Source organism: Solanum dulcamara, chromosome 6, assembly GCF_947179165.1.
Source record: "Solanum dulcamara chromosome 6, daSolDulc1.2, whole genome shotgun sequence".
NCBI lineage: Eukaryota > Viridiplantae > Streptophyta > Magnoliopsida > Solanales > Solanaceae > Solanum > Solanum dulcamara.
The window spans coordinates 62,887,452-62,959,540 of record NC_077242.1 but is presented as its reverse complement, the minus strand read 5'-3'; the positions used below and the strand labels follow the sequence as shown (position 1 = coordinate 62,959,540).

The 72,089-nt window shown below is 36.5% G+C and overlaps 2 protein-coding genes across 4 annotated transcripts; one reads left to right on the top strand and one right to left on the bottom strand.

Annotated features, from left to right (window-relative positions):
• The first annotated feature begins 13,415 nt into the window (after positions 1–13,415).
• Positions 13,416–34,637, top strand: LOC129891252 (galacturonokinase). Of its 2 annotated transcripts, none has more exons than XM_055966542.1 (14): positions 13,416–13,547; positions 14,571–14,684; positions 14,980–15,051; positions 22,060–22,103; positions 22,497–22,650; positions 26,535–26,600; positions 26,914–26,993; positions 32,238–32,337; positions 32,747–32,970; positions 33,355–33,395; positions 33,480–33,508; positions 33,652–33,721; positions 33,817–33,906; positions 34,028–34,637. In XM_055966542.1, exons 1-14 carry the CDS (start codon positions 13,509–13,511, stop codon positions 34,282–34,284), a joined length of 1,380 nt encoding a protein of 459 aa, XP_055822517.1. In that variant the 5' UTR covers positions 13,416–13,508; the 3' UTR covers positions 34,285–34,637. The 2 variants fall into 2 exon arrangements, with proteins under 2 accessions (XP_055822517.1, XP_055822518.1); XM_055966543.1 differs by having other exon boundaries at positions 13,419–13,547; positions 32,795–32,970.
• A 94-nt stretch (positions 34,638–34,731) lies between these two features.
• LOC129891253 (ADP-ribosylation factor-like protein 2) lies at positions 34,732–52,197 on the bottom strand. Of its 2 annotated transcripts, none has more exons than XM_055966545.1 (6): positions 52,060–52,197; positions 42,562–42,645; positions 42,358–42,468; positions 38,135–38,297; positions 35,469–35,549; positions 34,732–35,053 (listed from the first exon to the last, which is right to left on the bottom strand). In XM_055966545.1, exons 2-6 carry the CDS (start codon positions 42,624–42,626, stop codon positions 34,916–34,918), a joined length of 558 nt encoding a protein of 185 aa, XP_055822520.1. In that variant the 5' UTR covers positions 42,627–42,645; positions 52,060–52,197; the 3' UTR covers positions 34,732–34,915. The 2 variants fall into 2 exon arrangements, with proteins under 2 accessions (XP_055822520.1, XP_055822521.1); XM_055966546.1 differs by lacking the exon at positions 52,060–52,197 and adding an exon at positions 50,584–50,898.
• Positions 52,198–72,089: the final 19,892 nt, after the last annotated feature.

The following is a 72,089-nucleotide window of genomic DNA, read 5'->3' as shown; positions in this document are numbered from 1 at the left end:
CCACGGATCATGGTGGTGAAGCGTGGTGTGTGCATTAGTATTTTGTGGTAGGATTCCTCACTACAAAACCTACCACGGCCAGTGGTAAGCACCAAAGGGTGTGATGGATGGGCGTGATGTGTGCCTTAGGCAAAAGTTGGTTGCCTTTTCCTGGGCTATTCTTCACGATCGGAGGCTTATTCTTCATAGCCAGTATTGAACACCTTGTCCCATGGTGGCTGTATTGGTGTTCATAATTGGTCAAAATATGGTTCTTCCACCTCTACATGTCCAGTACAATGTTCGTTAAGGCCCGGTGAAGTTCGTCCTTTGAGTTCTCCTTTCAAGTTCTCACAAATCCTTTCCAAGCTCAATTCAATTTAGCAATTCTTGCATATTTTATTTTCCTTGTGATCTCTCCTCAACACAAAGTTGCCAACTTACTCCAAGAATAATCAAATATCCACATAAACCAAGACAAATATCATCAACCCAAGCATATTTCAATTTCCCTAAAAACTAACCAAAAACACATATCAAACTAATAAAAAAACATTTGAGAACTTACAATAATTCCTTATTTTGAGTGTTGTAAATTTCATCTTTTGGAGACACATCAGGTACCTTAGCCATGGCCGACAATCATAAACTATCGCTAGTCCCCAAGCGAACCATTTGGCCTGTTCACATATTTATTCAATCAACATTCAATCAGCGGAAGAAATAACTCATCAAGAGAATAACTCAACATGATAAACAAATTGATAACTTACAGAATAAGGCCAAAGGCCAATCCAACCAACAAAACTAGTATGAATGAAACTAGCATCTCAACAATCTAGTCTATGATGCCTCTATCAACTATCTAAGTGGTGCCAATGATAGGTTCATGTCTACCTTAATCAAAATATAAGTAAAATTCTAAACTCTAAATCTAGATGATAAAAGAGTGGCATCCTCAGAAAGTAGGGAGGACTCACCAATCGGATGGAATGTGAACAGATCATCAACGGTGCGCCTGTTGATGATCTCTAGAACCTGTCTCTTTATCATTAAATGATGTAGGACCAAATGGATGTTAGTACATGGAATGTATAAGTATGTAATATGGTAGAATGAAACATGCATCAAGCTAGAATAATATCAGTTCAGATATCTCAAATCAGAAGGATGAGAAACTCAATCAGGATGTAATAAGTCTAAAGCAAGAGTAAGGTTTAGACAGAGACCAATTATATACAATCCAATCAAATCAGAGTACAATCAATACCTATATAGGAGGAGAAGTAGGAGCTAGCTTTAGGGGCGGAATCGAAGCGAAGAAATTCGTTCATGCCACGACGATCGAGCTAGAGATCATACAACAAGCTCGTTGTTGTTGCCACAACTGTCCAATACTTTGCCAGGGTAAGGAAAGACTCAACCAATCATGTATCCGACAATCAATAAAGTCCTATCATGTCAGGACAATAAAATAGGAAAATATCTAACTTAACAGTTCAATCCTCTCCTATGTTTGGCTACATAGTTATTGATTTCGAGTTGTTACTTACTCTTACCAATTCAGTCCTCGATACTCCTCCAAATAATCAATGCTCATAAGACAATCAATAAGTCTCATATGGACTCTCATCAATTCATCAGTTCTATCCAATCAATCTTTTTCAACCAATCAATTATCCAATCATTCCCAATCATTTATTTAAGAGCAGTTTGGACAATCACTTATGATAGCATTCAGTTGAGACCATTCACTGGGTTCAATTATGAAGATACAAAGGACTATCAAATTTCATCAAAACTATCTTCATTCTCACATCCCAATCACAATCATGCATTCACATGTTCAAGGTTTTCGACTCAATCCTTAAGCATATACATCCAATATTAGTCAAAATACTATTAGGATTTATGAAATAAGTAGTTTAAATTATTTTTTCAAGAAATAAGTTTATAGAAAACATCAATTACGAAATATTATGTAAAATGTGTTAAATTTAAGGAAATTTTCAAGAAACACAATCATGGGGACTCAATTCATTCACAAATCAACTTATCACAATAATGGGGTGCATGGAAGAATAATGTTTGTGCTTTAGTTTAGCTTTACATACCTAGATGAAGACATACAATCAAACTGGCAAGATTCTGAATTGAAATCCTTAAGCCTTAGCTCTTTTTCCTCTCCTTAACCTAGTTTCATTTGTTAATTTACTGTAAATGATTGAAGAAATATGCTTAGGAGAGAGTGAAAAAAGACCAAAATGCCCCTCCTTAAAAATAACACCGGGCAGGAAAATTTGGCCCGTGGAGGAACAAGTGCACGACGTGGACTTTTTCCCTTATAGTTTATTTTTTTCAAAAATTTTCAATGGTGATTTTTGAACTAAGATTGGCCAAGTGCACACTCTACTAATTAAACAATTATAGCCCAAAAAATTATCTTTTGATCCGATTGGCCTAAAATTCAACTAAGATCACTTTTCCAAATTATTTTTCCTCTGATTGATATTCCAGCCTCATATTGACCAAAAAGGTTAGGGATGATACGTTATGCGAGCGCACTATCATCTAGGAGTATTTTGGTAATTTTTGGGTATAACAATATCTCTCTCTTGGGATCATCCTTCCTCGAATGATGAGTAAACTAAGGATGGACTTGAGGCACGAATAACAATCAAGACTCAATCATTCAACCAATCAAATTTTCTAAACAATCAACTATTCAAACTCAAGGATGGACATACCAATTCAAATCAAGAATAGAGACATTACCTTCAACATTCTCATCAATGGGAACAAATAGATATGGATATTTGGCTTTCATAACTTCCTCAGCTTCCCATGTGGCTTTCTCAATAAATTGATTCCTCCACAAGACTTTGACTGAGGCTATCTCTTTGGTTCTCAACTTGCAAACCTAATGATCAAGGATTTGGATTAGAATCGCTTCATAGGACATGCTATCTTTACTACCGTCAATAGGGACTACTAATGAAGGATCTCCCAAGCATTTCTTCAACATCGAGACGTGAAACACCGGATGAATAGTAGCTAACTCTAGGGTAACTCCAACTCATAAGTGACACTCCCAATCCTCCTCATAATCTGGTAAGGACCAATGTATCAGAGACTAAACTTTCCCTTCTTTCCAAACCTTATCTATACTTTTAGAAGGCTCAATCATAATCTATGGCTCACATAAGGCTAGAAAGATAGGATTCTTCATATAAAGCCAACCGGGAACCTTCTTTCCAAACTCGCTTTATGGGTGACGCTTTCAAGTACACCCAATCATTCACCTAAAACTCTAAGTCTCTCCTTCTCAAATCAGTATAAGATTTATGGTGGCTTTGGGCTGTTTTTAGCCTTTCTCAAATAACCGTCACCTTCTCTACAGCTTGATGAACAAAATCAGGCCCCATCAACTCACTTTCATCGACTTCAAACCACCCAATTGGTGATCTACATCTTCTCCCATATAAAGTTTCATAGGGATCTATCTGAATACTTGCGTGATAGATATTGGTTTATGCAAACTCAATAAGAGGTAAATGATCATCCTAATTACCCTTAAAGTCAAGTATGCATACCCTCAATATATCTTCCAATGTCTGAATGGTGCACTCTGCCTAGACATCTGTCTGAGGATGAAAGATTATACTAAGATTCACCTTTGAACCCAATTCTTCCTGAAAAGATATCCAAAACTAGGAAGTGAATTGAGATCTTCTGTCTGAGATGATAGACAAGGGGAACCTCATGCAATCTGACAATCTCACGAATATATAATCTTGCGTAGTCCTCTGTGGTGTCAGTAGTCTTAATTGCCCAAAAGTGGACTGATTTAGTAATCTATCCATAATTACCCAAATCGAATCATGCTGCTTACGAGACCTCGACAAACTTGTAATAAAGTCCATATTGATCATCTCTCACTTCCATTCTGGGAACTCTATATTCTGAGCTAACACACATGGACTTTGATGCTCAACTTTAACCTGTTAACAATTTGGGCACTTGAAAACAAATTCAACAATATCTTTCTTCATTCCACTCCACCAATAGACTTCTCTCAAGTCATGGTACATCTTTGTAGAACTAGGATGAATAGAGTATCTAGAATTATGAGCTTCAGGCATAATCCTTTCTCAGACATCATCAACATTTGGGACACATAATCTATTCTGGTACCTCAATACACCATCTCCCTCTTTAGATAAAATCATCACCTTATGTTTGTAAAACAATTCCTTCAACTGAAGAAAGATGGGATCTTGGTCTTGCTTATCTTTCACCTTTGACAGAAGGGATGATGCAGACCCATTCTGAATATTAACTCCACCTTTATTATTCTCCTCAAGCTGACCTCCAAATCGAGCCAATCTATGCACCTCTTTAGCCAATTCTTTCCTTCCCTCCTCTATATGGCAGTGCTATTCATAGAAAACTTACTAAGAGCATCCGCAACAACATTAGCTTTACTTGGGTGGTAGAGAATGCCCATGTCATAATCATTGAGCAACTCTCAGGTTAAGCTCTTTCTAAATGAAGACGTATTTCAAACTCTTATGGTCCGTGAACACATCAACATGTACTCCATACAAATAGTGGCGCCAAATTTTAAGAGAAAATACCATAGCTTCCAGCTTAAGATCATGAGTTGGGTAATTTCTCTCATGAATCTTAAGTTGTCTAGAAGTATAAGCTTTAACTTTTCCCCTATGCATCAACACACAGCCCAAACTAACTCTAGACGCATCACAATATATTACAAAATTCTATGTTCCATTGGGCAAAGTCAAAATAGGAGCAGTGGTCAGTTTGGTTTTCAATTTCTAGAAAACTCTCCTCATAAGAATCAAAACATTGGAACTTAGCCTTTATTGGGTTAGCTTGGTCAATGGTGATGATATGGATGAAAATCCATCTACAAACTGTCGGCAATAGCAAGCCAAACCCAAGAAGTTTCTTATATCAGTTAGGAATGTGGGTTTGGGCTAATTCTTCACTGCCTCAATTTTCTAGATGTCAACCCGAATACCATCTCCAAATATAATGTGGCCTAAAAAGGCCACTGATGCAAGCCAAAATTCACATTTGGAGAACTTTTTATACAATTCCTGTCTTTCAGAGTCTGGAGGACAACTCTGAGGTAATAGGCATGCTCTTCCTCACTCTTAGAGTTAATGAAGACAATCACGAACATATCAAGATATGACTTAAACACCCGATTCATGAGATGTATAAAGGTTGCAGATGAATTAGTCAACCTAAAGGACATGAATAAGAACTCAAAATGGCCATAACGAGTCTGAAAAGTTATTTTCAGGATATCACACTCCCTCACCTTCAATTAATGGTAACCTAATCTTAGGTCTTCTTTGAGAAACAAGTGCAAACAAATTATCTATTCTGGGAAGACGATACTTATTCTTTATGGTGACCTTGTTCAATTGCCAGTAATCAATGCATATTCTAAGGGACCCATCTTTCTTTCAAATAAATAGGATAGGAGTGCCCCAAGGTGAGACACTCGGCCTAATGAAGCCTTTATCTAACAAATATTTCAACTGTTCTTTCAATTCTTTCAACTCAGTAGGGGCCATTCTGTAAAGCAGGATAGAGATAGGCTGAGTATCGGGAATAACATCAATCCTAAAGTCAATCTCCCAATCGGAAAGGAACTCTCGGAAGATCATCTGGAAAAACTTCGGTAAACTCATTAACAATCGGGACTTACTCAAGAGATGGAGACTTTACACTATCATATTTAACTCGCACGATGTGGTAAATACACCCTTTCGAGATTAACGTTTTGGCCCTAAGGTAGGAAATAAATTTATCCTTAGGCACGACAAGACTACCTTTCCATTCTAAAACATGTTCATTCGGGAATTTAAACTTCACAATTCGAGTCCTACAATCAATAGAGCCATAAAAGGCATAAGGCCAGTCCAATCTAAGAATCACATCAAAATCAACCATGTCCAACTCAACTAAGTCAGCCATGGTATCCCTGTGATAGATTGACACAATATAATCTCTATAGACCCTCTCAGCTATGATAGACTCACCAACAATAGTAGGCACACTAAAAGGCTCAAGAAGTCACTAAGGGATTTTATCAAACTTAGTACCCACATAAGGGGTTACAAATAATAAAGTGGCACCCGCATCCAACAAAGCATAACAATTACGAGAAAAGACTAGAAGCATACCAGTGGAAACATCTGGCGAATTCTCCTAATTTTGGCAACTACCCATGGCATACAAACGGTTTGAACCCCCACTTGTACTACAAGTATCACCCCTCTGGTTTCCTCGAACTGATGGTGCTGGAGCAGAAGATTGGGCTTTGCTGGCCCACTTCTGACAGTCTCTCTGAAAGTTGCCCAATTGGACACACTTAAAGCACTCATTCCCTCCCTCGCGGCATTCTCCTAAGTGAAGTTTTCCACACTTTCCACATGGCAGCTTACCTCTAGAACCTTGATCCACACTAGCTTGTGACTGAGGACCCTGGGCTCTGAAGTTTTGGGACCCCTATTCATTTCTGATCCTGGGTGCAAGCGCACTAGCGGATGGTGGAGTTGGCCTAGATGAGCCTGTCTGAAAATGGCTCCTATTCCTATTCCCTCTCTTACCAACCTAATAAATGGATGTCTTAGCCCTCTTGCTCCTAAACTCATCCATGTCTTGTAGCTTCTCCTTCTCTGTCTGCTGCACATAAGTCATCAACCTACCAATATCCATGTCTCCAACCAGCATTGCTCCCATTCCTTCTTTATTTGTTGAACGACCCAGTCCATCCACATACAAGCTCATCCTACTTCTTATATCAATAACCATCTCCAGAGCATAGTGGGACAACTGTGTGAACTTGAGACTATACTCCTACACCGTGAAAAATCCCTGTCTCAAGTTCAAAAATTCTCTTACCTTTGCCTTTCTCAAATCTCTTGGGAAGAAGCATCCCAAGTAAGCTTTCTCATATACTTCCCAACTCAGAACTGGTGCATCTCTCATCTAGCCTCCCTCCACTGGTCAAACCACAGTCTAGCAAAACCCTTTAGCTGGTAGGCAGCCAACTCAACTTGCTCAGCATCAATCACATGCATAATTTGAAATACTTTCTGAAGCTCATCTATATAATTCTCTAGATCTTCATTAGGTGTAGACCCTGTGAATATAGGCAGGTTCATCCTCAAGAACTCACGGATTCTAGATGTGTCCGTAGCATTCTGTCTACCTATTCCATGTTAGGCCACTAGGGCTGTCACTGCCTGAGAAAAATTCTAAATGGCCTGGCGATGCTCAACATTTGAGATGTCAGTCTGTGGTTGATGCTCTGCTGGTATAGCTGGGTCTCCTTTCCCCTTAGGAACTTGCTGTTCAGGTTGGTTAACACTTTGACTGGCTGGGCATCCTCTGACCCTAACCGGTCCAGTAGCTCTTCTTAGAGGCATGATCTGAAGTAAAAATGTGAACGCATGAATTAGAAGAGATCATTCATAGAGTTAAACTCTATTGTACGAACTCAGAATGTGAAAGAAGTGAAATAATTCCTAGTGTCATGTAGCCTCCTTATTATAAGTGTGGTATACAACACACCTATAAATAAGACTCTATTGGACACGGCTTCATAGACTCCCTTGGACTCTTGAAACCTGACTCTGATATCAAATTTGTCACGCTCTAGAAAGGTATCCTAGACGTGGCCGGCACTCAGATACTATTGCTAGTTCCCAAGTGAACCACTTGGCCCGTTCACACATTTATTCAATCAACATTCTATAAGCGGAAGACTTAATTCATCAAGAGAATAACTCAATAAGATAATCAAACAGATAATTTATAAAATAAGGCCAAAGGCCAACAATCTATCTAATCCAATCAACAAGACTAGTATTAATGAAACTAGCCAAAAGACAATATCCAATCGATACATCAATAACCTAGTCTATGAAGCCTCTATCAACTGTCTATGTGGTGCCAATGACAAGTTCATGGCTACCTTAATCAAAATATAAGTAAAATTCTAAACTCTAAAGCTATATGATAAAAGAGTGGTATCCTCTGAAATAAGGGAGGACTCACCAATCAGCTGGAATAAGAATAGATCCTCAATGATGCATCTGTTGATGATCTCTACAACTTGTCGCTGCATCATTAAATGATGCAGGCCCAAATGAACGTCGGTACATGAAATGTACAAGTATGTAATATGGCAGAATAAAACATGCATCAAGGTAGAATAACATCAGTTCAGATATCTCAAATCAGAAAAATGAGAAACTCAATCAGGATGTCATAAGTCTAAAGCAAGAGTAAGGTTTAGACAGACACCAATCACATACAATCAAATCTAATCAGAGTACTATCAAGACTTATATGGGAGTTTCTCTTATTGATAACAATCACTTATGAGCTAGTGATCATACAACAAGCTCATTGTTATTGTCACAACCATCCAATACTTTTTTAGGGCAAGGGAAGAATCAACCAATCATGGATCCAACAATCAATAAAGTCCTATCATGTCAGAATAATAAAATAGGGAAATATCTGACTTAATAGTTCAATTCTCTTCTACGTTTGGCTACATAGTTATTGAGTTCGAGTTGTTACTTACTCTTATCTAATTCGGCGCTTGATACGCCTTCCAAGATTGAATGCTCATAAGACAATTAATCCCAATCAATAAGTCTCATATGGACTCTTATCAATTCATCAGTTCTATCCAATCAATCATTTCAACCAATCAATTATCCAATCATTTATTTAAGAGTAGTTTGGACAATCATTTAAGACAACATTCAGTTGAGACCATTCACTGGGGTTCAATTACCAAGGTACAAAGGATTATCAAGTTTCATCAAAACTATCGTCATGCTCACATCCCAATCACAATCATGCATTCAGACATTCAAGGCTCTAGACTCAATCCTTAGGCATATACATCCAATATTAGTCAAAATACTATTAGGATTTATGAAGTAAGTAGTTTAAATTATTTTTTCAAGAAATAAGTTCATAGAAAACATCAATTACGAAATACTATGTAAAATGTGTTAAGTTTAAGGAAATTCTCAAGAAACACAATCATGGGAAGTCAATTCATTCACAAATCAACCTATCACAATCATGGGGCATATGAAAGAATAATGTTCATGCTTTAGTTTAGCCTTACATACCTAGAATGAAGAAAGACAATCAAACTTGCAAGATTCTGGTTTGAAATCCTTAAACCGTAACCATTTCTCTTCTCTTTAGCCCTAGTTTCTTTTGTTAATTTGGCATAAATAATAGAAGAATTATGCTTAGGACTAGTTATGGGGTCGAAAATGACCTTAATACATATTGGGTTAAGTATATGAAGGGTGGAAAAAAGATCGGAATGCCCCTTCTTAAAAATAACATCGGGCAGGAAAATTTGGCCTGGGGAACCAAGATTGGTTGTAGGTCCTTATTATCCCTAAAGTGGACTTGTCTTATTGATTGTAGGTCCTTGGTTGGTTGATTCGTCCCTTACACTAGCATAGTATTGGACTGACATGGCAATGACGTCAGCTCTTTGTACCTCATCGGCTCATAGGTGATGGTTGTCGGATAAGACAAACTCCCAGATAGGTCTTTATAGTACTCAAAATGATTGGTTTGATTGGCATAAGATTGTTCCCTCATAGTTCATTTTTTTTTGAAAATTTTCAACACTGATTTTTGAACCAAGATTGGCCAAGTCCGCGATGCGGATTTAGCGCACACTCTATAGATTAAGTAATTTTGCCCCAAAAAATTATCTTTTGATTCGATTGGTCTAAAATTCAATCGAGATCATTTTTCCACATAATTTTCCCCTAATTGATATTTTAGCCTCGGATTGGACAAAAAGGTTAGGGATGATACGTTATGCGAGCGCGCTATCCTCTAAGGGTATTTTGATAATTTTTGGGGTATAACAAGCAACCCGAATCCATCCCATAATATCACGCAAAATAATCATAAAGAAACATACAATATGAGTTTATAACTTTAATCCTTAACCACCACCCTTGATACTAACCACATTGCATTCACTCATTCAACCTGCTCCAACATCTCACTACACTATTCCGATGTCAACTTCATTACTAAGAGAGAATCCACCTTTGATAACACATCATAACCTGACCCTCTATCACACTTAATTCTTTTCCCAGGCTTATTCTTCATACCACATCAAGGCTTCCCAAGCCTAACGCCCTTCATGCAACATAAGACTTTCCAAACCTTCATTTATCAGATAAATTCCAAACCAATTTAACAGACATACACAATCTAAGTAACCAACTAAGAGCCAGACCATCAATCATCAACCTAACCTAATCATCACATGAGACATGAATAGGTCAACACGCCTCCCTTCCCATACACGAGTCCTATTCACCCTTCAAGTAACTCGGACCACTCAAGGTTCCTTAAAAAGTAGTCTATGGTATTTAACCTATAATTTTCGATCCCTACAAGAACCATCCCATAATTTAAACAAACAATCCGGCCACTCAGGGACCAACATCTTACAAGAACAATATGGTTCATTCAAAGAACCCATACATAATGATAACCTATACTAGGCATGCACATGAGTCAACCCTTGATATCCCATTCATATGTGGTACCCGAGCGAACTAGTAATACGTACCAGGCATGGTACCTGAGCTAATCAAGAGACATTATGTATTAGGCATGATATTCGTGCCAATCAAGGTTATTCCGTACTAAGCGTGGTATTCGAGCCAATCAGCAATCAAAAATAATATACAGAATCATAATCATAAATATCACAAGTCATCAACTAGGGTTGTTCAAAATTGAACCAAAATCAATAAACCAAACCAAAAAAAATATTAATTTATCGGTAATGGGTTATTAATTTAGCGGTTTCGATAATAATTTTAATTTTTTTTATCATTGGGATATCGGTTCTTAATGGTTTAAGATTTTTTCTTAAACTGATAACCCGATAGTAACTTAATAATTTATATTTATTACCATTCGGTATATAAAGTCCTTCACTTACGATTTAGTTTTCATACTTTTATTTCTTGTTGCCTCAAACTCTTGGTTATTACACAATATTTTACATTTGCTTTTGAGTAAGATGCAATGTGCATGGATCATTTAGTTTGTCACCTTATTTTTAAGTAATTTTCAATGGTTTTTTTGTATCAAATATTAACAGTTAAACCGATAACCAAACTGATAATGATCAATGCCGATAAGTTGATAACCGATAAGTCAATATTTTAATGGTTCTCTAACGGTTTAACATTCTATAAATTGATAACCGATTAGTCAAACCAATAAAGTTCAAAATAGAACCGAATAGACCAATACACAGCTCTATCATCAACAGTAATTAGACTCCAGTCACAATTCTTGACTTAACAAACACATGAAGCATGTGCCACATAATCATAGATATAATACATAGTTGCATATTTATGCCAATAACCCCATATTGGACCCCCCAGCATATGCATATGTTCGTTCTCTAGAGTTAACTCCCGTATTCTCATAAATTAACATATTTTCTGAACCAATTTCCTTTTTCAATTTCCCATTAATTTTCACCCATGAAATCTATACCAAATAACCGTATAACAACAACCTTATCTACCTGATAAGTTCTCACCCCAAACAACATTAAACAACACTTGTAACTATTCCAACTCTGTGCCCGAAGGCCTAGGTCTCCCATCAATTTATAAGAACATTATGCGATTGATACGAGTAAATCACTAAGTTAAGCCTAGCCTGCCTGGATGCTTAGTAACTGCTGCGGAATACTGGTTTCACGAGTTTCTGGCTCCATGAAGGTGAATCTTGATGGATGTAGGCCTGAAATCCGTGGGTTTGACCTTCTTACGCTAGAATACCTTCTCTCCCTTGTTTTCACGCTAAACGCAGTCTTTTTAAGGATTTTAATAGCAGTCCCTGTCTATTTTACCACTGAAGAAGAGGAGGAAATTAAAAGAATTCGCATTTTTGGGTTTCTGCCGTTATAGGAGTTGACCTGTTGGTATAGCAGTGCCGTAATAGCGAAAATATTCTCGCTATGGCGGGATGATGTCAGCCCGGATAATGTTTAATTTTCAAAATTTTTGTTAGGTCATCCCAATTTAAACTGGCAATGAAATTTAAAATTTTTTGGAACTCCGCACGAGGTGCCTTTTCTAATAACGATAGTTCATGTCGTTAGAATATGTTAACTCAAAGAAAAATCAAACTGGTTAGAGTATCATACTTTCAGGTGAAACAAGTTATGAGAGCCTAGATAGGCTCTTAGTTGCATCAGTGCAACCAACTCAAAAGTCAATCGTCCTGTGGAGTGATAAAGCTATTCGAAAGCTATTTGCTAGAATCCATAATGGCTATTTATCCTCTGGAATAACACAATTTTCAAACTTTGACACTTGTAATTTTTGTAAAACACTCATAACAAAATATCCACTTTATAATTTTTATATTATTACTCTATGTATTATAATCATTACATTACTAATTCTTGCCTAATTTACTTCTGAACCTAAAGACCCATAAATAGGAATGAGCATAATTTAGGCCAATTCAAAATTTGGACTTTATAGATATTCGATCGGAATTTTTGGATTCCATATTGATTTAAGATTTTAATTTTAACGGTTTTGGATCTATCCATATGCCCAATACTAATAAGTTCAAAAGTTCAATAGTATCCCACCCATTTTGAATTAACCCTATGAATTATGTTTCTTCTAGAGTTGACAATTAATATGAAAACAATAAATGATTTGTCACTTCACTTGTGGTAAAATCGAGGTACTTTACTCGCCATTATTATCCTTCCTAATAAGCCTACTTTTAAGAGTTCAAAAGCCAAAATCAAAAATTTATAATATCTAAATCAATTAATTTGAAATCGAACTTTAAAAAGTCAATCTAAACTTATTTAGATGGTAATTTCTTCAATTTAAAATTTTCATATTTAATTCGAAGGACCAGAACACCCAACCCTACCCATAAATGTCAAAATAAAGGGTACTTAAGAGTTAAGATAAGGGAAAGAGATATTCATATTCTAAAATGGGAGGAAAAATTACTGTTCTTTTTTTTGTGTGAAGTTAAAATTTGTAAGCATAGATTGCGGGATTGACAGTTTAACAGACACCACTTTTCCTTGCATGGAGATAAACCAGTGTAGCCTTCAATTTAATCTTTTGAATAATACTTATAATAAAAGAAAAATCTTTTTAAAAATGGTAAGATATGATTTGCCATTTATGCCAAGTGACAAACTCCAAAGATTGAACCAAATCAAGGGAAACGACCTTTCAACCGACAACAATTATTCCCGCAAATTTCTTTTCTTTAACCTCCTCTTCATTATTATTATTATTATTATTATTATTATTATTATTATTTCTTAAATATAAAGCAAAACTCTTCAACAAAGCTCTCAGATTAACATTCTTCCACAAATATTTCAAAAATAAAAAAGAAGAAAAATGGGTGTTTTTTCTGGTCATTGGCCTTCTGAATCAGAGGTAAAGTTCTCATTTTTACACTTCAATTCTTGTTATTTTTTATTGCATTGTGGATCTTTCTTTGATGGGTGTTGTTGATTTGATTTGTAATCTTAATTCCAAATGATGTTTCACAATTTACTATTATTGATGCCAAATAAACAATTCAAACCACATTGTCTTTTCCAGAGCTGAGGGTTATGTATGTAAATTAATAGTGTTGTATTGCTACAAGTGTGTTTGATTTTGTCCCAACTCCTTGTATCATGATTTTATGCCTATATTGACCAGTGTCGGAGCTAAGATTTTCATTTAAGGGTTTCAAAGTTTGAAGAAGTCGAAGGGTTCAACATCTACTATATATACCCTTTTTGCCCTGTGTCTGAGTTCTGCTTGAGCAGTTTTTCTCAAAGGCTGCTGTATTTAGAAAGGAAGAAGCTTCCGCACAAGCGGTGGCGAAGCTAGGAATTTTGCCAAGGGTGTTCAAAATTTTAGTATATATCTCTACAAAAGTTGTTTTTGACCTATAGAAACAGTGTTATTTTCTATATGCACAATATAATTTTTGGATGAAGGGTGTTTGAGTGACCACCCTGGTCCCTAGGTTAATGTAGCTATGCCCCTGTGCACAAGAAGAGTCACTAGTAAAATGTTATGTATGGTTAGAGGAATGTAAATTATAGGAATATTATTCCATATTAACCAAGTGCAAATATCTTCGTGCTGCCATGCATCTAATAGTAATTAAATTTGATGCGCCTGTATTTGAGAGAGACCGAAAAGTGGGAAAGTAAAATCTTAGCTAGTTGACTCAGCTCCAAATATTGGATGTAGTTCTGCACTATTCATCAGAGTTTGTGATACTCAATCTCCCGATATTCTTGTCTGATATTAATTTTGCAAAGGATTTATTGAGCATTTGTAATTTCAGAACCAATAGATTTATTGTGTTTCACTGTAATCTCCCTGACCCCATGTACTAGTCACAGTTGCTAAACTCAAATAGATTAGATAAAACATCCACTGATTTTGGAACTGCTGCAGTTGGATAAAATACGAAAGAAAGTTGCCGAATTGTCTGATAGAGATGCTCAGGAGGTTAGGGTGGTTGTATCACCTTACAGGATTTGTCCATTGGGCGCTCACATTGATCATCAGGCAAGTTTATTAGAATACTAGTTGTTGATTATGTGTGCTTGCTTAATTCTTGACGGATAAAATTTCTACTTGTTGGTCTTCAGATTCAATGTAATCATAACTGGATTCTACATCTAATGTTAATAAGTTATTAGCATATGAATATTACGATCTGCCTTAAGTCAGGCAATCAACTTTGCCTCAATTCTAAACTTGTGGACAGTTATTTGAAGCCTCGGCACCTAAGTATAATTATTTGCAGTTTTACCTTTACTCAAGATCTATATGGAATTATGTTATCTTCGACATGTCTCAGGGTGGAACTGTTTCAGCTATGACAATCAATAAGGGTATACTACTGGGTTTTGTTCCTTCTGATGACACCCAGGTATGATTGTTTTCATGTCTTGTAGCCAAATTGTTTAGTGTATTAACAATGTATACCATTTATATTGTCCATATGTTGTGAAAGATAAGTTAAATGTTTGTAGTTTTAGCTAAATTTGGTTATGAAGGTACTGAATCTACAAGGCTGGATGCTTGTCACACACAATCCTTGTCAAAATCCTCTTCTGAATCTGAATACACATCTGAATATTAAGATGTTGCATTAAGATCTAAATGCTAAATAGTTAAGACTGCTTTTTTTTCAACATTTGAATGTATAAAAATTGTCTTTGTTTGAAAAATAATAAATACAAAATTCAAATAAATTACTAAATTGATTTAATATTATATCAATAAATATTTAAAAAATTTATGTGACAATTGATGTGGTGATGGCTAACGATGGTGATTGTATGTGTCGATTCTGGATGATGTTTACTGATGATGGTGGTTGTGGGTAGAATCTTATGGTATAGTGGCTGACAATAGTGATTAATCATGGTTGTTGGTGGTGGCGGCTGATAATTAATAGTGGAACTATATTGATAATTAATAACGGTGGTGAATGATGAAGGAGGTTAGCGATATATAATGTTGACTAATGGTGATAATTATTAGTAGTGATTAGTGGATGTAATAATGGTTGGTGGTGATGATTACTAATGATGGCTAATGGTGATGATTATTGATTTTGGTGATTGACGGTAGCGGTGGTTTTGGTTGGGCTGAGGATGGTGGTTCTGGATGGTAGGTGGTGTTGATTGACAGTGATGGTAGTTGTGGCTGAAATGGTGGTTGTGGATGGTGGGTGAAAGTAGATGGAGTAGCGGTAAACTGTTATCTTTGTAGAAATTTTTAAATAATCATCTCAATGATTTTAAGACTTTGTTATAAATCATAATACCTATTAAGTGGTTGTAAAATAAAAAAACAAACCCACTTAATGATAAAGACCTGAATCATTAAGATTCAGGCTTTGGAAACAAACAAACTGTATGACTGAGATCTGAATGATTAAGATTAAGACCTTCATTAAGTGCAAACAAATGAAGCCTTAGTCTACCAATTTTTTTGTTGCATTGGAATTCTACGTATCTTATTTCTTATCAACATAGTTGTACAAACTCCAAGATGTGCTTTAATGAGAGCATACATGTCAAGTGATAGATGTTTGTTCCGGTCCCCTGTTATAGATCTGGTTATGGGATGCTGCAAGACAAAATCAGAGTTTATGAGGAGTTTGGGAAGAGTTCTTCTTTTGCGACCTATGGTGTTGGTTTTTTAAGAGAGAACCTGTCGAGTTGAAGTACTAAAAAGAAGGAATAATTTTCTGCATTCATTTTGTTGAATTCAAATAACTTTAAATACAAAACTGGTGGATTCACCACCCAGCTAAAAACAAGAAATAACTTCCTAATATTACTGGAATGAGAAAGTAGAGGAATAACCTCCCTATCGCAAACAACGGATACCAAGAAATTGAAAACATAACTAACAGATAAACTGAAGTTATCTATTTTTCCGATTTTTTAAATTTTCCATGTGTAAACCGTTGGTAGACTAAGGGGGTGCTAACATTACTCCCATTTTTCAAATCACCTTTTTCCTCAAGCGGGAAGTGTGGAAAGCATTGTTGCATAGAATGAACAGTTTCCCAAGATGCCTCAGATGGAGAAGTATGCTGCCAATGTATTAAGGCTTCAGGTATGTTACGAACCACCCGGCGTTCAATCACGGCCAAAGCTTGGGGTGAGGAAGCTCCTGGCGAAAACTCGAATGAAGAGTAGCAGCTGCTGGAATGTCTACTTCATGAAAAAGCTTCAAATTAAAGACCTGAAAAACCAGATGAAGTTTTGTACTCGATGGGAACTCCAATTTATAAGCCATAGGCCTAATGTGCTGCTCAATCCTGAAACGGCCATAGAACTTAGTCAACAGTTTCTGATGAGAACGAGTAGCTACAGAAAGTTTTCTATATGGTTGTAACTTCAATAGAACTCTATCTCCAACCCAAAATTCAACATGTCGATGTTTGGAATCAAAAGTAGCCTTCATTTTTTGTTGAGCATGCAACAAATTTGTTTTAAGGGTTGAGAAAATCTGATCCCGAGATCGTAAAGCTATAGTAAAGCTATATCCACTGTATCCAATCTGAAAATTCCAGGATAATAAGATAAAAGATGTGGTGTAGGACGCCCATACACTACTTCAAAGGGTGTAGCTTTCAAAGAAGTATGAAAACTGGTGTTATGCGAATATTCAGCCCTTGATAACTAGTGCATCAATTTGGTAGGATGTCCACTAGTAAAAGATCTCAGATACATCTCCACATTCCGGTTGATAGCTTCTGTTTGGCCATCAGATTGCAGGTGATACATCGAACTAAAACACAACTTGGTACCACTGAGGCGGAAGAGTTCTCTCCAAAAGGCACTTGTGAAAGTTACATCATGAGCACTAACCATGGTTACTGGTAAGCCATGTAATTCGAAATATTTTCAAAGAAGAGCCATGCAATACTTCCAACAGAGTAGGGATAACCGGATGAGCAATTCGCAACAAGTGGCAATATTTAGAGAAATGGTCTACCACTTGTAAGATTACATTTTTCACATGAGAAGTTGACAACAAGTGACAGTATTTAGAGAAATGATCTACCACTACCAAGATGACATTTTTCCCACGTGAGGTAGGCAAGCCTTGTACAAAATCCAATGGTATGTTTGACCATATTTGCTCCGGTACTGATAAAGGTTGAAAAGGAAGGCAGGTTGCAAAGTTTCTGTTTTGTGTCACTGACAAATACTACAAGCATGGACAAAGTCGTGACTATGATGCTTCATACCCGTCCAATGGAAATTTTTTGCAATTCGAAAAAGTGTTTTTTGGTACTCCTCATGTACCTGGTTATGCAAGGAAGTCATGACTGTCTGAATGGAAGGAGTTTGAAGCCAAGAATATCTTGGGTTTATACAAGAGCAACCCATTCTTTATATTCCATTAATCTGATGCAGTAACATTGTGGGCAGAGTATATTAATTGTTGGATATCTGGAGAGTTTTGTTCATTTCTGATATCATCAAAAAGGCTCAACTTTGTCATGGAAATGCAAGAACCGTAGCTTCGTCATTATTTCGACAGGATAAGGCATCGCCACAGTGTTGAAACGACCAACCTTGTATTCAACTGAGAATCTGTACCCCAGAACTTGCCCACCTGATTTTGTCGCGGAGGGAGCTTTTTGCTCCAATAGAATTTTCAAATTGTAATGATGAGTACAAACAATGAAGTGTTGTCCCCATAGATAAGAGCGCCAGTGCTGAATAGTCATCATAAGACCTATCAATTCCTTTTCATAGGCCGCTAGCGGCTGGTGTCGCTTTGTCAATACTCTGCTAAAGAATGCAATGAGTTTATTACTCTGTATTAAAACAACCCCAATGGCCAGATCTGAAACATCACATTCAATAATAGAACGTTGAGAAAAATCTAGATTCTGGAAGTTCCAATACAAGTGCAGTTGTCATGGCAATCTTGAGGTTTTCGAAAGCATGTGTTAATTGATCTGTCCATATGAAGGAAATGGTGCAGCAAAATATCCATAATTCTGCACAAACTTACAATAGCGGCCTAAGAAGCCTTGCGACCGCTTAAGAGTTGGAGGTTTGGGCCATTCAATAATGGCTGAAATTTTGCCAGCATCTGCACACACTCCATCAGATGTGATGAGGTGGCCCAAAATAAGCAATTTGAGTTTGGGAAATGAACGCTTTGATTGTTTCAAGAAAAGATGGTGATCTGGGAGTAATTTGAATACAACTCGCAAATGATACATGTGTTCTACCTATGTTTAGCTGTACACTAGAATATCATTGAAAAGCACCAATATAAGTTTTCTTAAGTGAAGCTTAAATACCAGGTAGATGGAAAATTGATTAAGCCAAAGGACATATCAGAAACTCAAAATCCCCATGGTGTTTACAGAAGACAATTATCTGCACATCATCCTCCCTCGTTCGATTTTGATAGTAACATAGGCATAACTTTAATTTAGAGAAATATTTAGCCCCAAGCAGTTCCTCGTTACTGGAAAAGGAAATTTTCCTTGGATTGTGTTTACATTCAAGTCGCAATAGTTGATGCACATATGCTAGGAACCATCGGATTAAGGAACAAGAAGCACCGGAGAAGAGAAGGGAGACTGGCTTGGCTGAATTATTCCTTGCTTCAACATCTCTGAATATTGTTGTCCAATTTCATGTTTTTAATTGTGTAAATCGATTGGACGAACCTCAATGGGTTGTCCCTAGTTCTAGAACAATTTACGGTCACAACCACGTCTAGGTGGAAGGCTAACGGTTCATGAGAAATGCAAGAAAAATCCTGCAAAAGAAAATTCAGTTCTTCCTCGTTATCCTTGTCAAACATCATAGCATGGATGTTTGCTTCTTGAGCATGGAGGAGACAGTATATTTCTCAAGGGAATTCAAAAATATTTAAAGACAAACGTGCAAAGAGCTAAAAATATTAGAAACTTGGGCTAGCGGGAATTGAATCTACGTCGTCTAAGAGAATTTGAACCCCCTTTACCGCTGAGCTAAGCTTTTGGTTTGTGTCAAGGGTATTTAATATCAAATATATACACAACAAAAATTTAACCCTATATGCACAGAGAAATTTTCCCCTTTTTTTCCAACTTCGGTCCACCTAGATCTGCCCATGTTTGTAAAGAATGACATCCACGTGTCTCTGAAATCCCATAAATGGGTCCCAAGTTCTTAAGACAATTGACACCTAGAACCACATCAAAGCCACTTAAACTGAGAGCATATAAGTCAATAAGAAAAGCATGATTACCAAACCATAGCGGAACTTCCTTGCATTGTCCCAGATTTCTGACCCGTTCTCCATTTCCCACCACTATCCTTAACCCATCTTGCCTCTTGACTTGAAAATTGAACTGTGACACAAGCTTAGAGTCCACAAAGCTATGGGTACTTCTAGAATCAACCAATGATATCACTAAATTTCCTTTCAATTTGCCTTGAAAGTGCATATTTTGTGGGGTTGTGATACATATGATGGATTTTAAAGAAATTTGAGGTTGTCTGTACTAGGATTTGACTCTTATTTGACAGATTCTCCTCCTCTTCCTCTACGAGTCAATTAAGAATAATTTCTCGCACTGATGGCCCTGAGTGAATGGTTTGTCACAGTTGAAACAGAGTCCCTTGAGCCGGCTTTCCACCATCTCAGTTCTGGTCAATTTCACAAATCTGATGCATTGTTGAGGTGAGAAATCTATTATTTTTTTTATCTATGGGAATCTGACAATTGCAGATGAAGGAGTTGTCCCCTGTGTACCTAAAGCCGGGATATACTCATAACAGTAGCTCTGGAGGATCATGCAACTCTACCTCAGTTGCCTTATAGTCAGCAAGACAACTCATATAAAGTTAATTTTTTGCGAGGGTGTGATGGTATGGGCCCGTGAACCAGTTCCTCAAATTTTCCTAGATAATCTGCTAATCCACAAATCATATGCTTGAATAATTCATTATTCGGTACATTTAAAGAAATAAATCTTTGGGGAATAGTTAGAAGATAAACAAATCCCTCTTATCTTATCGATCAGGTAGACAAATCAAGTCATGCCTCTATAGTCTCATGAACAAGAATAATATTCGTGATAATCTGCGTTAGACCCGATCTGTGGCATAACCTAGCCAATTCTCCCAACTTCTGAATTATGATTGGTGGCCCAAAATGAAAGTTACATTAACGTCTGAATTCATCCCAGGAGGATGGAGCTATATTTGTCTTTAGTTGAAGGAACCAGAGTTGTATTCCCTTCCAAATGAAAAGAAATAAGTCCAACCTTTTTTCTTCTGGAGTTTGTTGGTGTCTAAAGCATTGGTTGTACCTGTTCAACCATCCTTCAGGATCCTCCTGGCCAGTAAAATCATGGAAAATCCAACTTTGTATGTTTAGGCATGATGGAGCTTTCCCCGGTTGCTGATCCTGACCCTCATGCCACTTAGTTTACCCTTCCAACTTCAATTATGATGGATATTTTCAATTAAGTCAGAATCGGCCTTCGAATTTGCTAAATTTTTTGTAAGTGCATCCAAGTGAGCGTTTATGGCTTCCTATCTGGCTAAATTGGTTGCACGTTCTTCTTGGTACAAGTTCACCAACTGTGCCAATTTTTGCTGGACTTGGACTCCCATAACTCCCAGCTCTCATACCAATTTGTTATGGTCCCTTGTTATGGATTTGGTTTTGGGACACTACAAGACAAAATAAGAGTCAACGTGGAATAAATGAGAAGTCTGGGTTTTCTTTATGTGACCTATGGTACTGGTTTGTGAAGAGAGAACCAGCAATTTCTTGAGTTGAACTAAAAAACTAGAGTGCATACATTTTATTGAATTCAAATAACTTTAGATACAACACTGATGGATTAACCACTTAAAAACAAGAAAATAACTTCCTAATATTACTGGAATGAGAAAGCAGAGGGATAACCTCCCTATTGCAAAGGACAGCTACAAATTAAGAAATACGAAATATAACTAACAGATAAGCTGGAGTCATCTATTTCTCTGATTTTTAATAATTTCCATGTGTAAATGGTAAACCCTTGGCAGACTAAGGGGATGCTAACAGTGTTGCTATGAAATGGATCTTTTAGCTGGGAAGCTGCAACTGAGACACAAATAAATAGATGTAGTTATAGGATAGAAGTCATTACTCACGTCCACCTTGATGTTCATATCTGTCTTTTTCAACACTGAAATTCTGTTGACTGTGTTGCTTTTACTTTGTCGAACTGGAGAACTCTGGCTAGTAAACACTGGAAGTTGAAGCAGCATTTGTACTTCTCTGCTCCACTATCATCCCTTCTCTGCTTAAGAGCGATTGAGTTTATGGAATATTTACTAAACTCTAGTCATTTTCTTTTTATTCTACTTCCTACTCATTTTCTACTAAAACTTCAATTTTGTAGGTTACATTGCAATCTGGGCAATTTGAAGGAGAAGTTTGGTTCAGGTATATAATGCTGATTTTAGGCATGTTCATACTAGCATATAACTACTGGGATATCTATAATTGCATTAAAAAAATCTCCGTTTGGAGCCACGTAAATAAGTTTTTGCTGCTGCTGGATCGTGAATTTACGATCTCATGTTCATTGATTTGTAGCAGTCTTTTACAATGTGGAGAATCCCATCACTGTTTTATGCACTTAACCTTTTGATGCTCTACTTTTACCTTGTATGAATTAGTTTTAGCCCTTTCATAAACAATAGGGGATGATAGTTTCATGTATTCAACAGTGTAAATCCTGCAAAAAGCTCCTAATGTAATCAATTCCAAAATTTATTAAAAATTCAAATTTTGATTCAGACAGGAATTTATGCCTCACATCTTTTAATTTCACAGAGTAGATGAAGTTCAACTTCCTAAGCATATGTACAATACAAATGGTTTAACTGAACAAATGGACTCATCCACACCTCGGGAAGAATGCAAATGGGGTAACTATGCTAGAGGAGCAATATATGCCCTGCAGAGCAGAGGAAATAATCTGAAAACGGTTAGTAAGATTTCTTTTGCCTCTGGTTGATAGACATACATGATATGCTTGGTTTACCAAACCAATTGATTCCTTATATGTTATCAAGATTTACAATAAAGTTCTTTCACATTTAAGAGAAGAATGGGTGGTAGCTTCTTTACAATTTCTGTTTAAGCGCCGTACTTGCTCCAAATCTGAGTATTTTCCATTTATTGTAAATTAAAGTGAGTCAATTATATTCAATCAACTTGCAGATTCTTATTCTGTGAATTGCGGCTGCCTATTTCTAGATGTTGAACTCTAAAATTTTACATTCCATAGGTTGACTTCTAGCTCATTAATATATATTTTAGCTCCTTATCCATCTTTCACTTCTTATTTATCCTATGTACTGAAATGATTGTTTCTACAATTTTGTTCTGGTGGGAATGATCTCTTATGAGCACTAAATTGAATAGAAGAAAATGACCTTTTTCAGATCTCTTATGTGTAAAAATGAAGATCTCTTGTAAAAAAGACATAAAAGTAGAAACAAGTTTGTAAAGAGCTATAAAATTAAATCTCCCTTTTTCTGTCTAATCCTGTCCAACAGGGAGCCCATTCATTATTATTTGAAAATGGTTATCAGTCACCATTCATCTGCAAATTGTTTGAGTACTGGTAACCAGAAGATGATGCTTCTGGTTGTTCCCATTTGGTTTTCACAAAGGTAAGCTAAAGATTTTCAATAAGAAAATGTTGAGCTATGAGCTATGCTACATATGAAGTTTTGATGATTAGCAAACATAACAAACATGATGCAAGAACTAGATACTAAACATGTCTCAAATAAGGACTAGTAGTGTTTATGACATATGACTACTGAAGAACCAGTTCCTTAACATGTCTACTGCAAGAGCTGATTATGGAAGCACACTGCAAGAAGTGAAGGAATCAGGTCCTTCACAGTAGACTGGAGAAGACTGTTGATCAGGCGCAGAGCAAGTTCCAAGTGCATGAAGGATTTCTTGAGGAATTGGGATTACAACTAATCACATGGATCAAGGAACAAGAAGTCAATATGGAAATATTACCATATTTGCACGCATGGAAAGAGTTGGAAATAGGAAGTGGAAGCCAACGCGTGAATGGGAACCAAATTTGTAAGAAGGATGCACATCCAGCAATAAAAATAATGATAATTTAAACGAGGCCAGAAAGCAGTCGCATGGCTTCTAAGTGGTAAAGAAGAAGGCCCGGCCTATTTTTGAAAGGACTTTGAAGATTTGAACTTAGACAATTCTCAACTCATGAGCTAGTTTTTTAGGTTGAGTTAGGATGAAAAGATTATTTTCCTAACATAGTATTAGACCCAGACCTATTCTTTTTCTTAGTATATGTAATGTTAGGCCCCTTTGTGATGTTGTTCACATTTTGAGATTTCCAGTCCTCGGCATGGCACGGGATAGGGTGTTGTGTCTCATATTGGTTGAGTAAGTGGGTTGTTGTCTCCTTATTTGATCTTGGGAAATCCTCATCTCATGAGTAAGCTTTGCAATTGAGTTAGACCAAGGTAAATTTTCTTTACATTGTACCAGAGATAAACCTAGCCCTATTCTTGGTTTAATGTTGGGCCCATGTTATGTTGTCCACACTTCAGATGTTTTGTCCTAAGTGTGCCGGAGTGTTATGTGCCCCACAATGGTTGAGGGAATTAGTTGTTATCTCCTTATTTGTTTTTTTGCGATCCTCACCTTATGATCAAAGCTTTTAAGTTTGAGTTAGACCCAAAGATCCATTTTCTTAACACGGTTGACTGCTTTTCGGTTGGGAGATTTGGAACATACAAGGAGGCGTCACAATTTTGGGTATTGCAGGAGTATTAAGGTTGAGGAGGTTAAGGGTGTTGTTCGTAGGATGCGCTGGGGAAGAGCGACCGAACCTGACGAGATTCCTGGGGAATTTTGGAAGAGCGCGAGCTCAGTAGGTTTGGAGTAGCTGACTAGGTTATTTAATGTCATCTTTAAGATGGCAACGATGCCCGAAGAATGGAGGTCGAGCGTAATGATCCCTCTATACAAAAACAAGGGGTATATCCAGAGTTGCAACAACTATAGAGGTATCAAGCTACTAAGCCATATTATGAAAGTGTGGAAAAGAGTGGTGGAGAGGAGGGTGAGGAGAGGCGTGTCTATTTCAGAGAACCAGTTCGGATTTATGCCAGGACGCTCAACTATAGAAGCCATTCATCTTATGAGGAGACTGGTGGAGCAGTATAGGGAGAGGAAGAGGGACTTACATATGGTATTCATCGACCTAGAAAAGGCTAACGATAAAGTTCCAAGAGAGATACTATGGAGATGTTTGGAGGCTAAAGTGTACCTGTGGCGTACATTAGGGTGATTAAGGACATGTATGAGGGAGCCAAAACCAGGATAAGGACAGTAGGAGGGGACTCAGAGCAATTCCCAGTTGTGATGGGGTTGCATCAAGGATCAGCTCTTAGTCCGTTTTTATTTGCCTTGGTGATGGATGGATTGACGCGACAAATTCAAGGTGAGGTGCCATGGTGTATGCTTTTCACGGACGACATAGTCCTAATCGATGAGACTCATAGCAGAGTTAACGCTAAGTTGGAGGATTGGAGACATACCTTGGAGTCTAAATGGTTTAAGCTGAGTAGGACCAAGACAGAGTACTTAGAGTGCAAGTTCAGTGAGACACCTCAGGAGGTTGGCGTGGAAGTTAGGCTTGGTGCCTAGTCCATCCAAAAGAAAAGTAGTTTCAAGTATCTTGGGTCTATCATACAAGACAGCGGAGAGATTGACGATGATGTCACACATCGTATTGGGGCAGGGTGGATGAAATGGAGGCTCGCTTTCGGAGTGCTATGTGACAAGAAGGTGCCACCACAACTTAAGGGCAAGTTCTACAAAGTGGTGGTTAGACTGGCTATGTTATATGGGGCGGAGTGTTGGCCAGTTAAGATCTCTCACGTTCAAAAGATGAAAGTTTTCGAGATGAGAATGTTGATATGGATGTGTGGGCACACTAGGAGCGACAGGATTAGAAATGATGCTATTCGGGACAAGGTGGGAGTGGCCTCGGTGGAAGACAAGATGCAGGAAATGCGACTGAGATGGTTTGGACATGTGAAGAGGAGAGACAAAGATGCCCCAGTGCGGAGGTGTGAGAGGTTGGCCATGGATGGTTTCAGAAGAGGTAGGAGTAGGCCGAAGAAATATTGGGGAGAGGTGATTAGACAGGACATGGCGCAGTTACAGCTTACCGAGGACATGACCTTAGATAGGAGGGTGTGGAGGACCCACATTAGGGGAGAAGGCTAGTGCATAGTCTCGTTATTCTTCCTTATTAGTAAGCGCATTACAATTTCTTGTGCTCTGATTTCTGTTATTATCTATTACTATCTGTACTTTGATTACTCTATTTTATCTGTGTCGCTTTCGTTATTTGCTTTCTCATATCGCTTTGAATTTCTTAGCCTTAGTTGACCTCTTTTTATGCTTTTATTGAGCCGAGGGTCTTTCGGAAACAGTCGTCCTACCTTGGTAGGAGTAAGATCTGCGTACACTTTACCCTCCCCGGACCCCACGTTGTGGGATTTCATTGGGTTGTTGTTGTTGTTGTTGTTGGTTGACTGCTTTCATCCTTCATCTTTTCTTGAGCCAATAGTGTGTATCGTTATTTCCACTGATCACAATGTGTGATTTCTAAGTTCAATTCCGTGGTTCTACTCTTGGATAAATTCTTCTGTCAAAAGAACTGTTTCATTACGTGCACTAATTTATTCTCAGTCACTTGATCTGTATTATTTAGCATGGTCCTTCTATTTGAAATCTTTAACCTTAGTGTGCATCATATCTTTCATTTATACCATTCTTCTTGGAAACATTTTTCCGCAGGGTATCACTGGGTTTATCTGTGGTTCTGAGGGTCTTGACAGTTCAGGTCTCAGCTCTTCTGCCGCAGTAAGTTGTTTTTTCCATCACTGCCTTTCAATTAGTTGGACTATCAAGAAATGTAGTTCCTATTTTTCAATTTTAGCGAAGTTCCTGTGATCTGGTGGAGTTATTTCTCTAGACCCTGTAAGGCCTTTCTTGCTGTTGCATCCTTGAGGAAAAGAGATCTCACTGTTCACTCGTATCTTTTAGGAGATTTGATTTGCATCTTTGTTCTTTTCTTAAAGTAATATCTGTTCCTTAGAGTGTCTTTGATATCCTATTCAGTATCGCTTTTCATTTGGCTTCTGGAGTTTCATTTAACAATTATCATGCTTAACAGGTTGGTATTGCATATCTGTTGGCTTTTGAAAGTGCGAATGGTCTTGAAGTGAGCCCGACAGAAAATATTGAATATGATAGGTATGTTACTTGTCAGTGGTCTCGTCTTTGTTGCTAGCTAGTTTGTTTAAGATACCTGGTGCTTCCTTTCCTATTTAGTTTGTGACTTTGATCTGTTGATAATTATTCTGAGGTTTTAGAAAAAGAGAAGAGAGAGCTGCATATTACTTGTGTTAGAATAGGAGCATTATCACTTGTCTGTGTAGGGTCATTACCTCCGGAAAAAATATATCCACTTCTTTTATCTGTCTCAACTATCAAGGTTTCTTTGAATATGGACAATGAAATACTTAATATGAATATTTTGACAAATTCGGATAATGAACTATTCAGTTACTACCAACATATACATGGTGGGATTTTCATGTTTAGAAGTTGCTTATGTATAGTTTCTTTCTTGAGATATTTCCTCACTCTCTACACATTTTGAAATTGCTTTTGAGTGTCACTCTTAAGTGTAGTTTTCAGGTAGTTGCCCATTCTAAGCAGTGTGGTGGAAGTTCGATGCTAAAGTTTAAAGGCATAACACATAAACGGACCCTCAAACTTGGCCTCAGTTGGCAAGTAAGCACTCCAACTTTGAGAGGGCACATCTAGACATCTCAACTGGCAACTGAACACTTCAACTCGTCCCCATTGTGTCTCGTGGACACCCGATGCTGACGTGACACATAAATTTGGAGGCTGTATAGATGATCATTTTGTAGGTTGGAGTGTTCAACTAACATAGTGGAGACAAGCTGAGGTGGCTAGATGTGCACTTTCTAAGTTGGAGTGCTTACTTACCAATTGAGGCCAAGTTTGAGTGTCTGATTAGGCTAAGCTTAAAATGACCTTGTGGAGGGCTGAAATTAATATTCGTCAGCCTGCTGCACATGCAGCTGATAATCTGCCAAGAATTTTAGTTTCATATGCCTTCTAGTTATTTTTTTTCTTTTTCTTTTTAGATTCCTTTAATGTTTATCTATACCTGTTGAGGTTTTAAAGCCTGTACATAAAACGATGAGTGATGTCTGAGGTAGTATTTGCACCTATTAGCCTGTGCACTTGTTTTATTCTCATTTTGCTTTCAGATTAGACAATTACGGAGTTTTGTAAGATTGTTTAAGATTCTATGTAGAAAATTGTTTGGTCTCATTTGGTTGTGGTATAAATCTGTTATAGAGTTTCCATAGGACATTTGCTTAGCAAACTTAACTAGTATGGTGAACATTTATTAGGTTCTAGGGATCACTTCTCTAAAAGAAACCAAGGAGGTTTGAACAATTGATACCTGTTAAATGTTTCAGAAGCTGACCTGTTTAAGAGATCCGTGACAGGCATTTTGAATTTTCCATCTCAATATTTTCGTGTCTTCTCATCATTAAGTTATTATTATCAATTTTTCGTTTTATCTGTTTTTTGTTCTATGTTTATTTTTTTCATTAGCATAATTTTGTTAGTATTCTAATTTTTAAATTAAAGTAGTCATTGTTGAATAAAGTTGTAGACTTACGTTTTTTTTAATAAAGGTAACATTTTGTATATCAATCATCAGCTTAAAGCTGGTATCCAAAAACTCACGACATATCCTACATCCACAAGTTGTGTCTATCAGAAGCAAAAGATAAAGGAAAAGAAAAACTGCCCCTAGATCCTCTTTCATCTTTATAAGGATCGTAGAATGTTGCCACAGGATCATCTATAAACTCCGAACTACACCAATAGCAAAAAGTGATAATGCAATTCATTTTAATCTTGTGTAAGATACTGCTCTTGTTTTCAAAACTCCTAGAATTCCTTTCTTTCCATATGGTCCACCAAATAACTGTGGGACAATTCTCCATCTGTTCTTGTCTGTGCTGCCACTGCCCTTCATATTCCAGCTCTCTAAAGCCTGTTATGTTCTCTCAAGAACAGTTAGCTCATGCCTCTAAATCTAGTAAACAAATTCCACAACTGGCCAACCACTTTGCAGTATAAGAACAAATGGTTGATTGTCGCTGCAACCTGCTCACAAAAACATCATCTTGGGCACATCTGTATTCCCCTCTTCATAAGATTCTCTTGTGTAAGTACAACCTTTTTCACCATCAACCAAGTAAAAACTGCCACTTTATATGGTATTTTGACCTTCCATATGAGCTTCCAAGGCAAAAAGTTAACTTGGGATCCCATCTAGTTCATCTCTCTATATGCAGAACTCACAGTGAACAATACTTTGTTTTGGCATTTCCATTTAAGAGTGTCTTCTACTTCCTTAAAACCTGGGAAATGATCAAGTGTACCGTAAAATCCAGCTAATCTCTCTATCTCCCAATCTTGCATCAGTCTTCTGAAAGTGAGGTTCCATCCATGTTCAGACCATACTTCACGGAGAGTAGCCCCTTGATGTTGGTTCAGGTAATGAATATCTGGAAACATGAGTTTGAGACTCTCATTCCCTAACCAGTTATCTTCCCAAAAACTAATCTTCCTCCCATTATTCACATTAAATTTTGTTTTTGCATAGAAACCATGCCATAAGTTTCTAGTTGATCTCCAAACACTTGTTCCATATGTGGATGTCACTTCCTTAGTCTTCCAAGGCCCTTCCTTCCCATATTTGTCCTGGATCACCTTCCCCCATAGAGATTGTTCTTCTAAGGGAAGTCTCCACAGCCACATTGTTCTTCTAAGGGAAGTCTCCACAGCCACTTCATGAGAAGACATTTGTTTTGTTTCCTAAGTTTCTGATGGCTAGTCCTCCATGTTTTTTGAAAAGTAACAGGGTCTTCCATTTGACTAGGTGGAAACCTTTATATTCTTTCTCACTATGCCACAAAAAGTTCCTTCTCAGAACATCAATTCTTTCTTCCACCTTTCCACGAAGGTGAAACACTGACATTAAGTAAGTTGGTAATGCATCCTAAACTGAGTTGATCAGCATTAGTCTACCACCTCTTGATAAATATTGAGATTTCCACCTAGACAATCTTTTCTCACATCTTTCCACAATTCCATTCCATTCCATATCTCTTTGGATTTGCTTTTGGCTCCCAAAGGCATACCCAAATATGTTGAAGGTAGCTGTCCTATTTCTCCACCCAAAATATCCACCAACTGTTGCATTCTGGCCACATCATTGATTGGAAAGATGTGACTCTTTCTCCAATTAATGTGCAGCCCTGATACTGACTCAAAGAGTATGAGGATTATCCTCAGAAGTTTTAGTTGGTTGTCTTCTGCATCACAAAAAATCAAAATGTCATCTGCATACTGCAGATGGGTGATTTCCAGTCTAGTATTCATCTCCTTGTCCACATTAAAAGCCCTTATCCATTCATTCCTATGGGTTTTTTTAATCATACTGCTCAAGCCTTCCATGACTAGCAAAAATAAGAAAGGTGAGAGTGGGTCTCCTTGTCTCAATCCTCTGCTTGCCTGAAAGAAACCTTCAGGACAACCATTAATTAATACTGAGAATCTGACAGTACTAATGCAGAACTTCATCATCTAAATCCACTTCCTCCCAAAGCCCATACTATGCAAAATTCCAAGCAGATACTTCCAGTTGACATGTTCTCTATGTCCAGTTTACATCATTATACCTGGGATCTTATCTTTCAGTTTTGAATCAAGACACCCATTTGCAATGAGAACAGCAACAGTAATTTGTCTTCCTTTCAGAAAGGTCATTTGTTGTGTGTCAACCAGCTTTGGCATCACCTTCTTTAACCTTTATGTAAGGATTTTGGAAATCGGTTTGTAGACACTTCCAATCAGACTGATTGGTCTGGAATCTCTCACCATTCTTCTTTGGGATGAGGGCAATGTAAGTTGCATTGAGGCTCTTTTCAAAGACTTCCTGTGAGTGGATGTTCTGGATAGTAGCCATCACATCCTCCTTTAAAATCTTCCAGCATAAAGAAGCCCATAGTATACCCATCAGGTCCTTGTGCCTTGTCTAAAGCACAAGCCTTGAGCCCCCCTTTAGGACCTCTTCTTCTTCAAAAGGCTTCTGTAAATCTTGTTGTTCCTCCCTGTTGATCACTGGACAAGGATTTGTGTTCTAAGAAGGTCTCCAGCTTTAACTCTCACAGTACAGCTTCTTGTAGAAAGAAATCATCTCCCTCTTGATATCTATTGCTTCTGTTAATTCATTACCTTCCACCACCAGTTTATCAATATGATTGGCTCTCTTGTGAACATTTGCAATCCTTTGGAAGAATTTAGTATTCTTGTCCCCTTGCAATCCTTACGTTTTTTTTCTTTTAAATCATATTTATGTACGTTATGTTGAAATTTGACATAAGAGCAATATTATGTTAAATTTTTTGTTTTGAATTTAGAACTTATGTTATATTCAGTTTCATTTGTTTTAGTAGTATTGACTTGATATTTCACATTGTAAGCCATTTATCTTTTAGTTAGACTTGATAGATTATCTTTTTATCAAATGTTTATAAAAATAATTTTTATGAAATTATATTTGTAATATTAATATTTTTGTCAAACATGAAATCTCCTATTTTTTGTTTGTATGATTAATGTAATTAAAATATACTAATTTAAAAAATATAAATCAATTATTTTTTATAATATTAGTTAAGAACGTAGGTTTATTGATTAATATATTTCAAAAGATAATATATATCTTAAATATTTAATTTAATATCATTTATAACGGCCCTTATTTGTCTAATATAAATTTTTAATTTTAGATAATTAACTTTTATTTTTAAAATTTAATATAACCTTGTGATTACACTTGTGCAACCAAACGGTAAACTTATAATTACATTGTGGCAAACAAACAGGTCATTGTAATTACTAAGAGCCTATTTGGATTGGCTTATTTAAACTGTTTTTAAGAAAAACAACTTATAAGCACTTTTAGAGTGTTTGGGTATTAAAAAAGTGCATATAAGCACTTAGTTTTAAGTTAAAATGGTAAAAATAAGCCAAAAGTCATAAGTTAGAATTTCTAACTTATGACTTTGGCTTATAAGTCAAAAGTCAAAAGTCAATCCAAACTGGCTCTAAGTTATGTAGTTACTAGTCTGATAATTACTACCCTAGTAATTACACCAATTCCAATTACCGGGTGGGTTTCCAAATAGACCCTTAATGCATCACTTTATTTGATAAGTTTTTATTAGAGAAGACCCAAAAATTAGAGGAAAATGCTTAATTTGTATGTTTAGGTTTCTGTATATCTTTTTATGTAAACATGCTCTGGATCCTACTTGTTCACTTCTTGACATTATTTTGGTATGAATCTCTTGTTACTTTTGTTGTGTGCAGGCTGATTGAGAACGAATATTTAGGTCTGAAAAATGGGATATTGGATCAGTCTGCAATATTGTTATCAAGCTGTGGCTGTTTGACCTTCATGAACTGCAAGGTGATGCGTTTTATTCCACACAATAAGTGGTTGACTTATCAAATAATCTTTTATGTTAATTGAGTTCTGAGAAGAAGTCGTTAGAAAGCTCTTCCTGCCCTTGAATTTTTGTTTGTTGATACTTTCTCTTCCTCATTTAACTTGCGATATTCTTGAGATGTCTAAAAGGGGTTTAGACGTCACTCCCAAAATAATTAAACATAGGAACTGTAAGCAAGCATAACTATGTGCAAGAAAGAAAAGAGGAAAATTTAAAAATTGGCCATAGAAGTAGAAATAGTTTGTTAGTATTCAAAACTGCATAATGAGTTGGTTTGCTTTGTCGTTTATGTCATTTTGCTCCAACTTTTCGCTTGTTACGATTTCAGTTTTAAATTATGGCATCTTTTGTTGTTTTCTTCTGATACAGATTTTGTGTTCTCTGGAAAACTCTGACAATTATAGACCACATGTGCAGACCATAAAACACAAACTGATACACCCGCCAACGGTGCAAAATAATCATGAAGGAGAGTTAGGTAATGCATACAAGATATTGCTGGCCTTTTCAGGTCTTAAACAGGCATTGACAACAAATCCCGGATATAATCGGCGAGTTGCAGAGTGTCAAGAGGCTGCACAAATTCTGTTGCAGTAAGATAATTTCCTACTATTGAAGCTTGCGTCCTGGAATGACAATTTTTTTTTCTTTTTTCAAGTTATGGTCATGGAATGCATGCCCGTTATTTGATTGAATACTAAGACTTGGAACAGTAAATCCTAGATGTAGGCCACTCTCCATTAAGAAAAATATGTTATATTTAAATCCTGAAGGAAATGTACCAAAAGAATGAACATTCTTTAATGATTGAATTTCAAGCCTTCTTCTTGACTTTCCTGAAATCTTATTGAATTTTCGGAATGCAATTGAAGCATGATGAAGTTTCGATGAGATCTAATTGATTTAATATGAAAGCTCTCATTTCTGGGACTTAAGGGTATTTTTTTCTTCTTCTGACTCTAACTTTGACCTTCTAGAGCTTCGGGGAATGAAGAGATGGAACCTGTTCTATCAAACGGTAGGATACTTGGCCTGCGTTTGTCATTGAAATAGTGATGCATCTTTAATGATGATGTCGATAACAAATCTGTTGTTTATGCAGTTACACCAGAAGTTTTTGAAGCCCACAAGGTAAAATCCACAAGTAAATATTGGTTGTTTAATTACTCAACCATCATTATAGAAATGTCGTTTGTGACATATTTGTGAAACTCTTCTTCTCATTTATATGGATCAATTGTATTTATACCATGTATTTGGAATTTTCTTGTCAGAGCAAATTAGAAGCCAACCTAGCTAAACGAGCAGAGCATTATTTCTCCGAAAATGAAAGAGTTATGAAAGGTATAATTCTTTACAGATGTTTACTCCTTTTATTTTTATGTTTAGCTTTAGGACAAGTCCATTCATAACTAAACATCATGTGTGGTCTGTTTTAGGACTTGAGGCTTGGGCTTCCGGAAACCTTAAAGAATTCGGAGAGCTTATTACGGCATCTGGTCTAAGTTCTATTCAAAACTATGAGTGTGGTAAGTGTTAATTTTCTTACTTGATATCTTAATTTCATTGTTTTCGATATATAGCTTTCTTGATAATTTATGTTGAGCACAAAGAATAAACAAATCTTGCACTTCACTTCAATGATTTCAGGTTGTGAACCACTTATACAGCTATATCAAGTTCTTCTGAAGGCACCTGGTGTTCTTGGGACAAGGTTCAGTGGTGCAGGATTCCGAGGCTGCTGTCTTGCATTTGTAGAAGCAGATAAAGCAGAAGAAGCTGCAAATTTTGTCGAGAATGAGTACTGTAAACTCCAGCCAGAGTTAGCAAGCCATCTCAACCAAGGACCGGCTGTATTGATATGTGATGCAAGTGACTCTGCACGCGTGATCAACACTTTCAGTTAGCTAAACGAGTTACGTACTCACGTTCATATTTGTAGCTCCACGATATCTCATTTTTTTCATCTATTCTTTTCAGATTGTTTGTATTTTTGTACCCTTTGGGCGCTTCCTATTATTTCATATTCCACATTGACTTCGTGTGTATTAAATTGGATGCTGGAGAAGCATTCCATCAATAAAGTGTATTGGAAAAGGATTAAAGGAACTTTCTTTAGTGTATGTGTCGCAATTAATTTTTTCTTCTCTTTTTTTGAGATGTTATACTTTTTCTTTTATGTAATCAAGGATTTCTACATAGCAAGAACGATCCTTGTATATTCCAAATATTAATTTGTGAAGAATTTATTGGTTAAGGATATATATGGTATCATCATTTCTTTGAATTGTATGAGATACAGTTACTAGTTTGTGTAACCTCCTACAATTACAACAGACTGGGGCACATTGGAAAAGGTCTTAAAATAATTTTCCTCACAAATGGTAATTTGAGCAGTGCACAAATGAGCAGTAACTAGTAAAATGCTCCTAACATGATTTTTATATCTTTACATGCACAAATGTATTCCAAATGGTATATCAAAAAGTTTTTTAAAAGGTCATCTTGCAGGAATCAAAATCTTAATGTGAACTTCACTTAATCAAGCATATAGATTCGTGATGCAACGTCTTGTACCAGCCAATCAAATCCCTCAAGTAGCCCGTCTCCGGTGTATGCACTACATCCCACGATTCTCCAGTGCCTACTATTGTCCATAGCCTCCAGATTAAGCACCTGAATCAGAAGAAAAAAATTATGTGCCCTCTCTGTGAATGTCAACTTTATGAATAATTGGCCATACATAAAAGGAAGAAAGAAAGAAGCAGATCTATGTGGAAAAAGGTTACTAGTCAACTTAAGTAATTTGGAAACTATTACGTAATACTTTCTTAACCATCACTAGAAAGAAGCTTCTCTCCTGATCTCTCAGTATTTTCGTTGTAATTGGATCTTCAGATTTCTTAACGTGTACGAATCATATTACCAGTGCAAACCTACTTGGCTACAAGATGATTAGAACAGTTTGTGCTTGACCTTCAATGTAATTGTGAAGAGCATCATAGATTGCATCCTTACTAGTTCCAACTGTAAGAACTTCACTTTATGTTCATTCAACACAGTTTTAAGATATACCAAGAAGCATCCTTACTTTGGCTATTTCATCTGGAGAAAGAGCACCTTGTATGTCCTGCTTATTTGCAAAAATCAATAAAGATGCTCCTGATAGCCTCTGCCAAGGAGAAAAGAGTAGTGAAGGACACACAACAGAATAACACTAAGTAAAAATTATTTACAATGGATGAATTGCAGATCATTAAATTCATTCAATAACTTCCATTACAATCAAGTTTGACCTTTGTGCCTGTGAACTAAAGAAAGGAGGAGGTCAATCAAAAAGAGATGTTATTAATCAAAGGTCCCCCGATGCACATGTGGAAGTTCTTTCATGAATCAGCCAACCAAAAATTTGGCTACTAATAATGGAATAAGACCTTAATAATGTATAGGATATGTTGCCTTTTCTCGCCTCACCTGCCTGTTTGACTTATGGCATCATCAACTTGCTTTTCAATCAAACGGATTTTATAACCATAAAGAAAGACCTCTCTTTGGGGATGAGACCTGTCCCTAGATGATGTAGTCAATCAGCAGGACATTCAAAGAAGCTAGGCACCTTCACTAAATTTTAATGACAGAAAGATCTTTCATTTTTTTATCATCTACTGAAAAGGGGTTTGCACGTCCCAAAAGGCTATTACAGACGCATCAAAAGGAAGAGAGACTTTTTGAAGTGCATAATGCACACATTTCAACAGACCCAACAAAAACCAAAAGCAAGGTTTATCACCCTGCACTTATTAACATGACAGTCTAAGGGTGGACAGTTAGGCAAAACATATTAAGGGTAACTAATTGTAAAATGCAAATGGCGCCACCATTATGAAACATGTAACTAAATGAATAGAGCTAGTAAATGTGCATAGGCAGTTCTGTTAGAAAATAACTGAAATAGGTTCTGTACACAATTTATTATTTTCACAGCCACACAAATTAGTTTCCAGAAAAAATCTCAACTGATATTAGTATTAGTATGATAATTTTCGCTGAAGGCAGAAGGAAGCTATAATCGAGGAGGGGTGCAACTTGCATCAAACAAAGATGTAGTATACGTTACTTCTAACCTCCTCTGTGGAGGAATATACAGCTAAGAAGCATAAGGGATGTTGCTAGAAAATGACATGTAAATGAGTGCAAATGCTAATTAACTCAAAAATAACAAAATATTCAAACAAGTGTCTTAATAAGCAGAAGATGGTAGCATTTCCACGGTGAAGTCTGAGATTGGATGCACTTTGACATGTGAATTTACTGAAAACTCGCCCCCTGCTTCTGACTCATTATTTTGCATTTAGACCACTATGAAATACTCCCTCCGTTCCGGTTTACGTAGAAATATTTCCTTATTAGTCTGTTACAAAAAGAAAGACAACATTCTAAATTTGGAAACAATTTAACTTAAACTTTCCAATCCTTAATGACAAGATTTTATGGCCACACATGTTATGGCAAGTTAAGACCACATGTTTCAAAAGTCTTATAAACACACAAATGTCATGACATGATCAGTGGCGGACCCACGTGGTGTCCAGGGGTTCATTCGAACCCCTTTCGGCGAAAAATTATACTATTTATACATGGTTAAAATATTTTTTTATGTATAAATAGTAGATGTCGAACCCCCTTCGGCTAGTTCGTGTGTCTACTTTTTCAGTTTTTGAACCCCCTTATTAAAAATTCTGGTTCCGCCACTGGACATGATTAAAACCATAAGTTTCAGAAGTCTTCCTTTCTTTCATAAACTTCGTGCCAAGTCAAAATATGCCACATGAATTGAAATGGAGAGAGAAGCATAGGTATACAGTATAAAAGGTATGCATGCATTCTGTACCATAACAGAAAACTCATTCCCTAGTTTCTTGACACACTACGGAGCAGGCAACACCAAACAAAAGCATGCATGGTATAGTTTACCCACTTCTCAATTGTCAATTGTTAGAATCAGTGATGCATTTGGAAGAGGCCTTCTAGGACCATAGGAACAAGTAGTTTCAACAACTCCATCCCCTATATATTACATTATGAGCTATGTATTCTAATATTCTCTATTATCGTTCCAATTTTATCAGATGTCCCAAAGAGACTTGTGAGCTATGTATTAAATTCAATATCTTGTTTTAGGGGACACATGCTCTTGCTTCTTCATGTATTAGGGGATGGAGTTGTATTTTGTATAAGGTTAGGGACACACGTCTGACTGTATCACATTGCCCTCGCCCTTATCCAAAAAAAAAAAAAAAAAAAAAAAAAAAAAAACTCCATCGCTAATACATAAAGAAGCTAGAACATTTGTCCCTCTAAAACAAGATGCTACATTTAATGCATAGCTCATGATGTAAGACAATCGGAAATCAAAATATCTCACTAGGTTAAAAAACCAATGGAGAAGTGCAAATCCAATGGTTGTGCTGCCTATATACATCGTAAGAACCAATATAGTAAATCTGTAGGTCTTAAGAAAATGAAAAATGTAACTACATAGAAGCAAGAAAAGTTCAAACAAGTTGTACCCTTTACTTGGCACAACTTACGAAGGACTCCCACCTCTAGATGCACTCGTACAACAATGGTTCATAGAAGAGAAAAAGGGAAAATTGGATTAGTAGACCACCCTGAAAATCCATATGTTTTTGGAGTTTTTGCTTAAGGGAGTAGATGAGGTTCAACAACAGAAAAGAGAACCAATATGAAATATACCTCCTCCTTCAGAAGATTATGTAGCTCGTATCTGCAGTCATCTAGCCTTCTCAGATCAGAACTATCCACAACCCACACCAAGCCATCAGTTTGCTCAAAGTAGTTTCTCCAATAAGATCGTATTGTTTTCTGCCCCCCGACATCCCATATATTGAGGGTATACCTGAAGAATGTCAGGTTAACTTGAAATCAACTATTTTGAAATTTCAGAAAAAGAATCTCATTTCCAACAAGGATCATCTAGAAGGAATTTAAACTACTAAAATGATTTAAACACACCAGATGGTAATTTCAAACACATACACATTGACTTAACTCTGTTTAGTGATGTTGGGTTTTTAAAAGGGTACAGTGGCGAAAAGATTAAAACTGATTGAAATTGTCTCTGAATTTTTATTAAGTATAGAGGATTTTAAATAATCAACTTAAAAAACAGAAAATGAGCAAAATTCTGCATAATAAAATTCAAAAACCTAAAATATCTAAATTAGACTTATCCAACTAAATTTTCCTAAAACAAAGACTTCTACAACTAAACTACTAATTATTCTAGTAAATCAGCACTAACAAAAGCAATATTCAACACTCTGCCTTTGCTTCAGTTACTGCAATCTAAAAAGTTGATCCTCCTCAATTTATGCTTTTGTTGTTTGCGCTCGAGGATTGTTTTGAGGGTCTTTGAACTTGCACACTTTCGTAATATGGTCTGTTTGTTTGCAATTTCCACATATTGCATCATATCTCAACCAACAATTTTTTTCTAGGTGTGTTTTCTTTTTGAAGTATTTGCAAAAATGATAATTAGCCTTTTTCTTTTTTGTTTTGTGCATGAAAGCACACTCAGTAACATTGTCTAGTAACATTGTCTTGTCTGAAGGCTCTTTTTTGCTCTTATGCTTGAAGAACACATTAATTCTTCAACAGAAACAATAGAAAGATCTTTAGAATCTTCTAGAGAGGAGATTTTAGACTTAAATCTCTCTGGAATTGTCACAAGAACTTTTTCAACTACTCTCATCTTTGATGATTCTTGCCAAGTAACTTAATTCTATTAACAATCAAAATATGCATTTGCCTAACTCAATCACTTCCTTAGTGCTCTTTTGCTTCTTTTGTTGTCTCAAATGCAATTATTTTACAAAAAATCAAATCTACAATTGAATTTTGAACTACAGTTTTGGTGTTGTATTTTTTTTTGGGTTTCCCACCTGATGTCCGGAGCCCGTAGAGCCCCGACTAAATTCGGATCGCGTACTGCAGGGCCCATTTAGAGGTGGCGCTTCCAACAGGATTTTTTCCATTCCCAGAGCTCGGATCCGAGACCTTTGGTTAAGGGTGAAGCAGTCTCACCACTACACCACAATCCATGTTGGTTGGTGTGCTATTTTTTGGTTCTCTTCTAAATGAGCTTTAATTTGGGCGAAGGTAGAATTTGCTAGTACAGGTTGTACGGGTCCATCTTCCATTACAACTTCCCACGGATGATAGGCTTCAAGATATGATTTCATTTTCACTGACTAAATCTGATAGTTTTCATTAGTGAAAATTTGTGGGCATTCAAAGAGAGATTGTTGCTTGCCATGTTTGAAACATAGGTTTAAAATTGATATTGGTTAAAAATGGTTCTTTAGAATAAACTCACAGATCTTGTAAGACAGTGAGGCTCTGATACCACTGTCAGGGTTTAAAAAATTGTCTCTGAATTTCTGTTAAGTATGCAACAACATACTGAAATCCCACAAGTGAGGTCCGGAGAGGGTAGATTGTATGTAGACTTAATGGAGGTGAATCCCACAACTTACCACTACCTCGTGGAGGTGAATATTTGACCAAACTAAGCCATTATTTAAACTAATTTACCACAATAATACATTTTTTTAACATTCTACAAAACTAATATGAACATATTTCTCAGTAACGTTTTAGGCTACATTCAACTGTGTAAAATATTATTGTTGACGGCTTTAATTTAACAAACGTTACTGTAAGTAACGTTTTTAGGATAATATGTTTCTGTGAGTAACGTTTTACAAAACGTTACTTTGAGACACATTTTACAACTAAAACGTTACTCACAGTAACATTTCTTAAGAATCCAATCACGAGCCATCAAATTCTGCAAATATAGAATTGAATCATGTAAATTTGACTATAATGTTTTAACTTAAAAACATGACTGTCGGTTACGACACTCTGTTCAAGTCATATTCCTCCATTTTCCAAACATATTATTATAAAATAAATCTTGTTGGAAGGAATGTTTTGCATATTCCAACATTATTCAGCAAAGTTTTTACTTGTGTGGCCCATTATTGAAATAATATTCACAAAACTTCATTAGGTATGCATTAAATAATCAAGTTAATATATCATATGATGTTAAGTTTTTACTATAGCTTTAAAATTATTTTTCTGATTTATTAATTATAAAAAAAATGTCTTATTTTTATGTGTAGGACAAAGATGACAAACTTTGAATATAATGTGATGGTTACTTTGTATTAGGGTGGTGAAATAATTACTGACATGTAAAAATAAGACATTTTTTTATAATTAATAAATCAAAAAAATAATTTTAGAGCTATAGTAAAAACCTAACATCATACGATATATTAACTTGACTTATTTAATGCATACCCGATGAAGTTTTGAAAATATTATTTCAACAATGGGCCACATAAGTAAAAACTTTGCTGAATAATGTTGGAATATGCAAAACATTCCTTCCAACAAGATTTATTTTATAATCATATGTTTGGAAAATGAAGGAATGACTTTAACAGAGTCTCGTAACTGACAGTCACATTTTTATGGTCAAATTTGCAGGATTCAATTCTACATTTGCAGAATTCAATTTTATATCTGCAGGATTAGATGACCCGTGATTGGATTCTTAAGAAACGTTATTGTGAGTAGCGTTTTAGGTGTAAAATGTGTCTCCGAGTAACGTATTATAAAACGTTACTCACAGTAACGTATTATGCTAAAAAAGGTACTCACAGTAACTTTCTTAAATTAACGCAGTCAGTAATAATATTTTACACAGCTAGATTTTTTTGAATAAAATATAGCCTAAAACGTTATTGAGAACTACATTTATACTAGTTTTGTAAAATTAAAAAAAAGTATTATTTTGGTGAATTAGTTTAAATAATAGCTTAGTTTGGTCAAAAATTCTCGTGGAAGTACAAAGTCTGTTTTTGAAAGACCCTTGACTGAAGTGCTGCAAATCCAGGTACAAAGAAGGAAACGATGAAGAAAATATAGCAAGGAACAAGGAAACAGTGCAAAATGTCTACAAGAAGGGAGCAAAACAACAACAAAATAGCGCAATAATCAACACACAATAAACAACATACTAGGATAGAATATTGAAAACACTAATAAACCATGATAAATATCAAAAATAGGAACTAAAAAATAAACTTCCAGTACAATGGCAAACACCAACCAACTTAAGCATGACAACACTACACTACCTACTAATTTTCTACCCTAATACAGTAACATTTTTGTTATGCATGGAGGGTTTTAAATAGCCAACTTAAAAACAGAAAATGTGCAAAAATCTACAACATAAAATTCAAAGACCTAAGATATCTCAATTAGACTTATCTAACTAAATATAAATTTAAACAAAGAGTTCTCCTATAACTAAACTACTTATTATTCTAGTAAATCAGCAATAACAGAAGCAAATATTCAACATGTTCACCAAAGTTCATCCAACCTATTTGCATGGACTCTGGACTTCACTAATGGAGCCCCAAAAATTTTATGTCTGGCAGCATAAAACCTAGAACTCTACATTCTATGCAAAACATAGTCAAGCCCAAGCTTGAATAAAAAAGGAGGGTGTGATAGGTTGATGCAGTATAAAAATAGGCTATCAATGATTACACAGAGGATTCATTTAGCTGATCCCAACTATTTTGGTATTAAATATAGTTGATTAATTGATAGCATAAACCAAGGCCCTCGAAAGTAATTCAAAAGGTAAGAACTCAAGACTGTGCTTAAATGAACCAATTCTAATTTTATGGAATGAAACAATCTAAATTATTCAACTAACCGCATAAACATTGCCTGACAAAGTACATCTTGGACATGTAGGTTACAATTAACTGAGTAACAACAATAAATAAGAATAAATACACTATTGAAGCAGGATAACTGAATGGAAATCTGAGAAACAAAACAGAAAGGAAACCGAGAATCCATACTTCTGATACGTGATGGTTTTGATGTTGAAGCCAAGAGTTGGACTGATAACACTTGTATCTTCACCATTTATTTTTAAGACTATTGTTGTCTTACCAGAGTTGTCAAGACCCCTATATAATAAACAGAATCGAACAAATATTAAATAAATACACTGTACACAAAATTCCCCCATGCCACATGTTAGTGTTAGCTTGTAGACTTACACCATAAGGATGCGCATTTCCTTTTCTTTTCGCTTGATCTTACGGATAATGCTGAGAAGTCCCATCGTGATCGCTCCTAGTTTCCTGGGCAAAGTTCGACATTCATTTAATAGAAGTTGCATACAGCATGCAAAAACTAATACCAAGTAATCTGTCTGTCACAGAGTGATGTCCAACTGTATGTTTTGGCTAATGATAAAATATTTAACAGGAACAAATAACTATGCGACAGTAAATTCTATCCTCTTTTCTTTTCTTTTTCTGTCTTTCATAAATATTAAACGTCGTAGATTTGTTTTCCTACTCAGAATCAATCCAAATGTGCAATATTTAAAACCAGTGACCCAAAGGATCAACAAGGTGATCATCCAATTAGCCATTGCAATTATTGTTATTGGTACCAACAACAACATACTCCGTGTAATCCCACAAACGGGGTTCGGAGAGGATAGAGTACCCAAATCTTACCCATAACTCATAGAGATAGAGAGGTTGTTTCTGATAAACTCTCGGCTCAAGTAAAGCATCTAAAACCAGTTTGAAAAAGAGAATACAGAAATGAAAGCAGTAACAACAACGAAATAGAGCATTATGGAAAGCAATACATTGCATACAAAAGAGCAGTAACAACAATGAACTAGTGCGAGCACAGGAAACACAGATGGTAACAACAATCGACAAAGAAGAAACTATATGAATAGTTTTAATACTACTGGTAAGTGAGTAGGTATTAATACAACCACCTATCCTACCCCACAGGAAAGCGAGAGAACGCTCAACTACCAACTAACCTTCTACACTAATTCGTGACTTCCAAACCCTCATGCCTAAGGTCATGTCCTCGGTAAGCTCAAGATGCACCATGTCCTGTCTAATCACCTTCTCTCAATACTTTTTCGGTCTACATCTACCTCTCCGAACACCGATCATTGTCAACCTCTCACACCTCCTCATCGGGCATCTATGCTTCTCTTCTTCAAATGCTTAAACCATCTCAACATCGCTTCCCTCATCTTGTCCACCACAGGGGTCACTCCCATTTTGTTACGAATATCTTCATTTCTAATTTTAATTATCCTAGTATGCTCACACATCTATCTCAGCATCTTTATTTTCACAACTTTCATCTTTTAAACATGTGAGTTCTTATCTGGACGGCACTCCGCCCCATACAATATAGTCAGTCTAACCACCACTTTGTAGAACTTAACTATAAGTTTAGGTGGTAGCTTTTTATCACACAAGACTCCATGATGAGCCTCCATCTCACCATCCCGCCCCAATTCAATATGCGACATTATCATCTATCTCCCCATTACCTTTGAATTAAAGACACAAAATACTTGAAACATACTCTCTTGGGGATGACCTAAGTATCAAGCCTCACTTTTTTGCCAATAACTTGTGTTGCATCAGTGAACTTGCACTCCAGATAATTAATCTTGGTCTTGCTCAACCTAAACCCGTTAGAATCTACGATTTGTCTCCAAACCTCCAACCTAGTATTAATCCATCCCGAGTCTCATCAATCAGTACAATGTCATCGGCGAATAACATACACCAAGGCACTTCACCTTGAATATGTAGTGTCGGTTCATCCATCACCAAGACAAATAGGAGCGGCTTAAGAGTCAATCCCTTGTACAATCTCATCAGGAAGTGTTCTAAGTCACCTGCCACTATTCTCACCTTGGTCTTGGCTCCATCGTATTGTTATTGATACCTTTGGTGAAAAATGTAACAAACATCTTTCCTTTCCTCCCCATGTAAAAGGAAGTTGCAAACAATTGTACTTGGTGGCCGAACAAAAGGTGAAAGATCTTCTAGTCCTGACAATCTTTTTTTGAGAACAAAACCAAAAGCAACCCCTAGTTTTGTTGAATCAATGAGATGTAGAAAGGGACGCGTGTAAGTATTTCCATAATAAAACCCAATAAAACCAAAAGAAATTGCACTTCATAGAATATTTAAGTTCGAAAGCTTTAAATAACCAAACATAACCAGTATACATAGATCTGACCAATTCAAAAGAAAAAATCCACCACAAAAAGGAAATCCATAGCCCAAAAATTCAACAGAATAAATCTAAAGAGAATATTGATGATCACAGAGGCCCCACAAAATGAAAAAGAAAAATAAATGGTGGAAACTGCTGCCATTTAGGTATATCCATCTACAGACAAGAAAGGACAACACAAGAAACCCAGAAAATTGACCAAAGAAAAAGAAAGAAAGAAGAAGTCCAAATTAATGACCATAATAGGCTGATGGAAAAGCCAGATAAATATGTGTGTGTGGGGGGGGGGACCTAAAGCAATTTTTTTTGTTAAGGTAAAGTATTATTGAAACAATACCAAGGTACAGAAGGAAATAAGAATCAAAACAAGACCCGACCAGACAATCTGCTACTCTTTTCTATCTAACAACTCTAGAAAATCCATGTACTGGTCTAGATTAACTAACATATTGCTATTACGCCAGAAGTATAGTGATGCACAATGCAGTCAATTAAGCATCAATTAAGAAAAACAATTCTAGGAGCTTGGAACTCGAAGAACTGAGATACTAATTAAGGGTTGGAAGCCGAGATATTAGAAGAGAGAAATTTAGAAAAAGGAGAAATGTATTATCATTCAATGAATCAATTGTAATCTTTTAAATGGTATCCACTAATGAATTCAACAAACTACTCTTCAACATTCAGCTGACTTTTGTAACAGAACTGTAACTAACTAATAGACATCAACTAACTATTGGACATCACCCACTAACTAACTTGTACACCTCAGCTGCCAGCTCTATGATCTGTAGACTTGAATCAATACCCCCTATTGAAGTACAGACTCGCTCTCAAGGCTGAAAGGAAGGAAATCTATGTTGGATGTCAGACAAGTACTCCCAACTGGCTTGGGAAGCATCAATAGCTGTCCAGTTCACAAGCACTTGAACCACAGCATTGTTGCCTCGTTTCACAAACCTCCTTTCTAACACAACTTCAGGCATAGGGCAATATGGACAGGACAAGTGAAACATAGGTGGATGATTAATGGAAGATGGAACGTCATGACATTTCTTCAACTGAGAGACGTGAAATGTATGATGAATTAAGACATCAGCTGGCGAAAGTAATTAGGCAACAGCTCCAACCTTAGCAGCAATAGGATAGGGGCCAAAATACATAGCAGCCAACTTCTTAAAGGGTCTAATAGCAACTGAAACTTGCCGATAAGGTTCCAATTTAAGGTACACCCAATCTCCTACCTCAAAGCATTTGTCAGATCTATGTCTATCAGCCAGTGTTATCAAAGCAAAAAGCGCGAAAAAACTCTAAGGTCCGTTGGAGCTTTAAGCGCAAAACGCAAATAAAGCATAGGCTTTAATAAAAAAGGCCCAAAGGGAGAAAAATTATAAATTTATAAGTTTTAGTCCAAGACTAACAATTTATAAGCATGAATAACAAATATATAAACAAAGAAATTGAAAAATAATTACGATAAAGTAAAATATCAATTGTTTAGTGTCGTCTCTTCAGAAAAGGTTCATTAGTAAGGAAAAGTATGCCTTAGAACCTTGATGACGACACTAAAGTGCACATTAAGCGAGGCGAAGCGCTCAACGCAATTTGAGCCTCGCTTCAGGGCTTAAGCGTGATTTAAGTGCATCTTCGATAACACTGCTATCAGCCAAGTCTTCCATTCTTTGTTGGGCTCTCTGAATGTGAAACTTCAAAAGATCAATGATTGCTTCTCTAGCAGCCAATGATCAGTCTACCATATCAGAGGCAGACTCACCGGCTAAGTAAGGAAGGTGATGGGGGTTTCTGACCATATAACACTTCATAAGAAGAGCATTTGATAGCACTGTGGTAAGTAGTATTATACCACCACTCAGCAAGTGGTAAATAACTTAACCACTCCTTAAGGCTATCAGAACAAAAACATAATAAGTCTCCAATGTCCTATTCAAAAGCTCTATTTGTCCATCTGTCTGAGGGTGATAAGCAGTACTCCTCTGCAACTGAACCCCTTGTATTGTAAACAATTCTTGCCAAAAATTGCTAAGGAATGCAGGATCTCGATCACTTGTCAATGTAGTTGGAACGCCATGAAGTTTAAAAACATGGTCCCAAAAGCACAGTGCTACTGATTGGGCAATATATGGATGTTGTAGGCTCATGAAATGGCCATATTTACTCAACCTATCAACCACCACCAAGATAACCATTCTTGCCATTGGACTTAGGTAAGCCCTCAATGAAGTCTAAACACACATCATTCCACACTCCATCTAGAATAGGCAAAGGCTGAAGTAAGCCTGGATAGGTTGAAACATCATACTTGTGCCTCTAGCAAACATCACATTTGTTGATGAAGTCCCTCACATCCTGAGTTAGAGACTTCCAATAAAATAGAGACTATAACCTCTTGATGGTAGCATCCATGCCAGAATGTCCACTCTGTGTAGTAGAATGCCACATTGCAATAATAGTTTTTTCAGATGGGAATTGGCTCCAACCACCAATCTACCCCTCATCCTAAGCTGAACATTACACCAAGTAAAAGACTTAAAAGGTTGCACCTGTAATCTAGTAATCAGGTTTTGCAGAGATGCATCAGTCGACCAAGTGTTTTTGATCTGCTCATATAGAGAATCATTCGGAGTCAGTAAAGAAATAGCTAACAACTCAGAATCGGGCGTCCTTGATAAGGCATCGGCAACTTTGTTGTCTACAACCTTCTTATACTCAATGGAGAAGTCAAAATCCATGAGTTTAGAAATACCAGCCACCTGGAAGTCAGTGTGGATGTTTTTTTTCCAACAAGTGCTTCAAGGCTTTCTGATCAGTATTTATAATGAAGGACCTTCCTATCAAATAGTGGGATCATGTGGTGACAACAAAAATAAAAGCCATTAATTCCCTATCATAGACAGACATAGCTTGGTGTCTAGGAGCCAGTGGCTTGCTAATATAAGCTATAGGGTGCCCTTGATGCATCAGCACAACACCAATTCCCTTCCCACTTGCATCAGTTTCCACCACAAAAGGTTTAGAGTAATCAGGCATAGCTGATACTGGAGTTGAAATCAAGGCTTGCTCCAGTTCCTCAAATGTTGCACTGGCATCCTCATTCAAATGATATCCATCCTTCTTGAGTAACTCATGTGATGGCTTACAAATGGACCCAAATGCTTGTATGAACCTTCTGTATTATCCAGCAAGTCCCAAGAAACCCCTCAGTTGCTTGATGTTGTTGGGAATAGGCCATTGTGCTACTGCTACAATCTTCTTGGGATCTGTAGACACCCCCTCAACACAAATGAAGTGGCCTAGATATTCCACTTTAGGCACTCCTAAGGCACATTTGGACATTTTTGCATACAATTGAATCTCTGCATCAGGTCAAAGACTGCCCTCACATGCTCAATATGATCAACCATACTTTTACTGTAAATAACTATGTCATCAAAAAAAACAACTAACATTGTTTTCCTCAGTAATGGCTTGAAAACTGAATTTATGAGACTTTGGAAGGATGATGGAGCATTAGTTGAGCCAAAAAGCATTACCAAAAACTCATAGTGTCCTTCATGAGTCTTAAAGGCAGTTTTGTGAGTGTAATTTTCATACATTCTCAGTTGGTGATATCCTGCTCTAAGGTCAATCTTTGAGAATACCATGGCACATCCTAACTCATCTAAGAGGTCCTCTATAATGGGTATAGGAAACTTGTCTTTGATGGTCAAGTAGTTCAGCTCCCTATAATCCACACAAAGCCTCCAGCTTCCATCCTTTTGGCCAACCAATACAACTGGTGAGGCATAAGGACTAGTACTGTGCTGTATGACCCCCTGATCTAGCATTTCCTGAACAAGTTTCACTATGATATCCATTTTGACCCCACGGTACCTTTAAGGTCTTTTGTTCACTGGGTTGGCAGACTCAACCAGTGGTATTCTATGATCAAAAGACCCTCTATGAGGTGGTAGTGTAGTAGGTATCTCAAATATGCTGGCATATTGGTCAATTAACAAGGATAATGCTGGATTAATGGAGTTACCCTGATTAGCCTGAATGTGATAGCTCTGTAGTCCATCCTCTGTACCAGATAATAATGACATCATGAAGAATTGAGTATCATCAACCTCAATCTTATTTGGTGACTTGGCCCCTGTTGACTTCGGTTGACTGCTAGCTCCTCTCAAGGCATGTTTCTTGCCTCGATACCTAAATTCAATGGTTCTATTCTGGAAGTCAAACAAGATTCTACCCAAGGTATTCAGCCATTATACCCCCAGGACAATGTCCACATTACCCAATGGTAGAAACAAGAAATCAGAGGCAAATGTAGTACCCTGCAAAAGCCATGTTAGATTTTTGCACACTGAAGTTGTTTGCACCTTCCTTCCATCAGCAACACTAATTAATTGGGCCATAATAGTACTGGTCTGACATCCTAACCTCTTGGCTACTTCTTGATCAATGAAGTTATGTGTGCTCCCAGTATCAGTTAGGACCTGCAAGGGTCTCTTTTCATGATACCCAGTCACTCTAATGGTCTGATATCTTGTCAGTCTTGTAAAAGCTTGTAAGAATATGGTCATGAATTCATCAATATCTTCCTGTATTTGGTCATGCATTACCTCTTCTTGAACCAGTTCTTCATCTTCTATCTTCACCATAAAAATTTGTTTATTGGTCCTGCACTTGTGACCAACCACATACTTATCATCACAGAAAAAACAAAGGCCCTTAGCCCTTTTCTCATCCATCTCAGTAGCAGTCAACCTCATTCCCAACCCATTACCATTAGGTTTAGCAATCTGTGATCAATTGGTTTCTTGTACGTGGAATTTGGTATGAATGGCTTTTGAGAGAAATGTGTTTTAACATGAGTAGGAGTAGGCAGAATTGGACCTTGTACTAGATTGACCATATGTTTCAAACCCCATGTCTTAGCTTGTGCATCAAAAACATCCTCCTGTAACCTAGCAAGTTTATAAGCATGCAGCAATGTTCTTGGTGACTGCATATTGATAGATTTGTTCAGTTCTGGCTTTAACCCACCCAAGAAACAGCTAATGGTATTCTCATTTGACAGATTCACTCCTATCAATAATCTATCAAAATCAGCTTGGTATTCCTTCACACTACCATTTTGAGTCAGATTCTTCAAGGCTTCAATAGAATCCTCAAACTCTTCCCCGATCCTTTCATTCAAAGCCAAGACATAATTGTCCATAAAGGATTCACTACACAATTTCTAGACCTCATATATGACCTATGCCAAGCAATTGCCTCCCCTTCTAGGTGAATTGAAGCTACCCTTACCCTCTGATCGAATGGAACCTCATCCATAGCAAAGAATTGGTCCACCTTATGCAACCAAGTTCTTAAATTTGTCCTTATACAACCAAGTTTCTCATGGTTGTTAGCAAAAGAAGCTGTCTTGACACATGAAAATCTAAGAAAGAGGAACATTATCTTAGTTACACACTGTTGTTTATGTGGTGAGGCAACTAAGACAATGGGACAATTTTTTTTGCATTGCAGAATTACTGACCAGCTATGGAAGATTTTCATCAATCTCAGAGGTATACAATGGACAATACCTAGCAAGATTGTTGACACTCTGTCTAGTTGGGAAGAAGCTGGGAAGGGAGCTAAAAACAGGAGCTACTGGAGAACCATCCCAGCCTATATATGGTGGACCATTTGGAAGGAAAGAAATGCTAGGTTTTTGAAGGTAGGAGTAGAACAGTACAGAATATTAAAACAGATTGTATTTTGTTTTGTGTTTTTGGTGTACAAAGAACTCTCCTATAGATGCAGAAAATATCCTAGAAGTATTAGGGTCATGCTAGGATTAGGAGCTCTTTGTCATATTGCTATACTTTGATCTGTTGTAAAGGTTTTAGCACTACCTAACTGCTACTTGATAATACAAATGTTACTTATTCCAAAAAAAAAATGACCAGAAAATCTAGGAAATGCTAACATAGAAAATTGAGTAAAGAGATTACCAGAATTGCTGTGATTTTCCTTGTGTCTAATTTCATGCTGGAATTCAAATGAACATGCCCTATCAGTTGAAGATTCCACTCTTCCCAGATCCTTTCTTTTCCCTTAATTCCCAATCGGCTAATGGTTTCCTTGATCTCACACAATTCCTTATCTGTTTGTGAATTCCTTTCGTTCATGCTATTCATCCCTGCCATCAGTTTCGTCAAGTGATCTTGGATCTGGGCTAGTCGATCATCCATTTCTTCCACTTATTTATCTTGACTCTGACTTATGGTTACCGTCATGCCAAGGATCACGAGCTTTGATACCAATTGATGCACAATGGCAATCAATTAAGCATCAATTAAGAAGAACAATTCTAGGAGCTTGGAACTCGAAGAACTGAGATACTAATTCAGGGCTGGAAGCCGAGATATTAGAAGAGAGAGAATTTTAGAAGAAGAAATGTATTATAATTCAATGAATCAATTGTAATCTTTTACATGGTATATATGGATCTAATCCACTAATGAATTCAACTAACTACTGTTCAACATTCAACCGACTTTTGTCACAAAATTGTAACTAACTAATAGGCACCAACTAACTATTGGACATCACCCACAAACTAACTTGTGCACCTCATCTGTCAGCTCTATAATCTGTAGACTTGCATCATACAGATTCTATAAAGCTAAAGCAACTATCTTTAACTATTGTATTGAACTAAGTGATATAAAAAATATTATGATGGTGGTGTATGTGCCAATTTGCGTGCAGCTCGACTATTTCACTGGATACTCTCTACCTCCCACCAGTTCAGGTGTACCCATCGAGACTTAGCTAGAAGGGAGTGTTTTTTGCTTTCACTAGTATTTGAATCCAAGCCCTCATTGTGCTCCCCTCACTTCTTTGACCACTGAGTCACACCCTTGACAGCAACTAAAATATGGCATTTAATGCTATAAAATGGACAAGTGAATATATGAAAAAGAAAAGGAAAAGCGAATGGAAACACCCATATAAATGGAAGAAAAGAAAAAAATGACGGAATTTTGCTCATTGATCTATCAACCTAAGTGCGACAAAATGAAGAGCATAAAATGAGACAAATAGATGGGAAAAACAAACTACCAGAATTCACCTTGAGACTTCATAATTCTCGAAATTAATGAATAACAATCAGCTAAAAATACTCGGAGAAATCATAAAAACTGACCCCCCCCCCAGGGGAATGAGCTAAAACCTCAAACACCAGGTTGACAATTTATCAAACACGTCATAGGCAGATTTATCTGATGATTCTATTTACATAGGAGCGCAAGTAATATCCTCCCAATTTTTTGTTGGACTTACAGTTCAGCACCAATACACAATGTATTCAGACAATCCCCAAATAAGTAGTAAAATTCGAATTTCACTTCATGTCATAGAACATACATAACAAAGGAGGTCAGAAAGAGAAATAGACGAGGAGAGATAGCAGAGAGCATTACCTGGTGGACGACGGTGGGATGCGAGTTGTGAATGCAAGTGCGATGTTGGAGTTTTTTTAACTTAAGGATCCATTTGGAAAGCCCTCAAGCAGGTCTTCTACTTGCAATTTCATCTCGTGATTTGAAATAAGGAGATAAAATTTCAAATTTTCTAAAAAGTTCAAATTTGAGAATTTAATATTATGAATTCACATTTTTCAAATATAAAAACTGATCCATATGTTTATATTGTGTAAAAAAAATCATCATTTTATATTTACCAACAATTTATTTCATATAGAAACAAAATTTATAGTTAATATTACTACTCTTAACAACTTTTAAACCATTTATAGCCTATTTGAATTGATTTATTTTTAAGCAGCTTATAAGTTGAAAACTCCTTATAAGTTCAAAAAAAAATAGGTGCAGGCAAACTTCTTTTTTTTGACTTATAAGCTGTTTTCAACTTATAAACTGCTTAAAATAAGTTCATCTAAATAAATCCAATTATTTATTGGGCTTATTTTAAGCACAAAATAACTTTAAGTTGGCCAACCAAATACTCAAAAAAGTTGAAAACAGCTTATAAGTCAATCCAAACGGCCTCATAATCATTTATCTTATTTTGTAAGATTATATAAAGAATTAGGTAAATTTGATAGTTTTCGCAATTCCAAAGTGTATATTGAGGACTCTTAAAGTTTTAGATTAGTCGGATTCTTCATCTCTCTCTGCTGCCGGCAACCCCTCCGGCGATTTCTCTTTCTTCGGCGAAAATATTCAGTTATTACACTTTGAGATTTTCTCTGGCTGTTCACGATCAACATAGCAAAGCTTCTTCATCTTCATCTTCTGAACGCACACCAAGTGTTTGATTAATTATTTGTGTGAAGAGAAAATACGGTATTCGGTATAGGATTTGAACCAAAAACTCAAGATCACTATAGATCTAGATCTAAATATCAAATTCCGGCGAAACTCTAGTTTTTCCGGCGAAGCCTTTTTTTTCCCAGGTGTACAGATCTGTATTTTCGGTGACGAACAACCGCTGCAACTCAACTCCGTACGCCGACGTGAATAGTACTCCGATGTGAGCAGTATTTTCTGGTGGCAACCAGGTTTATTTCTACTAGAGTTGGTACATCCGACTTTTATATCTTTATATATCTATCCTTTATTCAATACTTGTAGTTACATTTTGCTGACTTTAGACCCCGAATAATTTATTAGTTCATACGCATTTTCGTGGCTTTGGATAGTGATTGTAGACTAGGATCATGTTCTCGCTCATGGACAGGGACGAGGGTAAGGAGGGGTAAGTGGGTTAAAGGAGCGTCTAGATTGAGAATAGGTTCTTGGAACATTGGGACGTTAACGGGTAAATCCATAGAACTGGTTAAGATTCTAAAGAAGAGGAAGATTAATATAGCCTGTGTCCAGGAGACAAAATGGGTAGGCTCTAAAGCTAAGGAGGTAGACAGGTATAAGCTTTGGTTTTTTGGCAAATCGAAGTATAGGAATGGGGTAGGCATTTCAATAGACAATGATTTAAGGGATCAGGTGGTGGAGGTTAGAAGAGTCAAAGATAGGATGATGTCGATTAAAATGATCGTTGAAGGGATCACGTTGAACGTTATTAGTGCTTACGCGCCGCAAGCAGGCTTACGCGAGGAGGATAAGAGGCATTTTTGGGAGGATTTGGACGAGTTAGTGGGAGGCATACCACCTACTGAGAAGCTTTTCATGGGAGGGGATTTCAATGGACACATCGGGTCTATTTCGGGAGGGTATGATGATATGCATGGGGGCTTTGGCTTCGGGGACAGAAATGGAGGAGGAATCTCACTTTTGGATTTCGCAAGAGCTTTCGGATTGGTGATAGCCAACTCGAGTTTCCCAAAGAAGGAGGACCACTTGGTAACCTTCCGTAGTTCAGTGGCTAAAACTCAGATAAATTTTTTATTCCTTAGGAAGGATGATAAAGGTTTGTGCAAAGACTGTAAGGTCATCCCGATCGACAACCTTACAACCTGACATAAGCTCTTAGTGATGGATTTAAGGAACAAGATGACGAGCACGAGGGGGGTTGGGGAAGAACGACCTAGGATCAGATGGGGGAGTTTGACAACGGTTAGTGCCTTAGAGATGAGAGAGAAATTGAAGGATATGGGGGCCTGGGATAGTAGTGGGGATGCGAATGGTATGTGGGATAGGACAGCTAGTTGTATTAGGGCTGTAGAAAGGGAAGTGTTAGGAGTCTCGACAGGTAGTCGTAGTCGGCATCGAGGGGACTGGTGGTGGAATGGAGAAGTGCAAGGGAAAATGGAAGCAAAGAAGGTGGCGTATACTAAGTTGATGGAGAGCAAGGATGAGGTGGAGAGGTGGATGAATGGGGAACGGTATAAGATAGCGAGGAAGGAGGCGAAGTCGGCGGTTGCAATGGCAAAAATGGCAGCTTTTGAACGCCTTTATGTTGAACTAGAAGAGAAAGGCGGGGACAGGAAATTATTCAGGCTAGCCAGGGCCCGGGGGAGAAGGGAACGCGATGTGTATCAAGTGAAGTGCATTAAAGACGAGCACGGAAAAGTATTGGTAGAGCAGACCCTTATCAAACAAAGATGGCAGTCATACTTCCATAAACTTTTGAATGACAAAGGGGACAGAGAAATTGTGTTGGGAGATTTAGAACATTCAGGAAGGAGTCACGATATTGGGGGTTGTAGGAGTGTTACGGTCGATGAGGTTAAAGGTGTTGTTCGTAGGATGCGCTGGGGAAGAGTGACCGGACCTGACGAGATCCCTGGAGAATTTTGGAAGAGTGCGGGCTCGGTAGGTTTGGAATGTCTGACTAGGTTATTTAATGTCATCTTTACGATGGCAACGATGCCCGTAGAATGGAGGTCGAGCATCATGATTCCTCTATACAAAAACAAGAGGGATAGCCAGAGCTGCGACAACTATAGAGGTATCAAGCTTCTAAGCCATACTATGAAAGTGTGGGAAAGAGTGGTGGAGATGAGGGTGAGGAGAGGCGTGTCTATTTCAGAGAACCAATTCGGATTTATGCCGGGACGCTCAACTACGGAAGCCATCCACCTTATGAGGAGACTAATGTAGCAGTATAGGGAGAGGAAGAGAGACTTGCATATGATATTCATCGACTTAGAAAAGACTTACGATAAAGTCCCACGAGAGATACTATGGAGATGTTTGGAGGCTAAAGGTGTACCTGTAGCATACATAAGGGTGATCAAGGACATGTACGAGGGTGCCAAAACCAGGGTAAGGACAGTAGGAGGGGACTCAAAACACTTCTCGGTTGTAATGGGGTTGCATCAAGGATCAGCTCTTAGTCCATTTCTATTTGCCTTGGTGATGGATGTATTGACGCGACAAATTCAAGGTGAGGTGTCATGGTGTATGCTTTTTGCGGACGACATAGTCCTCATCGATGAGACTCGTATCGGAGTTAACGCTAAGCTGGAAGATTGGAGACGCACCTTGGAGTCTAAATGGTTTAAGCTGAGTAGGACCAAGACAGAGTACCTAGATTGCAAGTTTAGTGAGACACCTCAGGAGGTTGGCACGGAAGTTAGTCTCGGGGACCAAGCCATCCAAAAAAAAGTAGTTTTAAGTACCTTGGTTCTATCATGCAAGGCAGCGGGGAGATTGACGATGATGTCACACACCGTATTGGGGCAGGATGGATGAAATGGAGGCTCACTTTCGAAGTGCTATGTGACAAGAAGGTGCCACCACAACTTAAGGGAAAGTTCTACAAAGTGGTGGTTAGACTAGCTATGTTATATGGGGCGGAGTGTTGGCCAGTTAAGATCTCTCACATTCAAAAGATGAAAGTTTCCGAGATGAGAATGTTTAGATGGATGTGTGGGCATACCAGGAGCGACAGGATTTGAAATGAGTCTATTCGAGATAAGGTAGGAGTGGCCTCGATGGAAGACAAGATGCGGGAAACGTGACTGAGATGGTTTGTTCATGTGAAGAGGAGAGTCCCAAATGCACCAGTGCGGAGATGTAAGAGGTTGGCCATGGATGGTTTCAGAAGAGATAGGGGTAGGCCGAAGAAATATTGGGGAGAGGTGATCAGACATGACATGACGCATTTACGACTTATCGAGAACATGACCTTAGATAGGAGGGTGTGGAGGACACACATTAGGATAGAAGGCTAGTACATAGTAGCATTATTCCCCTTATTCGTAGGCGTATTAACGCACTATGATTTCTTGTACTCTGATTTATGTTATTTATGGTATTATCTAATAATATCTACTGTTTTTTGTGCTTTGATTATACTATCGTTTGGATCGCTTTCGTTATCTACTTATCTACTTTTAATATTCTTGTCTGACCTTTTTCTATGTTTCTATTGAGCCGAGGGTCTTTCGAAAACAGTCGTCCTACATTGGTAGGAGTCAGGTCTGCGTACACTTTACCTCCCCAGACCCCACGATGTGGGATTTCACTGGGCTGTTGTTGTTGTTATGAAATTTTTATATGTAAGAGCGAAAATACAAGTTAAAAATTTAAATTGCATGTCTAAATAAAATATCAACTTAATCTCATATAATTTTATATCATGATTTTATATTAAATGAGCCCTAAATTTGATGTAAATATTATGATAGTAATTACACATATAGTAGTATAAAAATTTGTTCATTTGTTATAATTTACTTATAGTGTAATTACAAATTTCATATCTGGTTGCACTAGTGTGATTATACAGCTAAATCTTTTAAATTATAGAATTAGAAACTAATCATCAAAAACTAAACATTAATATTTGACAAATAAATGCTTATATAAAACTATTTCTAAAATTTATTTATCACTAGGTATTCAAGATATATATTATTTTACATAGTATTGGAAATACATTTATAGTAATTAATATTATCAAAAATAATGATATATTATTTTTAAATAAATAATATTTTAATTTTCTAAGTAAGAACACATTTTGTAAAAATAATAATCATGAATTGTATAATTGATAAAAATAAGGTGAAATCCATCGGTGGCCCCCTAAAGTTGGCACCAACTTTCACTTAGACACCTCAACTATGCTTTGTTTATTTTAGATACCTCAAGTAAGGCTCCGATGTGTCATTTTGACACTCACCAAAATATATTAAGTGTGTGTAATGCATTCACCTGACGTGTCAAAAATAGCAAATTAAATAAAGACACGTAACATATATATATATATATATATATATATATATATATATAATTATTATCAAATAATGACTTTTGAATAGAAAAAATGACCAATAATTTGATGGCACGTGGCATTTTAAAAAAAATATTTTTTTTAAAAAATAAAAATTAACAACTATTAACCCCACTCACCCCGTCATCATCTTCTCCAACCCTACCCACCCCAATCCCAACCGCTCCCCCACTCCGCCGTCATCTTCTCCAACCCCACCCACCCCAACCCCAACCCTTCCTCCCACCCCACCAAATCTTCATCTCCTCCAACACCCACTCAACGCTATCCATATCATCTAAAGATGAAAAAATGGAACTATAATGAGAAACAAAAATACAAATCAAATTGGATCAAAAAATCTGATGAACCTCCATTTTTTCCGGCAAGATTAATACAAATCTAAAATTATTTTCTTTGAAATTGTTAAAGAATTCAAACCTTAAAGAATCCACAACAAAATTCGAAGTCCAATTAAAAAACAAATGGGCTATTCTCCAATTTCTCAGATTTCTAAGAATAACTTCAACAATACAAGTAGTAATATTTGAACCCAACTCATCAAGTTCTTGATTTTTTGATGAATCAAGAGGCTTAGTGAATATGTGAACAAGTCTATCAACGATTCTTGAATCGTCTGGAGAGATTGGGGGAGGAGAATTTATGGGTTTTGGGCAAATGGGTGTTGAAGAAAAGGGAGAAAGATTGTGTTTTGTAAAAAGGATTTGTAAAAGAAAAACACACAATGAAGAAGAAAAAGAAGAAGAAATGATGGCAGAAATGAAGAAGAAGAAGAACAAAAAAAATATTTTTAAAGAAAAAAATATTTTTCATGTGCTTAAAATGGGTGCAGCACACGCAATGTGCCAAGTCAGTACAAAGTGTCAAAATGACATGTCGGAGCCTTACTTGAGGTGTCTAAAATGAACAAGGTCTAGTTGAGGTGTCGAAGTGAAAGTTGGTGCCAACTTGAGGGGGCCACCGATGGGTTTCCTCTAAATATAATAATTTACAATCATAATTTTATAACATTGCTCAAATGTTTGATAAAAAAGTATTTCATTATTTGTAGACATAAGTGGCAAAACTGCACATAAATTATCCTTTTTTTTGAGTTTAATATCTAAACTATTGAAAGTGTGAGTTTCATAACTAAACTATCACTTATTAGTTTGAGAAACACACATCAGTGGTGTGTAATGCACTCTCTACTTTTTGCAAAAATCTTGCTACATGGCATTCCATATAAATAAAATATTTCACATTGACAATAAATAAATAAACTATTAATATTAATTAAAAGATAAAGACTAGAATATTTTTATCCCAAAAAAAAGAAGTTACTTTTTTTAAAAAAAAAAATATTTTTATAAAATATTTTTCTCACCCACTCTACCACCCCTCCCCCCAAACAATCCTTGTCCTTTTATTTTTTAATTTTTTTTTATTAAATTTTTTTTAAAAATTTCGTACTTCACTCCCTCCCCCACTTATTCCTAAAAAATTGTTATTATTTTTATACACACCAATCTATCCCTCCGCTCTTAATTTATTTTTATTTTTTACATTGTTCTCATTTTGAGTTAGATATGTACATATATTTTTAGAAAAATATTTTTTTCTACTTGCATACCAAATATAACAGAAATAAAAATTGTATTTTAAGAAAAAGTCTTGCGGCAAGTAAAAAATATTTTCCTAAAATCATATGTATATATCTAATACAAACTGAGAATTTTTTTTGGAAGTGAAGGGTATGGTGTGGAGGGATATATTTTTTTAAAATAATATCTAAAGTATTATTTGAGGGGGAGGGGATGGAGTAAGAATTTTTTAAACAAACTTTTATAAGAGAATTTTCAAAATTAAAAATAAAACTAAAAAATTGGGTTGGGGTGTGGTGAAAGAAAGTGGTGGAGTGGGATAAGAAAAAGATTTTATATTTTATTTTATAATTTTTTTTGTGGGGGAGGGTGTGAATATTTTGTCCATGTGGAGTGTGATGTGACACATTTTTTAAATAAAAGAGAGAGTGTAGTATACACACCATGATGAGAATTGAATAAAATAGAGAGATGTGTTTCTCAAACTAATAAGTGATATTTTAAGTATGAAACTCACACTCCCTATAGTTTAGGTATGAAACTCAAAAAAAGAAAATAGTTTAAATATGTTTTTAACACTTATCTCTTATTTCTAACATCATTGATCAGTATAAGCGAGATTTGCTTATAATCGTATTCAACAATGAAATTATTCAATTTTAATGATATTACTCATATTAGTTAAGTTCATGATTGGCTCATTCATTCTAATATTAAAAAATATATTTTCAAAAAAAACAAAAGAATTACATTATTAAGCAATGAAATTCAACTTTAATGATAGTATGCAATATGCCTTCATTGGATAATCAAAAACTTAAGGCAAATCACCTAAGTATGCTACATTAATAAAATACTTATCATGACAATAATTTTTTTAACTAAATGTATCAATTTTTAAAATTTAAAATAATACAACACTCCAAAAAAGATTTCTCTCTTCTCTCTCTGTGTGTCATTTTCTCTCACACTCATGGCTTTTCCTCATTTTTTTCTTCTTCTCCACAATTATCACCCAAGAAATCATTTTTCAATATTCATATCTTCAAATCGACTATCGTCCATGTTTTGATTTTCACCCAAAAAATAACAAGGAGAAAAATGCAAAGACCCAAATTTTGTACAAAATTATTTGTGCAAGTAGGAATTTCAAATCTCTAAAACTACAGTAGCAAGGGTTCACCATTGAGGGCCATTAAAAAGCTTCAAGCATTGAATTTATTATTTGAATTTTATGAATTTGTGATTAGTTTGGATGTGTTGTTCTTACAGCTAATTAGGAAAAAAATAGCATGTGGAGTTTATATATCAATTTTAAGGGGGATTGATTAAGTTTAAAATTGATTTTAGGAGTAAAAATTAGTTTAAATCTCGAAGAAGATGAAATTTTCATAATTGTATTTAAATTGTATTATATTAAAATCATGAACAACATATTTATAATACATACATATCCATTAATTAGTGATATCAATCAGAATAATTTAGATAACACGCTTATAATATATTTATAATACAAGCACGATACATTTTTAATACATATGGCAAAATCATTCTTTTTCTTGGTGATACAAATCAAAATAATTTATAAGACACATATAATATGTGTTTTATTCATGAATAATACATTTATAAAATATATTGTAGACTTCACTCTCTTCTTAGTGATACCAATCATAATATTTTAGATAACACACTTATAATACATTTGTAATACAAGAATGATACAATTTTAATGAGTAAATATATCAAATAACCCTTGAACTTTGCAACAATACTTACTTTAGTATTTTAACTATGCGGACGTTTATTTATCTCCGTTAACAACTTTCAAGTGAATTAAATATCACCCTCAGATTATAATATCACTCTCACCCGCCATGTCATAGCCATGTAAGCACCACATCATTATTTTTTTTATTTCTTTCTATTTATTCACTATTTTCTCTTTTTCTTTAAATATTCTTTTGGACTTATATAACCTAATTAATTAATTTCTAAAATTAGGTGGGCTAATTTATTTAACAAAGAGCTTCATCATCAGCCCGAAATTGGAGGTAAATTCTTTCAACAATAGAGTCAAAAATTGAAGCTAAACTTTTCCAACAATACCAACAGAAAATTGAAGCTAAATCTTTTCAACAATGCAAACAAAAATTATTCACCTTTTTTCAAAATACTTTTAACTTTATTTAAAAATCAATGTTTTGCAATGAAAATTATAAATCCGACTTGAAGTTATCTTTCAAATTTGAAAAATAACTCATAACTTGTATTCCAACTCACTTTTCACTTTTGAAGTTGTATTTATTACATTCTAATATTACAAATATTTTTTGCAAAAAAGTAAAACCAAATACAACTCCACTTTCAATTCGAGCAATATAGATTTCAGAAAAAAAAGTGCAAAAAAGTTGGAATCTATGGCCAAACGCCTACTAAGAGCCCATCACGATTTGATTATTTTAAGTTCTTTCAAGCAAAAATAGTTTTTAAGGTTCTTATAGTATAATGATCCTCCAGATCATTTCTTTGATATTGCCTTCTTTTTGTCAATTATAGTGTTCCTATAGCGATCCCAAGTCGTTTAAGACTTATCGGGACTGACAGTTGGGTCACATAATCGTTCATTTGGTTTTATACAAGTTTTTCCATTTTAGAGCTTTTGAAACTTGAATAATTAACTTTGGTCAAAACATCAGGTACACAGCCTCAAAATATAATTTTGATGGTTTCATTAGCTCCGAAATGTCGAGTTTGGTCTAGAAGGACCTTTTGTGTGGATCCCGAGGATTCTTGGCTAATCCTGAGTCCTCTTATGAAATTTAACTTAAAATGGTGCTTGGGTGTGGGATTCACTTTTCTTTGAGATGACCTTGGATAAAAGTTTCGACGGCTCTGTTGAGTCTAGAATACTAAACTTAGTGGGGTAGCATATCTCATTTACATGCACGGGGTTGCAAATCAATCCTGAGCACCTGAGCAGAGTCCGTTAGAAGTTAACTAAATTTTCTAGTACGTCCTACTGGTGCAACCACTTTAGTGGCCCTGAAATCGCTTAAGAGATTACCGCTTAGGCGGCTATGGCTCTGCTTTAGATGACTAGGCCAGCGAGGGCCAGCCTCTTAAACGGCTCTGACCTCACTTTAGTGGCCCTGGCCTTGCTTTAGCGGCTAAGGCTCCACTTTAGGCTATAGCCGGCTTGCTTGCCAGCCTCTTAAAAGGTCTTGGCTTCACCTTAGAGAACATGGCTCCCCTTTAGCGAAGGTCGCTTGTGTGTGGCCAGCCGCTTTAGTGAGGTAAGTGGCTATTTTTGCGGTACCTGCAACTAAGTTAAAGACCATTTAGGGTCTCTTTTCCCATTATTTCAAGTTCAATTTTAGGTGTTTTGAGCTCAATATTTTAGGGATTTTGGTGATTTTTGTTAGGTAGTGTTGGATCATCGTGCGGGGACCTTCAGTAAGGCATTGTAGCATCGTTTGTAAGGTAATTCCTTACTTCACAGACCTCTTCTTGCCTTTTAATGGAGTTACCTTGGCTGATTCTATCTTGAGATGAAATTGATGGTTTTCGAGTTGAATTGTGTCTCATTTTAGGACACAAGTTCAGTAAGCTCATTTGGACCTTTTGACGGAGTCAATTATGAAATTTCCAGTGTGGCCCCCACAATCTCGTTTTAGACTTAATTTTGGATTAATCTTCGATTAATGTGATTTTAGTGTCTAAACGACTGTTTTGACATTGTGATCCTATTTTAATAGTGTGGCAGTGTTTGGAAACCATTCAGAAGGGAAAAACTCTAGAGTTGTGAATTTGAAGCATGTGCGATTTGCTTCAAGGTAGGCTATGACTTCTTATCCTTTAGATTGAGCTTAAGAATGTAAATGTATGTTGATTAGTTGGAATTTGTCTTGGATAGATAGTTGATCATGCCTAGTAACTTTGAATTCATGTTATAGTCTTATTGTTGGGTGTTTAGGGACTTGTTGGCGCGTTGTTCTTCTTTTACGATTATCCTTACCTTGTGGCATGAATAATACTTGTTTCCTATTGATGTTGAGAGTATGTTTGGCCTTAGTTTAGATGTAGACTAGTTCTTTCCCTATACTTGCATATTTTAGAGCTGATAGGCCGTAGAGATTCTCCCAATGTCACTTAGAACAACTTAGCTCCTTGTAGACTGATACAACAGACTTGATTCTAATAGTTAGGCCTTAACTAAGCGGTAACTCAACTCTTATGATATATCATCCATACTTCTCTCGATGTTTGGGAGCGGTGATCGCTTAGTTGTGTGTTCTGGCATCATTGTTTTATCAAAATTAAATGCGGTCGAGCTTGGAGTGATTTATTGATAGAACTCGGCATGGGATGTCCTCTCTGGTTACTCAAATTAGTGCATGATTTAAGGTCGGGTTCCGTTATCTCTTTAGCCACAATTGAATTTATGGCGTATCTCTTAGCCACAATTAAAGTCCTCGCGTATCTCTTAGCCATGGTTGAAGTCCTGGCATACCTCCTAGCCATGGTTGAAGTACTAGCGTATCTCTTAGCCACAATTGAAGTGTTGATGTATCTCTTAGCAACAGTTGGAGTCCTGGCGCAGCTCTATTAGTCTCGGTTGGAGTCCAAGCATCACCCTTATTCGTCGGGTTCAAGTCCTGACATGGTGATTCTAGTTGGGTTCTTTAGGGTGCCTTAGCCACGGCTCAAGTCTAAGGTTGGCTTTTCATTTCAGAATGTACTAATCTCCTTTGGTTGGATCCTTACCTCTTCTGTGTACTCTTAGGGCTTATGTGGGTCCACTTGAGTTTTTACTTAAACTTACACACGAATATACCTTCTGGGCTTATGGGGGTCCAACTAGGTTTTAGTTATCTACATAATTACTTCATTTCGGTTCTTTATACACTCGTGTTCATTTCTGTTAGACTTCCGGTCTTTGACCTCTGTTCTATTTAATTCCTGCTTTTCATATTACTTTTACTTTTCTTGCTGAGTCAGTCTATGATGCCTACTAAGTACCTGTTGTTTTGATACTCATACTATATTCTGTATATGCTTTGTGATACAAGTCTGAGCACCAGCTATCAACATCAAGCCAGCAGTTGTCGCTCTATCTCCATATGTATTTAGTTGACTAGTCTTTTGTATTTTGAGACAAGTCAGTATGTTTTGGTCCACTTTTGGGACTTGCACTCTATTTTTGTAGTAGTTATGTATTTGTGACTTCCAGGTTCGGGGAGGAATCTTATGTCTTTGTATATATATGTTATGCTTATGCTTATTTCTTCTAGTTTTTCTGTTAAATTGTTGTTCTTGATTTGTTTCTACACTTATACCCATTACTTACTATTCTGAGTTACGGGTTGGCTTACATACTGGTGGGTTATGGTAGGTGCTATCATGACTTGGAAAATTCGATCGTGACATATAATGTTTGAGTAAGATAAACAAAAGTGCTTTTAAACACTTATTTTAAGCTAAAATAACCACCAAAAAAGAGAAGCTAAAAGTTTAAAGTTGGGATTTCCAACTTCTAGCAGCTAAAAGTACTCCATGCCATGTTTGACATGCCCATCGTTCTACATAAATATGACTTTTTTCTTCTCCATGTCTTTGTCATTTCTTACACCTTGATTTTAAGTTACCCCTATATTTCTAAATAGATCTTTGTTTTTTCTTAATGATCTTTGTAACTACATTTTCAATGCAATATTAATGTCCAAAGGCTAAAGAACTTCTTCCAACTCATGACACTCAAGATCTTTGAGGTCGCCATCTTCGTACTTCACCCTGAACCAACCAGTTTCCTCATCAAATTTAGTAACTTTTCCATAGTAATACTTTGTCCCTAAATAACTTGTGAATTTCTCTTCCTTCAAACCATTGACCAAAACCAATATTTTTATGTGATTTTGTATTAGTAGCTACTAGGCAAGGGAAAAGAGTGTCATCACTTGAAGAAACGTGAGGCAGCCCAGTTGGCTCTCCAGGTATCTCAAACACTCCAGGTGCTAATGACGACTCCACGCCACTTTCTTTTCACGAAAAATTCATTTCCAGCAATAATTAAACCTATGAATAGATGATCAAAATATTTGTTATACAATGGAGATTTGCACTAACAAATAACAAAAATTTAGACTAAAACACCAATTAATACGCAAATAATAATTTCAAAACTTGATAATTGATGCAAGTCAGATGCTTTTCAAAGCAAGATGACAAAAGTCCTATCCAGATGTAAGATTTTGAGGCACTTTGGTAAGGTGGCCTATGAGTTGGATTTGCCTTCGAAATTGGCATCGGTGCATCCAGTGTTTCATGTTTCTTTGTTGAAGAAGTGTGTTGGTTATCCTACCTCTATTGTGAAAATGGACAACTTTGGTATGAAGGAGAGTCTATCTTATGAAGAGGTTCTGGTTGAGATTCTAGATCGTCAAGTCTGAAAGTTGAGGAACAAAAAAGCCGCATCTATGAATGTTCTTTGGAGGAACGAGCTAGTTGAGGGTGTTACATGGGAGGTTGAAGCTAATATGATGTCTCATTATCCTTATCTTTTTCCTTCCATTACAACTTAAGGCATTAAGTTCCATCATGATTCACTCCTTTGAATTCATGTGTTTCAGTTATTCTCATGTTTTCATATGAATGCATGTTCATGAAATGAGTTTTGAAGTCATGTTTTAGCTTGGGGTTGATTACTCTTTGGTTTATGCATTTTGATGTATCATTGCATTCATGTTGGTTCATTGTGTCTCTTTTCTACTCTATTCATTTTAGCTTAAGTCCCATTCGAGGAAGCATATTCCCAATAGGGATATATTGAAAGACCCCAAAATTTACAAAGTCGAACAAAAGGAGAATCGCATAAAAATTACAGCTTTATGGTCTGTACGAGATTGTTTCATGGACCATGTAAAAGTTTAAGGTCCATAGAGACCAACCATAGAATATTCCCTATGAACATAAGGTTAAGTGACCTTATACGGAATATCTTACGGTCCGTACAAGGTCTTAGAGACCGTAGACCCAACCTTAGAAAGACCACTGGAAAATGGCAAGAGGAAGAGGGTTCTACGGACCCTCATACTAACCGTGAAAAGAACCATGACCAGTAAATGGGTCCCATGAAAGTAGGCTTGGAAGGTGGGGTTCATGACAGGGTATACAACCCATAAAAGCCACCAGGACCTGTAGACCCCATTATGGAAAAAGGTTGCGGTGTTTGCTTAAGGATGTCTTCACAGGGACTTTCTATGACCCATCAAATGTTGCGCGATCCGTAAACCCCCCGTCAAAGTCCCCCTTCCCCAGACCTTGGTCTCTTTCATTTCTACGGACTACTATATGGTCCGTAGAAGTTTATACAAACCATATAAGTGGCTCGTGAAGTCGTACCCGTCAATTTTATGTTAAGGGTATTTGGGTCTTTTTCTATTATTTTAATTCCTATACTTGGACATTTTTGGAATGTATTCCTAAACTATAACTGATTCCCAACCCTCCAAAACCCTCATTGTCCCAAGTTATTATTTATTATCTCAAGGTTTTCCAAATTCTCTCAAAGGCAAGAACTAGGGCTTAAGTCTTCAAACTTCCATTGCAGAAACTAGTTCAAACTTTTACTCCAGGTATGTGAGAATTCACCAATGGATTCCATTCATCCATTGGGTCCCAAAATAACTCAATTCTTCCAATTCAATTTCACCCAAGGTTTTATGTTAATTCTTCATAGGTCTTTTCTATATTGATCCAGTTGATATTGTTTCACTTGATTATGCATGAATTTACATTACTACTTGATTTTACATTGATTCACATGGACCCATGCATAATACTATGATTTACAACTATGAATTATAAATGTATGATCAAGGATTTATGAATAGTTTACAAATGATTTATGAAAAGCTATGAAGTATTTTCCAAATATGTTTTCAAGTATGAATGAATGAATTGTGAAAGGTTTTCTCAGAGTATGAAGAAATCATGATTTAGATGCTTAGAAAGGTAAGTGTCTACATGAATTATGTTATGATCATAATTTTCTTGGAGCTATTTTTGTGATGTATTTTATGAATGTGGATTAGTGCATGTTTGCCTTTCCTAATGTTAATAATTTAATATTCTGTTGGATTAACTAAGTACCGAGAGGACTTTATGGTGGAGACTTAGTGAGAGAGTCTCTAATAGCAATCCCTAGTCCCAAACTACGTTGTCCCTGTAGGTTGTTTTAATTGGCCTAGATAGTGGATCCACATATAGTACATGTTATAATTATAATACGGAGTTTACCTTGACAAGTAGCCTTTTTTTTGATGTGGGTGTTACATTAGATTCCACATTATAGCTCACACAATCTTGAATGTTGGTTAAAGTTAATAACTCACAAAGCAACTATATTTTCCTTATAAGCTATTAGACTATATTTTTATGATACATTGACCTTATTAAATGTTTTCATGCTTTTACTTTATGCTTTTGAAGTTATTTGGTCACGCATCACATATTCATACTGATTATGTCCGTTTATTCATATTTATGCATATTTCTCACATACTTAGTACATTTCATGACTAACACATACTTTTGCCTATATTATCTCATAATGTAGGATCTGACTCTCACTCTGATATGGGCCTACATCAGCTTTTGAGGCGCTTTGGCAAGGTGGCCTAATTGGCATCGGTGAATCCAATATTTCATGTTTCTTTGTTGTAAAAGTGTGTTGGTTATACTACCTTTATTGTGCCAGTGGACAACTTTGGTTTGAAGGAGAGTTTATCTTATGAAAAGGTTTTCGTTGAGATTGTAGGTCGTCAAGTTTGAAAGTTGAGGAATAAAAAAGTCACATCCGTGAATGCTCTTTGGAGGATCTAGCTAGTTGAGGGTACTACATGGGAGGCTGAAGCTGATATGATGTCTCGTTATCCTTATCTCTTTCCTTTCATCGCAACTTGAGGTATTAAGTTCCTTCATAATTCACTCCTTTGAATTCATATATTTTAGTCATTCCCATGTTTTCATATGAATGCATGTTCATGAAATGCGTTTTGAAGTCATGTTTTATCTTGGGTTTGATTACTCCTTGGTTTATGTATTTTGATGTGTTATTGCATTCATGTTGGGTCGTTATGTTTCTTTTCTACTCTATTCATTCTAGCTTAAGTCCCATTAGAGGAAGAATTTTCCCAAGGGATATATATTGTAAGATTCCGGAATTTGAAAAGTCAAACAAAAGGAGAATCACATAAAAATTATAGTTTTATGGTTTGTATGAGATCCTTTCATGGACCATATAAAAGTTAAGGTCCTTGGAGACCAACCATAGAAAGTCCCCAGTGAACATTTGGTCAAGTGACCTTATATAGAAGATCTTATGGTCCGTACAAGGTCTTACAGATTGTAGACCCAACCTTACAAAGACCACTAGAAAATGGCAAGAGGAAGAGGGTTCTACAGACCCTTATACTAACCGTGAAAAGAATCACGACCCATAAAGGGGTTTCTTGAAAGTAGGATTGGAAGTTGGAAAGCAAGTTTGGGTTTATGACAGGGTCTATGACCCGTAAAAGCCACTACGACCCGTAGACCAAATTATAGAAAGGGGGTTGCAGTATTTGCTTAAGGGTGTCTTCACAAGGACTTTCTATGACTCATCAAATGTTGCGCGATCCGTAAACCCCTTCGTCAAAGTCCCCCTCACCTATACCTTGATCTCCTTCATTTCTAAGGACTACTATATGGTCCATAAAAGTTTATAAGGACCATATATGTGGCTCGTGAAGTCGTACTCGTCAATTTTATGTTAAGGGTATTTGGGTCTTTTTCTATTGTTTTAATTCCTATACTTGGACTTTTTAGAGTATATTCCTAAACTATAACTGATTCCCAACCCTCCAAAATCCTTATTCTCCCAAGTTAGAATTTATTATCTCAAATACTCTTCAAGGCAAGAACTAGGGCTCAAGTCTTCAAGTTTCCATTGAAGAAACTAGTTCAAACTTTTGCTCCAGGTATGTGGGAATTCACCAATGGATTCCATTCATCCATTGGGTCTCAAAAGAACTCAATTCTCCCAATTCAATTTCACCCAAGGTTTTATGTCAATTCTTCGTGGGTCCTTTCTATATTGATCCAATTAAGATTGCTTCACTTGATTATGCATGAATTTACATTACTACTTGATTTTACATTGATTTCACATGGACCCATGCATAATGCTATGATTTCCAATTATGAACTATGAATGTATGATCAAGAATTTATGAATGGTTTACGAATGATTTATGAAAAGCTATGAAGTATTTTCCAAATATGTTTTCAAGTATGAATGAATGAATTGTGAAAGGTTTTCTCACAGTATGAAGAAGTCATGATTTAGTTGCGTAGAAAGGTAGGTGTCTATATGAATTATGTTATGATCATGATTTTTAAGGATCTATTCTTATGATGTATTTTATGAATGTGGATTGGTACATATTTGCCTTTCCTAATGTTAATAATTTAATATTCCGTTCAGATTAACTAAGTACCAAGAGTATTTTGTGGTGGAGACTTGGTAAGGGAGTCTCTAGTAGCAACCCCTAGTCTCAAACCATGTTGTCCCTGTAGGTTTTCTTAATTGGCCTAGATAATGGATCCATATATAGCACATGTTATGATTATGATTCGGAGTTTACCTTGATAAGTAGCCTCTATCTTCTTAATGTGGGTGTTACATCAGATTCCATATTATAGCCCACATAGTCTTGAATGTTGGTTATGGTTAATATCCCACAAAGCAACTATGTTTTTCTTATAAGCTATTAGACGATGTGTTTATGATACATTTACCTTATTAAATGTTTTTATGCTTTCACTTTATGCTTTTGAAGTTATTTGGTCACGCATCATATGTTCATAATGATTACAACAACAATAACAATAACAACCCAGTAAAATCCCACAACGTGGGGTCTGGGGAGGGTAGAGTGTACGCAGATATTACTCCTACCAAGGTAGGACGGTTACTTTTTGGAGACCCTCGGCTCAATAAAAGCATAAAAAATATCAGATAAGGTTAAGAAATTAAAAGCGTTATGCGAAAAACAAATAACAAAAGTGTCACACATAAAATAGAGTAATCAAAATATAAAAAGTAATAAATAATAATAGAAATAACAAAAATAGAAATAACAGAAATAATAGAAATTAGAGCACACGAAGTTGTAATACTCTAATACACCTACGAATAGGAAAGAATAATGAGACTATGTACTATCCTTCTACCCTAATGTGGGTCCTCCACACCCTTCTATCTAAGGTCATATCCTCGGTAAGCTGTAACTGTGCCATGTCCTGTCTAATCACCTCTCCCCAGTACTTTTTCGGCCTACCCCTACCTCTTAGTTAACCATCCATGGCCATTCTCTCACACCTCCGCATTGGGGCATCTGTGTCTCTTCTCTTCACATGTCCAAACCATCTCAATCGCATTTCCTACATCTTGTCTTCCACCGAGACCACTCCCATCTTGTCCCAAATAGCCTCTAATCCTATCACTCCTGGTGTGCCCACATATCCATCTCAACATTCTCATCTCGGTAACTTTCATTTTTTGAACATGAGAAGTCTTAACTGGCCAACACTCCGCCCCATACAATATAGCCGGTCTAACCACCACTTTGTAGAACTTTTCCTTAAGTTTTGGTGGCACTTTTTTGTCACATAGCACTCCGGAAGTGAGCCTCCATTTCATCCACCTTAACCCAATACGATGTGTGACATTATCGTCAATCTCTCCGCTGTCTTACATGAGAAACCCAAGATACTTGCAACTACTTCTCTTTTGGATGGCCTGGGCACCAAGCCTAACTTCCATGCCAACCTCTTGAGGTGTCTCACTAACTTCCATGCCCTACTTGGACTCTTTTGTGATAGTGTTCATTGATCACATCTAGTGTACTCAGGGAATAAAGAGAAACATGAGTAGCATTTGAGGGTTGTGCTTTAGATTTCGTGGGATCAATAATTGTATGCCAAGTTCTCTAATTGTAAGTTTTGGCTTGAGTCAATGTCATCAGTTTGAGGATGCAAGGTTGAGGGTGATTTGAGATAGTGTACTGAGATGCGAGGTTAGGAAGGCGACCTTAGATTGAAGGGTGCTTTGAAGATTGATAGTTGCATTTGTGTTCCTAGAGTTGGGGATCTAATTCAATTATTTTTGTAAGAGTCTCGTTGTTCTAGATATTTTATTCATCCGAGTGCAACAAAGATATATCGTGATTTGAGGCAGCATTATTGTTGGTGTGGGATGACCCTCTTGGTTAGCCTTTTGTGTTTTTATGCACTTTTACTATTTTGCTCCTCCTCGTAGTTTCTATATTGTGTGTTTGATTTGTTGAGATGGGTGCATTCTTCATGAGAGTGTTAAGAGAGGTTTGGGAGAGTTTTCCCTAGTTTGGAGTTATTATGTTAAAAGAGTTGACTTCAAGCAACAATCCTGGTGAACGAGTTTAGATGAGATTTTTGACAGCCCGTTAGCTTTGAAACATTCAGTTTGGTCTAGAAGGAATTTACTTAGGATCAGTTGTTGATCTAGCCACTCCTGTAGAGCTTGCTTTGCTTCGATGAAGAGCTATCCACACCAACAATAACTGATGATGTTAGTAGTGACTACGCTTGCTGAGCTTGGTTGGTTCAAAGATCTCGTGCATGCAGAGCCTTGGCACTCCTATTAAATTTGATTTGCCCTGACAGAGCTGGGGGATATTTTCTTCCTCCGCTCCTGCGATCTTCTTCTGCTTCATCGATGCTGTACCGACGACTAGTGGTCTGCATAGGCGACGATTGCTGTCACTTTAAGTATTTTCTCTCTTTATTTCTTCACCATTGAGCTTCATAATTTCTACCATTGTTGAACTCGTTCTAAGGCGCTTTTTCTAAATTCTTGATAATTACACTTGATTCTAAGGTATTTCTCTTCCTTCTCACTGTTTATAGATTATTCTAGCTCTATTTCCTTGTTTAATACCTATTATGGACCTTGGTTCTCTGATTTGTTCTTTAAAGTGATATTTTCGAAGAATTTGATATCTAATTACACTCCCTTCTATTTTGTTGTCGAGCTGAGAGGGTCAATTTTTAGCCTGATATCTGGTTCAAATTTCATGACATCGACATAGGTGTCGTTAGTCCCATATTGTTATGTAGTTTCTATT

Coding starts and splice junctions, on each gene's coding strand:
- LOC129891252 (XM_055966542.1), top strand. CDS start 13,509: ATGGGTGTTTTTTCTGGTCATTGGCCTTCTGAATCAGAG. Junction 32,971..33,354: donor GCTGCACAAATTCTGTTGCA/GTAAGATAATTT, acceptor TTGACCTTCTAG/AGCTTCGGGGAATGAAGAGA. Junction 33,509..33,651: donor AAGTTTTTGAAGCCCACAAG/GTAAAATCCACA, acceptor TTTTCTTGTCAG/AGCAAATTAGAAGCCAACCT.
- LOC129891253 (XM_055966545.1), bottom strand. CDS start 42,626: ATGGGACTTCTCAGCATTATCCGTAAGATCAAGCGAAAAGAAAAGGAA. Junction 38,298..42,357: donor AAAACCATCACGTATCAGAA/GTATGGATTCTC, acceptor GACATTCTTCAG/GTATACCCTCAATATATGGG. Junction 35,054..35,468: donor CTCCAGATGAAATAGCCAAA/GTAAGGATGCTT, acceptor CTTCTGATTCAG/GTGCTTAATCTGGAGGCTAT.